The sequence below is a fragment of the Eulemur rufifrons genome, chromosome 29 (assembly GCF_041146395.1).
Source record: "Eulemur rufifrons isolate Redbay chromosome 29, OSU_ERuf_1, whole genome shotgun sequence".
In the NCBI taxonomy this organism is placed as follows: Eukaryota; Metazoa; Chordata; class Mammalia; order Primates; family Lemuridae; genus Eulemur; species Eulemur rufifrons.
In genome coordinates, this window is record NC_091011.1 from 13783845 (window position 1) to 13855933 (window position 72089).

At 39.1% G+C, this 72089-nt stretch overlaps 1 non-coding gene across 1 annotated transcript; it reads right to left on the minus strand.

Annotated features, from left to right (window-relative positions):
• Positions 1–43329: 43329 nt before the first annotated feature.
• Positions 43330–43391, minus strand: LOC138377710 (U7 small nuclear RNA). The gene has a single exon (XR_011231866.1). It is a non-coding gene; the product is annotated as a U7 small nuclear RNA (small nuclear RNA).
• Positions 43392–72089: the final 28698 nt, after the last annotated feature.

A 72089-nucleotide genomic window follows, 5' to 3' on the forward strand; every position in this document is an offset into this window, starting at 1 on the left:
CCAATCTCCACTAGTTGAGTGTTGATCCGTGTTCTCCTTGTGTTTTACTTCCTGCCCCCTCTGCAGTGGACGTGGTGGTGCCATCTCTTCACTACACGCGACTGGGTGCAAGCCCACTTAGGACCTGTCATCCCTCCTGCAGTTACTGGTCAGGGGTGAGCCGGCTGAAGGCTGTTTGGGAGAGTGAGATGTCAGAAGAGGTTTAATCTGGGCTGCTAGGAAAGTGATTCCACCTGCCGCCTCTTGTGCTGCCACGTGGACAGGAAACCCCATTGCCTCCATTGCAGCTGGCTGCAGGCTTAGGGCCACCAAGGAACCAGCGACAGGACGAAGCTGACACTCCAGTGAGCAGAGGAGAGAATCAGAAAGAAACGGTACATTGCTCAGGCACTGGTTCAACCCACCTTGAATCATACCCCAGCCCCTGGACTTCCTGCTATGTGAAATAATAAATTTCCTCATCCAAGTCAATTTGATTTAAGATCTATTAAACAAAACCAAGAGCATCCTAATTGATACATTTTCTAATATAAGAAAAAAAATTCTTTATCTTTCTCCCCTCTCCCTCCCTATCTCCTTCCCTTTCTTGCTTTATTTAAAACAATTTCTTTCCAGTGTTGGCTAGGGTGACCAGTTCTCCTCATTTTCTTGGGATGAAGGAGTTTTTTGGGATGAGGGACTTTCAGTGCTAAAAATGGGCTGATCCAGGGCAAATGGGGATGTTCAGTCCGCCTTTAAGGTTAATACAAAGTTTGCATAAGCACAGCGAAATCCACAGACTCCTGAAATTTGTGTGCTACTTGTCATGAGGACAAACTTTCTGTCAAAATCTGCAAAAGTGCTTCCTTTCCATTACTGAGAAATAAGACTGGAACAGGTCTGGGCCTGAGGAGTAAAACAAATGCTTGGATTCTCGTTCCTAGCGTTGCTGCTTCCCTCCCCTGACTCCCTGAGATGGACCACCAGGAATGTCATAGGATTTAGAAAGAGAGAGAGAGAGAAGAAAAAACAAGGAGGTACAGAGTGTGGACTCACCAAAGATCACCAAGCAGCTAAACGGCTGAGCTGAGGCAAAACTGGAGTCTCTTACCAGAAACTTGCTCTTGCCGTACTTTCAGAGACACATATCAGCTCTCTCCATACAATGTTCCCATTTATTTCACTCATATCTATTCTAAGAAAAAATAGGGTCTAGTGACCGGAAGAAGCTAGGGAAGCTCCAGATTCTGTACCTGGATGATCTTGGGAATGTCTCTAATTTAATTTTTTAATGCAGTTAATTCTGTCTTTTCCTTTGTAAATACACTTGCCTAAAAGCCCGTCATGACCCAAACACCTGTTAAAGACACGTCTATGTTTTCTTCAAGTATTTTATGGTTTTACTTTTTGCTTTGTATCTTTTCCTAGCGGTGAAAACAGCGCACTAATATTTGGTTTTACGCTCACATTTAAAACTCATATTCCATTGCCTGCTTTCCTGCTTTTAACTCTGCATGGATGTCTAATGCATGAGTACTGCAAAATTAACACATTCAAGTACTCCGTTGGCTCTACCTGCAAAACATATACCCCCTGCCCCCCGCCACTTCCTACACTGTTACCCTCCTTCAGGACAGTGTCTCTTCTTGCCTGAATATTGCAATATCTCTTGATGTCCCCACCTCAACCTTCACCCCCTTGCCCAGAAGATTGTCCACACAGAGGCTGGGTGACCCTCACATGCCTAGGTCAAACCACACCTCTTCTCTGTGAAGCTTCCCCGGAAAGCCCCTATCCCCAGCTGGCTTTATTTTTTTCCATAGCACTTATCACCATCCTATAGCCTGTATATTTCACTCCTTTATTTGTTCGTTATGTGTCTTCCTTACCATTATAGAACACAAACCCCATGAAGTCAGGGATTTACTTACTGTTCTGTCACCAGCACTCGGCGCAGTACCTAGCACAAAGGCATCATTCAATAAATACCTGTTGAATAAACGAAAATAATTTTGCCATCCCAAATCCTCCAAAGGCTTCCCCCTTTGTTCAACATAAACACGAAGTAATGGCCTAGGAAACCCTACCTTATCCGCCTCCCCACCCCAATCCCCGAGCCACCCACACTCTGTCTCCTTTGCTCCCTCAGCTGTGACACAGGACTTCTCACAAGTGTGGGGCGTGCCAAGCAGCCCCCATCTGTCTTGGCTTTGATCTGTCTTGGATTCTTCCTCCTGCTGTTGAGGAGCTCCTGTTGCAGACATCTGCCCAGCTTCCTCCTTGACGTCCTTCAGGTCACATGACACACATCAGAGCCTTCCCCGACCGCTTGGCACAAAATAACATCCCCCCCACCCACACTTCCCATTCCCCTCGGCCAGTATCATCTTTCTCTATAGCATTCCAGTGATCTTGTGTATTATCTCTTTAGTGGTCTTGCCACACCCCTATTACGTAAGCTTCATGTAGGGTGTAATGTTGTTCTATTGGCTACTGTATTCTAGCCTGGCATAAAGTAGTTGTTCAATAAATATTTCTTGAATGGATAAAGAATGAATGGTTTTGTATGGTCCTTTTAGTTATCACTCTTTGCCCTTAACATTTATTGCAAATATTTTTCTCAGTTTCAAATTTGACTTCTAATTCTTTATGGTATCTTTATTTGGGGCAGTAATTTAATTTTTAATGGATTTAATTCTATCTTTTCCTTTGTAAACTCACTTGCCTGAAAAGCCCTTCCTGACCCAAACACCTGTTAGAGACACACCTACGTTTTCTTCAAGGATTTTATGATTTCACTTTTTGCTTTTTATCTTCTAAGATATCTGGAATTGGTTGCCTAATGAGTTATTAATCTAAATAGATTATTTTCTAAAGAGCAATTTTCTGTATAGTATAATGTGTTGATTAGCAATATTGACTAATTCAGCCAATACTTATTTTATCTGTGTCTATCTTTCTATTCATAGATAATTCTGGTTATTTATTCTTTCCATGTGTCCTTAGGATACTATTTTAATCATTATAATTTTATGATATGATTTAATAATTGATAGAAAATACTGTTATATTATTTATACAAATTTTCTTTCTATTTTCTCTTAATTTTTAGGCTAAATCTAGAATTATATCAGCAAAGTTCTAAAACAATATTATTAAGACTTTGACTTAAAATGTGTTGAACATCATTATTTACTAGAGAAACAATGAGCTCATCACAATATTCTAATATATGTTGTGATCCGAGTGATTGTTCTGATGTAAGATGATCATTTGGTAAAGGTGTAGTCTGACAGTTTCTTCTTCGTAAAGTTACCATTTTTTCCTCTAGTTCTTAGTAAATATTTGGGGAGTGATACACTGACACTATGGAATTATATTGTTTCTCTTCAAACTTTTGCTAAATGATTTCCTCATCCATTGTTGGATTTTGCCAGCAGCAGTTCTTACTGTGGTGTTCTAATGGTGACTGCCCTTTTCTTTCTGCATTTATTGATTAGAATCCTTCAGCGAGGAGGTTGTCCCTTCTCCCCATTTATTTATTCAATTATCATTTATGATAGTAAGGAATCATACATATGTATTTTAGTCTATGGATTGCAATCTAATACTATTGTTATTTATTTTATTACTCAAGTTGGTCCAGCTTGGCCCATCAGAGCCTTTAAGTTGACCCCTTTGCCCTTTTGACAAGCCCCCATCTTTTATAACACTTTTTTACTCTCTGATACCACAAGATTTCCAAGTTCATCTTATATTTTTTATGACCTAGCCCTGGAATAGACCATTTCTCCAAAGGAAGATGTGACTAATTCTTAATTACTCATCCTTTATTAAATAGTTTGCATATTGTGGATTTATTTTTTTCTCTATCCACAACCATTTTTAGACTATACAAATGTTGATTATCCTACCCTGACAGAGATAAATAGTTTAAGAATCAGAAAGAATGCCAATTTTTATACTGCCTTAAATTTTTGTAGTTTTAAGTAATAAGTTTGGTAAAATCTAAAATGATTCTTGGAGATTTCTTATGAATACTATGATATAAGCTTATAATTTCTATAAATGATCAGACCTCTGCCGTCTATGCCACAGCACGAGCTGCCAGATACCCCGTCTTCTCCACACCTCTCCCTCACCCACTCTGCTTTACTCGAACAGTGCTGGCGGCATCTCCGTGGACCTACGGAGCTCCCTGACACTATTCATAAACAACTGACTTGAAGCAGTCCAATCCCCTCATTTTACAGATAAGCAAATTGGGGCTGAGAGTGAAATGAGGGCATGAGCTCACAGAGTCAGTGACCAAGTTAGGAACAGAGCCCTGTGTCTCAAACTCATATTAAGCTTCACTACACGCTGCTGAAGGAGGCAGGATTATTTCATGTTCTAAATGTCTGAGTAGAGTAAGCCAATAAATATAAGCAAAAATGGACAGAACTCACATCAGACAATAAACAAAGAAAAACTCCGTTAATGATAAAACAAGTAGCTTTGGAGAAAATATTTTTAAATAGATACTGAACTTAGAATAAAGCCCGTAGATGATGCAAGCATTGCAACTCTATCATGCACTCCCTGTGGGGCCCTCAAAGCTTTAAAGTAGTATATTACATTTGGCAAACTGCAATCCTATATTCTTCAAAGGCAGGTTCATTTGTCCTGGTGATTTCTAGTATGAAGTAGTTATTAAGATCCCTGCAGGAAAAAAAAAAATCTGTACCCAGACATAGATTCATACTGTGGACTGATTTTGCCACCATCCTTCTAAGGTTGCTGAACTCAATTTTGCTTCATAGCCTCATATTTCAGGTGATCATACAAAATCCAAACTAGAAGTTTAATCTCAGTGGCAAACAACTCCCAGAGTTCTTGTTTTACCCCATCACCACCTTTTTAAAAAATTTAGCCTAATATCTTCATAGATTATTTTTGGACCAATGTCTTCTATTTTGCTCTAATGTCCTTTTAGTGGATATGGCATTTTATTTTTAATATCATACTAATTCCATTCAGAAAACAAATTATAATAATCTGTTATGAATTAGTAAAGGTGTGCTAGAACTAACAAGGGCTGGGAAATGATAAAAGAGTATTTCTCTAGGGTAAATAAAATGCTACTCAAGGAAATGCATATCTTCACGAATATTCATAAACCTTCAGTTAGAAGCTCTTATTTATGTGACTAAAAAGAGAGAAGGAAAATAGTGGTATTATTTTACGAATGCACTTCAGGCCATCAAGTCAAATAACGAAAGTCAAATCCTAAAACAAAATAAAGCCATGACTTGTGACTTTGGTTATTTGCACATATGCTTAATGATTTATTTGGTGCAAACCAAAGCATTTAAAAAGTTCTGGCTTGCATTTTTATGGTAGGCAGAGTAAGAATCGTCAAAGATGCCCCCACACTAATTCTCAGAACCTGTGAATATGTTCTGTTACATGGCCAAGGGGAATTAAGGTTGCTAAGGAGCTGAACTTAAAACAGGGAAATTTTCCTGGATTATCCAGGCAGGCCCAGTGTAGTCACAAAGTTCCTTTAGACTGGAAGAGAGAGCGGAAGAGGAGGTCAGAGTCAGAGAGAGAGACTGGAAGATGCTACGCCACTGGCTTTAAAGATGGAGGAAGGGCCCACAAGCCAAGTAATGTAGGCAGCTTTAGAAGCTGGAAAAGGCACAGAAATGGAGTCTCCTCTACAGCCTCCAGAAGGAATGCAGCCTGACAACACTTTGATTTTATTCCAGTGAGATCCATTTTACCTTCTGACCTCCAGAAATATAAGACGATAAGTTTATGCTGTTTTAAACCACTAAGTTTATGGTAATTTGTTATAGCAGTGATGGGTAATGAATATAATTTGAAAGAAATTCTTACCTACAATAGAAACAAATCTATGCATGGGTAATGATTATGAAAGGGGTTTTGGGATTAAGGAAATGAATGATATCTGAGAACTTGAAAGACTATCATCTGAGAATGTGTGGTATCCAAAGAAGGGAAGAATATACTCCAAAATTTAGAAAGCAGAACTTCTAAAAGTTTAGTGAAAAGTTTGCATTACTCCATAACATGAAGTTTTGAAAGGAAATATAACTTTAGAAGGTTGGAAAGTTCTCAAAAGATGTAATTATGACTGTATAATCCTATAGATTGAATTGTATGAAGCTACAGAAGGCATGCTTATCAAATATGTAGATGGCATGAAGCCTGGCAAGAGAATGAACACATTGTATGTCAGAACCAGAATTGAAACAACAAAAAAAATCTTGTCAGTCTGTAGCAATGGGATGAATCTCTAAAAAGATAGAAGTTAACAGGGATTAACATAAGATCTTACACTTGGGTCCAAAAACTCAACTGCCCAAATGCAGTTGGAAGTGATGTAGTGTAGCAGCATGTGATAAAACGACTGTTGAGTTTTAATAAACCAAAAAGTTAAAGAGATATGATAATGGAATAATAGAAGTGCGAAAGATTTCAAAAAACTTTTTTTCTACCATTGTCTGCTGGTCAGCTCCTATAAGGCAATTGACTAGTTTTGGATCTGTTATAAGAAAGGAATCAGTAAAGCAAACATGTATGACACTAAGTGATAAACCATGGTTAAAGATATTGGGGATGTTTATTCTGAAGAAGAAATAACTCCAAATTAAGAGTGAGGAGGGGAATGATAGATACCTTCAAATATTTTAAGAACTTATGAGTCAAAGGTGTTAAGTTTATTGTAATTGGGTCTAAAGATCAGAAGTAGGATCAGTGAGTAGAAGCCCCAGGAAGATAGAACCCAGTTCAATATAAAGGAGAAGTTACAGTCATAGTTGTCTAAAACTCAGATGGGCTGTTTGAAGAGTGGGTTCCCCATCAGTGGGCATGTCCAAACACAAATTAAACCACCACATAGTAGAGAATTGTAAAATATATTCAAACAGTGGAAAAAAAAACGTAGGTCAAATAACTTACAGTTTCTAATGCTATGCCTGAGGACTATGTTGAGAAACAATTATTATATGAGACTTGTTTTAATTCAGTTTTTACAGGAGCAAGATTAATTTGTTGGGTAGTACAGGTTGAACATCTCTAATCTAAAACTCTAAAATCCAAAATGCTCCAAAATATAAAACTTTTTAAGTGCTGATGTCCACACCTGACACATTCGCTTTCTCGTGGTTCAATATACCCAAACTTTGTTTCATGTACAAAATTATTTAAAATATTGTATTAAATTACTTAAATGAATTTTGTGTTTAGAGGTGGGTCTCATCCCCAAGATATCTCATTACGTATATGCAAATATTCCAAAATCCAAAAAAAATTTGAAATCCGAAACACTTCAGGTCCCAAGCATTTCAGATAAGGGATATTGAACCTGTATGTCTATATCTTGGTAATAACAAACTCTGTTGTATCAAGCTCCTGGTTGATACAATGTGAAAAGTTCTTCTAGAAAAGAATAGAAAAGAACAAGTTTCAGGGAACTTTGTCAAGATTTGTTGTCTAGTTGTGTCAACTTGGTTAGGCCATGGATCCCAGGTTTTGGTTAAATACTAGTGTAGATATTGCTGTGAGAGTATTTTTTAGATATGATTAGCACTTAAATTAGTAGACTTTGAGTAACACATTATCCTTTATAATGTGAATGTTCCTCCTCCAATTAGTTAAAGGCCTTGAGGGCCCCATGAGCAAGAAGGAATTCTGTCTCCAGACCTCCTCTGGGCTCTGGCTTCCAGCTCAGCCTTCCTTGGGCCCTCAGTCTGCAGGCCTGCCCTGCAGATTTCGGACTTGCCAGCCCCTGCAATTTCAGGAGCAAACTCCTTAAAATAAATCAGTTTCTCTCTATATATATTTTATCTATATCTATATATCTGTATCTATATCCTACTTGTTCCATTTCTCTGGAGAACACTAACTAATATAGCCATGAATTTCCTCAATCTCTTGTCCTACCCACTCCACTTTCCCCCTTCCATTTCTAGCCTTGAAATATACCTTCCTCCAGGGTAAGATCTAGTATGCTCCCTCAAAACTTCTTGTATCAAAGACACTTCAACCTCTCCTCTCACTTCATAACCACACTTTGTGTAATGTTATCAGGAAATTTGCATGTTAGCACATTTTGAAAAAACTGATTGGCATATATCTTCCTATCAAGAAAACGAAATCTGTGATAAACTCCTTAAAAACCTCATCCAGGATTTGTTGTAAGGATTATTAAAATTAATATATGTGAATTAGCTTTTTAGACAAAACTCTACCGCATTTAAAAAATTTTTCTTTTGTCTTTCTTTATTCTCAAATTTACAAATATGTCACCTACCTCACTGAAGAACTGTTCCAGAGTACAGGGAATAAATCAATGTGGAGAAATTCAACAGTTTAATGCTGACTGGATTTTTGAAGGAGGTATAAAATGTGTTTATTGTTAAATGGAGGACAGGAGTTCAATAGATAAATATCCAAGGAAAGAACATTCTAGGCAACCATAATAGTAAATAACATTAATTTATTTCCTATTATATTTGGCCCCAGAGTGATTATACAATGTGTTAGACACCATATCAGCACTTTTCTAGCATGAACTCATTAAACTCTGTAAGAGGTGTACTATTAATAGCCCCGTTTTATAGATGCAGACACTGAGGCCTTGAAAGGTAAGTATAAATGACCCAAGGTCGCGTACTACAAGAGTGATAGAGCAAACACTTGAATTCTGAGTGTCTAATTTCAAAGGCCAAGCTCTTAATTATCATATGGTAATGCTTCTTAAATTGAGAAGAATTATTAGAATCAGTGCCTGGAAGTGAGAAAATGTGGGATGAGTTTTTAATGTGACTGAGAAATAGCATGATTAGACTTCACGGCATAAGGCACTATGGCAGACCAGATGTTCAGAAATACATTTCCTGGTACAAGATAACTAAAATTCTGGATTAAATGTTAAAAAGAATTCAAATAAATGATTGAGATAAATGGATTCCCTTAAGGATAGCATTCATTAATCTGGAAAGGTAAGCAAACTCTGGCGATGGTTGGTATTGACCCTGGGGATATCTGCCAAAGCCTGGTGGCCTAAACTCTAAGTATTATTGGTTTATATATGTTGGGGACAGGAAACAAAGCTTTAGGCTGGAGCAGGACGGAAGCTAGATAACTATAGACTTCTGCATGAAAGTCAAACAACTGAAGGGTGATGCTTCTGATGATTGACAATAAAAAGTTGATAGTAGGGATATTTGCTGTTTAGTCTTGGCTCTGGATGGAACAGGGGAAAAAACAAAAGTCTCTCCTGAAAACTCCTAATTATGAACATAAAACTCATTGAATAGGAACTAGAATTCAAACATCCATGGAAGCTAGGAAACCCCAAAAGGTGGTGGAGAAAACAGTGGCTCTGTGAGGCCAAGGAGCTGAACGAAGCTTTTAATCATTTTAGGAAGCTTACCAAAAGGATGTTAACCCCAGAAAACACCCCAGACTTCGAATTAAGAAATGCAAAGGGCTATACTTTAGGACTAATGTCTAGATGGAATAAAGTTAGTCTTCCCAATGAACACAACACATTTCAAATTAGCTTAATATCAGACCACATGAGGTGACCTGCTTTTACCCTGATACCTGCAATAATTAAAAACGTATCCTCTCTGGAGGGAAAATATATTTTCAAGAGCTTCAATTTATCTCTTTAATTATTTATCACAATGTTTGACTTGCCATAAAAGAAAGTTACCATGCATGTCATGGAACAAAACAATTGACCAAAAACTAAGAGAATAAGTAGACATTAGAATAAAATCTAAGATCAACTGACAAGTTGGAATTAATAGATGTAGACTTTAATGTAACAATTATTATATGTTCAAGAAATTGATAGAAAAAATTAATAGACAATTCTAACGAATGATTAAAATGGAAATTCTAGAATAGATAAATATAATTATTATAAGTAAGAATTCAGTAGACAAATTAGGAGCAGAACAATTTTAGCTAAATAGAGGATTAGTGAACTGGAAAATAGGACAGTAGAAAAAATACAGACTAAAGAACAGAGAAACAAATGGATAGAAAAAGCAATCTAAGCAAAAACAATCAAACAAAAGAAACCTCAAAACTATCAGGAGAGACATGTGGGACATGGAAGAAATGTCTCTTGTAGGTGCATTTGAAGTCCCAGAAGCAGAGTAGGAGAATGTTGCCATTTCCAAAGTGATACTGACCAAGAATTTTCCAAGATTCATATCAGAATTTTTCTAGGTTAAACACCCAGAAGTGGAATAAATGCTTATGTTCACATAAAAACCAATACATGAATGTTTATAGCAACTCTGTTTACAAGTACCAAAAACTGAAAACAACGTAAATGTTCTTTGATGCATGGTTAAGCAAACTATAGCATATCTACACCATGAGATACTAGTCAGCAATAAAGAGAATTATTGATGCACACAGTAATATGGATGAATCTCAAATGCATTATGCTGAGTAAAAGAAGATAGCCTCAAAAGATTACATACTGGCTGGGCAAGCGCAGTGGCTCAAGCCTGTAATCCTAGCACTCTGGATGGCCAAGGTGGGAGGATTGCTTGACGTCAGGAGTTCAAGACCAGCCTGAGCAAGAGCCAGACCCGTCTCTACAAAAAATAGAAAAATTAGTTGGGCGTGGTGATGTGCACCTGTACTCCCAGCTGCTCAGGAGGCTGAGGCAGGAGGATTACTTGAGGCCAGGAGTTTGAGGTTACAGTGAGCTATGATGATGCCACTGTACTACTCATCCCCGGGTGACAGAGTGAGACTCTGTCTCAAAAAGAAAAAAAAAAAAAAAAGGATTACACACTGCATGATATCGTTTGTCTGACTTTCTTAAAAAATAAAGCTATAGTGATAGAAAACAGATTGGTGGTTGCTTTGGGATAGGAGTAGTGGGAGTATGTGACCACAAATGGATAGCAGGAGAGATTTGAGGCATTACCAAACTGTTTGTTCTGCATCTTGTCTGTAGTGGGTCACACGAATCTATTCCTGTGTTAAAGTTCATAGAACTGTGCACTAGAAAAGGTCAATTTTATGGTATGTTAATTTAAAAAATAATACCTAAAATAAAGCAAGGCAAAATTAATTCTTTAATGAAAAAAATGAAACAAACTGATCAAGAGCTAAAGAAAGCAAGAACAAAAAACCCAACAGAAATAACGGGGAAAAGGAGCATAATTAAAGATATTGCAGAGATTTAAACCGTAAGAAGAAAATATTCTAGATATCTTTACACCAATGCACTTGAGAACTTTAATGAAATAGACACTTTTTAAGAAAAATATATACAACTTCAACTGACTAAAATTTTTTTGGAAAAAAATCTAAAATAACTGAACCAGTAGTTTTAAATAATCCTGCAAAAAAAGCAACAGGCCCAGAGTTATAGGTAAATTCTCTCAAATAACCAGGCAAAAAATAATTCCAATCCTACTTAAATTCTTTCAGTGATAATAAAAAGAATATCTCTCAAGTAATTTTGTTCATTTACTATAAAATTTATACCAAAACTGATAAGGTCATATGAGAAAGGAAATTTAAAGATCGCTATCACTTATAAATATAGATCTAAACAAACTGAACCTAATGATGTATGGATATGTATAGCATGCCTTATAATTAAGTTGTATTGATTTTAGGAATGCAATGTTGGCTAAACATTAAAAATTATTAATATAATTTATCACATTAACAAATTAAAGAAGGAAAATCATATAATTGCTCCATTAGACAATAAATATTGGATAATTTAAGCATGTATTCATGAGAAAATATATTGGCTAACTGGAGAATAGAAGTGCACATACTTAAGATAATAGGCATGTACAAAAATACCTATAATAAACATCATAATTAATGGAAAATTTTTAACAGTTAAGTTTTTAATTAAAAATTTTTAAAGATCACAAATGCTTAATATCATGTCTTCTATTAAACATCATAATGGGGAAAATTCTAGCCAGCCCAAAAACACAAGCATAAAAGTTAGAAGAACTGACAAAAACAAACTAGCTGTCTGTATACCAGTAATGACCAGAGAGAAAATGCGATTTCAAAAGTTAACATTTTAAAATAGCAATAATAATGTCAGGTGCCTCAGAATAAAGTTCTCATATAACTTCATTCATATAACACAAAAAATTAAACCTAAGGCATACATGAAAGAAGAACACAGTAAGTGGAGAGATATACCATGTTCATAAAGGCAGACTCAGTGTCATGGTTCATTCTCTCCCTATACTGCTTATGGACTCAATGCAATGGCAACTTAAAATTACTTACAGGATCTGTATTTTTATTTTGTCTTTTTTTTTTTATCTTACCAGTCTGATTCTAATATTTATATGTAAAAGCAAAGGGCCAAGAACGGCCATGACATTTCTAGAGAGAACAGGCTGTGGAAACTTGCCTTCTGAAATAGCAAAAGCTGTTTTCTACATATAGTAAATAAAAGGGTAGAATTGGCGCAAAGATGTACAAATGGACTAATAAAAAAATAGAAGCTGAAAGACAGATTCATATGTATATATGATAAGGGAAGAATGAGATAATCAATGAATGGAGCTGAGACTTCATCAAGACTGACTGTGTCTCATTGTGAAGAAATAAATGCCATGGTAGGTGAAATAACATGGATATTTGTCTGACACTGTATAACAAAAGCCAATTCCAGGTTCATTAACTACTTATATGTAAAAGTCAAAATTTTAAAACTTTTGGGAAATTCCATAGTAGAATTTCTTAAAAACTAACTATAGAGAAAAATTTCTTAAAGAAAAAACTAACTTCTAAAATATCAAAGGTAAAGATTGATAAATTTTACTGCAAAAGACCTAATAAGAATGAAATGACATGGGACAGAGAAATTTTTGTAACACATATAATTGATGCATTTTATTAATATATAAATATAGGCAAAGTATATTTACAGAAATACTATAAAGCAAATGAGGAAAAAAAAAAACCACTCACTAAAGCATCTATGTTTGACCTGGTGGCAGAGAGGCTTACCAAAATACGTAGAGATCATGTTCATAGACTTTAGATAATGATTTAGTAATTTCCTTAAAAATGAAAGAAAATTTGAAATGCTGACTTAGAATAATAAAGTCTTATAGGTGATAAATATTTTAAAAATTATGTTATTTAAAACTTCTTCCTTTTTTTTTGCAGCAACAATATCTTTTCACTGAAAAACCGCATCATTAACCTCCTTTTTCTGCACTAACACCTTGAAACAGATAGAAATATATGAATATCCTGGGATCTTCTTTAGAATAACTTTGTTTTGGTTATTAACTTAATTATTCATCTGTAAAAGATATTCACTAACAGGAAAAACCAAAAGGAAAGCATAATAAAAATAAACCTCTTATAAAAAACAGTGAAAACTATAAACTATTGTTAACAAATATAAAAATGTTTGATCTTATAGTATGTAAACTTATAAGGTCATATGGAACAATTTAAATAAATGGACATGTAGTCCATATTTCTGAATGGTTTTGAATCTAAAGATACTAAACTTTCCAAAATTATCTATAAATTTAGTATAACTTCAATAAAATATAACAGCTTATCCTAATATATCTAACAAGATATTTAATACCATAATACTTATGAACAGATAAGAGAAGTTTTAAAATAAGGCCTTGTTCTACCTTCTTTTCAGTAGGCAAAGATCTGTTTTGTCTAATTCCACCTTGTTAATTATACCTTTGGCAATCTTTACATCTTCATTTATTTTAGATGACTTGATATGCCAGAAGCTGATAGAAGAATATTAAGCATCTATATCAATATGTGGGCTTCTGTCAATTCTTCCTTGTGTATCCCACAGATTTTGCTTTATATCCCTTGTTCCTATTTTACTAAGTACATAAAGGTTCAGTATTCATATTTTTATTGGGAAATGCATTTTTTATTAAAAAAACTTTGTGTCCTATATAATGTTCACTTGTTTTGCTGGGGTAATAATCTTTTAATGCATAGCTCTGTCATATTTTATAGTTTTTTTTTTTTAAGATTTTCTAACCCAGATTTATTTGTCAACTTTGTCTCCATTTTAGGTTTGAACAGACTGGAACATGTTTAAATTTTTTAATATAGTTTTCCAGTGTCTTCAGTAGGTCTCTTTAATTTTGGATTACTTATTTGTAAATTTGACTTTTTGATTCCCTTGAAGAAAGACATTTGTTTGAAGTTTTCATATACATTAAACAAAAATGCAAGGGCAATATACATAACCTAAACTTTTGTACCCCCATTATATGCTGAATTAAAAAAAAGTAAATGGAATTTTCCTTTCCTCTTTAATGTGGGTTGATCTATATATTTTCTTATTTCTAATTTACTGATAAACAATTTATTCACAAGCAGGCTTTTTTTTTAATTAGCATTTAGAAAGAACAAATTCTTAGATATATTTATCGATTTTATTGCTTTGATGCCTTTTATTTATTTGTTCTGGCCTTTATCCTTTATTAAATCTTTCCTTCTATTTATCTTTGGGGTATTTTTCTATTTTTTTCTTAAGACTTTAATTAGGTATTTAATTCCTTTCTTTTTCTTTTTCTTTTTTGAAAATAAACATGTCCAAATATTTTTGTTGTGGTAATTCCTCCTAAGTTTTGATCTGTAAGCTTTAAATTGGAATTATTTCTTTGATATATTTATTTATTATGTTCTTTCTATCTTCATTTGACCTCATTGCTCTTTAGGATACATTTGTTTATTTCAAGATAAATTGGAGATTTTTAAAATTTTTCATCATTATGCATTACATATTGCATATATTATGTAGGTGTATTATATAATCCATTGCTAGACAAAATATATGATTTTAAAAAATTTATTCAGACTTTTTGTGGCCTAATACAGTATGGATTTTTATAAATCAGACATTGCCACATCAAAATAGAGCATATTTCCTGTTTTGTGATCTAGAATTTAAGTTTATTAAGTATATTGTTCATAATCAACATGCCTTTGTTTATTTTTATTTATACATTGAAAATAAATAACTAGTGGTCTTCCTCAGAGGGGAGAAACTAATATTTTGTTTGTACAGACCCAGGCTTCTTCCCCTACAGATAGAGTAAATCATTTTGTGTACCTCTGTGTTTTGGAGCCAGAGATAAAATTTAACCAGTTAACCACTGCTCTCCCACATTCTGGAGTTTGAAGGACTTTGCAGGCACTTCTGTGGGGTATCTGTGGAGTGTGCACGTTTCTTCCTGTGGCTTTGGAAGCTTCCACAAGAAGTTTTTATGCTGGAGCTTAGCAAAGAAGGAGGGAACTATTTCACCCCATCTCAGTGACGGCAGCCCTGGCACACCTGCCTGGTGCAAGCCCTGGCACACCTGCCTCTGGAGCAAGCATTGAACTTGTAACAGCAGAACGTCTGTGAGGCTTTCCTGTGTTTTGCCTCCTTAGTTCAGCATTCAATGTAGTTTTCATAGAGAGCAGGAATCACTAAAGAACCAATGTTCTGGATCCTTCTCAATGGGTTGCACACAGTAGGTACTCAACAGGTATCAATAAATATAATAGGTCTGTATTAAACCTCACTTTACTGCTGCAGTTCTAGGACCACTTGGACATATGAATCACGAGCAGGTAATCATTATTTTCCTTTATTGCCAGTATCGTCCAGGAATAAATCCTAGTCCCCTGCAATGTAATAGCAAGGCACATATCTGACAGATGTAATACTGGTACTTTTGTGTGTCATGCTAGTTGTATTTTCTAATGAATAAAACATGTCATTTCACAATAGACACCTCAAAAAGTTCTGGAGAACTTTAGCAACATTTAAATTAACAGTTCTATATTTTCTCAGATATCCTCTGATAGTTTAAACTTTCCTAAGCATATTTCAGAGGATATGAAGATTTTAATGGAGAATTTTATCTCACATATTTGCTTCCAGGTTACCAAATATCACCCTTTTTAATGGTACACAATGCTCCAAATGATAGAAACTCTCCCACCAGACCCTGAGCTCTTGGAAGGTCAGGAGAAGCCCTTCTTTCAGGTTTGATGTGTGGGAGGAAACCACAGCCTTGATACTCTTCTGTTCCTCCTTTGGAACCTCATAGGCAGGGGTTGGGGGATTTCATTGCACAATTGCTTTTATGGAGCTGACACAGCAAACATTTAGTGAGATTTGTCCTAGATTGTTGTGTGGCCTTGATGAAAAATCTTGCCCAATCTGGGTTATCATTTCTCTACTCCTGAGATCGGAACTTGTCCAATGCATCTAGCGTTCCTTTTGTTGCTCATGCTTTTTTGTGTTATATCTAAGAATCTTTTGCCAATTCTAAGGTTATAAAGATTTACCCCTATGTTTTTTTCTAAGAGTTTTATAGTTTTAACTCTTACATTTAGATCTTTGATCTCAGTTAATTTTTACATATGGTGTGACTGACGTAAGGGTCCAAATTCATTCTTCTGCATATGGCTATGCACTTGTCCCAACAGAATTTGTTGAAAAACATTTCTTTCTCCATCAAATGGTCTTAGCGTCCTTATACGACATCTCTATGGTTCTCCTGGAGAGAGTTGGAACCCATTATATTAAGTGAAGTATCCCAAGAATGGAAAAACAAGCATCACATGTACTCACCAGAAAATTGGTTTCCCTGATCATCACCTAAATACACATCTGGGAACGACACCAATCGGATATCAGACTGAGGTGGGGGGTGGGGGAGGGGATGGGTGTATGCCTACACAATGAGTGCATTGCGCACCCTTTGGGGAATGGTAACGCTTGAAGGTGCTGACTCGGGAAGGGGGGGTGGGGAAGGGAGGGATATATACCTACATGATGGGTGCAACGCGCACTATCTGGGGAACAGACACGCCTGGAGCTCTGACTTGGGGGGAAAGGCGGTACATGGGCAACGTATGTAACCTGCAATTCTGTATCCCCCATAACAATAAGATGAAATAAAAAAAAAAAAAAAAGAAAATCAGTTGACTATTGATTTGTGAGGTTATTTCTGGAGACTCAGTTCTATTCCACAAATCTAATATGTGTGTCTTTGTGCCAGTATGATGCTGTCTTGATTACCATTGCTTTGTACTACTTTCGAAATAAAAAAGTATGAGTCCACCTATTTTCTTCTTTTTCAGGATTGATTTGGCTATTCTGAGTCTCTTCCATTCCATACGGATTTTAGAATCAGCTTGTCAGTTTCTACACATAGGTCAGCTGGGATTCTGATAGGGATTCTGTTGAATCTATAGATAGTACAGGAAGAACTGACATCTTAACAACATTAAGTATTTCAATTCATGAACATGGGATGTTTTTCCATTTATGTAGATCTTCTTTATTTTCTTTCAACAGAGTATGAGTTTTGGACTTCTTTTGTGAAGTTTATTCTTAAGTACTTTAGGCTTCCTGATGCTGTTGGGAATGGACTTGTTTTCTTAATTTCATTTTCAAATTATTCATTGGAAGTGCATAAAAATGCAATTGATTTATATATATTGATCTTGTATACTTCAACCTTGATGAACTTGTTTATTAGTTCAAGTAGTTTTTTGGTGATTCCTTTGAATTCTATTGTAAGATTATATCATCTGTGAATAGAGATAGTTTTGCTTTCTTTTATTCTGATCTGTATGCCTTTTCTTTCTTTCTCTCTCTTTCTTTCTTGCTTGCTTGCTTGCTTTTTGCCTAACTATTGTGGCTAGAATTTCCAGTATACTGTTGAATAAAATTGTTAAGAATAGATTTTTTTTTTTATTCCTGGTCTTAGGGAAAAACATCCAGTCTTTTACCATTAAGTATGATGTTAGCTGTGGTTTTTCCATAGATGTCCTTTATTAGATTGAGAAAGTTCCATTCTATTCCTAGTTTGTTGGTGTTTTAATCAAAAATGGGTTGGATTTTGTCAAATGCTTTTTCTTTGTCTATTAAGATGATCATGTGATTTTAATTTTTTATTCTATGGATATGATGTATTATATTAATTGATGTTTAGATGTTGAATGAACCTTTCACTCCTAGGATAAATCCCACTTGACTATGGTGTATAATTCTTTTTATATGATGTTAGATTAAGTTTGGTAGAATTTTTTGAGGATTTTGAATCCATATTCATAAAATATGTTGATCTATAGTTTTCTTTTCTTGTGATGTCTTCATCTGGTTTTGGTATCAGGGTAATAATACCGTCCTCATAAAATGAGTTGGGGAGTGTTTCTTCCTCTTATTTTCTGGAAGAATTTGTGAAGAATTGGAATCTTTTTTAAATGCTTCATTGAATTCAGTAGAGAAGCCATCTGGGCTTGTGCTTTTCTTTGTGTACAGTTTTTTTTATTAAATCAATCTCTACACTTGTTATAGATTATTAAATAAATCTCTACACTAGTTATATTCAGATTATCTGTTTCTTCTTGAATCAGTTTCAGTAGTTGTATTTTTCTAGGAATTTGTTCACTTGCTCCAAATGATCTAATTTTTTAATGTACAATTGTTCATAGTATTCATTTATAACCTCCCCCCCCCCTTTTTTTAGCTCTTTTGGAAGGTTGAGAGTAATGTCCCCTCTTTCATTTTTGATTCTAGTAATTATAATGTCTTGTTTTTCTTTGTCAACTAACTAAAGGCTTGTCAATTTCATTGATCTTTTCAAAGAACTAGCTCTGAGTTTCATGTATTTTCTCTATTTTTTTTTTCTATTTCTATTTCATGAATTTATCATTTTTTCCTTATGTTTGCTTTAAGTTTAGTTTTCCTTTTTTTTTTTTTTTTTTTTTTTGCCAGTGTCTTAAGATAGAAGATTAGGATATTGATTTAAGGTCTTTCTTTTTTCTTAATATAAGCTTTTGCAGCTATAAGTTTCCCTTTAAATACTTTAGCTGTATCCTCCAAGTTTAGTTTATTGTGTCTTCATTTTCATTCATCTCGAAGTATTTTCTGATTTTCCTTTTGTTTTCTTCTTTGACCTGTTGAATATTTTTGAGTGTGTTCTTTTATTTCCACATATTTGAGAGTTTTCCCAAAGTTTTTAATGCTATTGATTTTTAATTTCATTCTACTGTGGCTGGAGAACATATTTTTTATTATTTCTATCCTTTTAAATTTATTCAGGGGTGTTGTATGGCCTAGCATATGGTCTATCCTGGAAAATGTTCTATGTGCACTTGAGAAAAATGTATATCCTGTAGTTTTGAGGCAGAATGTTCCATAGATATCTATTGGGTGTAGATAGTTTATAGTGTTGTTAAAGTTTTCTGTTTCCTTGTTGATCTTACGTCTATTTGCTCTATTCCTTATAAGAAATGGCATATTAAATACCCCAACTGTTATTATTGAATTGTCTAGTTCTCTCTACATTTCTGTCAGTTTTTACTCATGTATTTTGGTATTCTGTTATTAGGTGAAAATATGTTTATAATTGTTATACCTTCCTGATGGATTGACCCTTTTATCATTATGAAATATTCCTCTTTATCTCTGGTAATATGTTTTGTTTTAAAATCTATTTTGTCTAACATTAGTCACTAGCTTTCTTGTGACTACTCATGTGATATATCTTTTTCTATCCTCTTACTTTCAACCTATAGTATTTGTATCTTTGAACCTAGAGTGTCTCCTTTAGACAGCATAGAGTTGGATTATGTTTATTTATTATGTGTAACTCGCTCTGCCTTTTGCTTGGATTGTTTAATCCATTCACATTTAATGTTACTATTGATATAGTAAAATTACACTAGCATTAACTAGCAGATCTATGTCTGCTATTTTACTTTTTGCTTTCTATATGTCACATATCTTTTTGTTCCTATATTCCTCTTTTGCTGCTTTCTTTTGCAATAAGTAAATCGTTGAATATAGCATTTGAATTTCTTTAGTGTAGCATTTCTAATATAGCATTTTATTTTCTTTAATTTTTTTTTACTATATACTGTATTTTTGAGTTATGCATTAGTGCTGGTCTAAGATTTACACTATACATCTTAATTTTTCAATATCAGCTTCAGTTTTATACTATCTTAATTCCAGTAATATATAGAAATGTTACCCCTATATAGCTCTAGTCCCTTTTCCTTGATTTTATGATGTTATTGTTGTATCTATTAATGTTACAAATTTAACAATACATTGTTATAACTATTATTTTATCATCTGTAGCTATTTCTTTAGCCCCATGGAGCTTTGCTCTCACCTCCCTTCTTTGTGCTGTTATTGGCAAATACATTACACACATGTTACATTTCTGTATGTTATATCTCAATATTACATTATATAAATATTATTTTATATGTTTGTTTTTAAATTAGTTATGACAAAAAAGAGAAAAAATGTGCATTAGTACTGTCTTTTATATTAATAATTAAATAATTACTGCTATAAGGTTTTTTTTTTTTAATTTTTAAATGTGGATACTAGTTACTGTATGGGGTCAACATGTTCTCAACCAGAAGAATTTCCTTTAGTATGTTGTCTAAGGCAAGTCTGCTAGCAAAAAAATTCTGTCAGTTTCTTTTTTCTTTTTTTAGTTGAGAAAAGTCTTCATTTTGCCTTTATTTTTGAAAACAAAGATTGTTTTGCTGGGTATAGGATTCTAAGTTGATGGTTTTAGTCTTTGAGTCTTTTAAATATGTTATCTCATTGTCTTCCAGCCTTTGTTATACCCACTGATACATCAGCTTATTGAGGTTCCTTGGCAAATGCCTAGTTGTTTCTCTCTTGATGTTTTCAAGCTTTTTTCCTTGTGTTTGACTTTCAGCATTTGTATTATTATGTGTCTGGTTTTGGATCTGTTAATGTTAATGCTATTTAGTGTTCCTTAAGCTTCCTCCATGTATAGATTATTATTATTTTTAATCTGGGAAGTTTTCTGTTATTATTTCTTTGAATATTTTTTCTGCCACTTTTTCTTTTTCTCTTTTCCTTGTGATATGCCAGTATATATTGGTATGTTTGATAATGTTCCACATTTATCTGACGTTCTATTCACTTTTCTTCATTCTTTGGCATTCATATGTTTTAACAATTTATCTTCAAGTTCCATAATTCTTACTTCTACCAGTTCAAATTTATCTTGAGTCCCAGTAGGGAATTTGTTCTTACTTCAGTACTTTTCAACTACAGAATTTCCACTTGGTTCTTTTTTATAATTTCTATATCTTTATTGATATTCTTCTTGTTATCATACTTTCCTTCACTTCTTTAATCATTCTTTCTTTTTATTCTGTGACCATATTTGTAATGACTATCTTGAAGTATTTTTCTGTTAATTCTGACATATTTTTCATCTCACAGGTGGTTTTCAATCACTGCTTTTTTTCCTGGTGTATGGGTCATATTTTTCTGTTTCTTTGCATAACTTGTAATTTTTTTTAGGCATTGAATTTTTAAATAATGTATCATAACAACACTTTGTATTTGTCCCCACAGCCCTCTGAGGCTTGCTATTATTATTTTATTGTTTACATTTGAGTGACTGGCTGGATTATTTTAGTGAAGTCCATTTCCCCCACACAGTGCTCAGCATCTGATGTTCTTCCTGAGGGAGGCTCAGCTTTGGGTATGCTCAAAGTTTTGATAGGATTCTCTTCTCTCCTTTATCAACTATACCCAGATCTTAAACTCAACTCATTGCCCTCTGATTGCCGTATTGCTGGCACATAAATTACTCTACAAACTAATCAAATTCTGAGGTTCTTTGAAGACATAGTTTCTGAGGTCTATGTTTGACCTTTGGTCTGAGCCCCGGGATCCTCCTAGTTGTCTCATTTCCCAGTTTTCTCCTGAAAACTAGCCAGCCTGCTGTCTGTGCTGTCTCTTCATCAAATGTACAAATCCCCTCCCAATTGCTTTTCACTACAACCTCCACTGTTCTTGAGAGCTTCCTTAGGTTTGAACTTTTCCATACACTTTTGCCAATGAAATCAGTTCTTTTGGAAGAGACTAAAAGCTATCTGTTTCATTGCCTGTTTTGTCCTCAGAGAAATCTCTGAGCTAGGGCACTGGAGCTAAGTGGGAAACAATGACAAGTTTCTCTCTGAGCAACATGCTTGCTTTAGGATCTAAGCACTTGGTGGGAGGTGGCAGCAGCCTGAGGTCCTCTCAGCTTATCTCTCAGGACCACTACCTTATGAGCAGGGGCAAGGGTGATTGGGTCCCCAGTACTCTCAGCATGCCACACCCAAGGTAGAGCCTATATGAGTCTATTCCATGAATGGAGATCGAGCTGAAGAAAGGAACCACTTTCTCTCAGTTGCACTCATTCAGGACTTAGCTCAGCAACTGGTGGTTGGGGGCCGGATGTCAAATACTGAAGACCTGCTTCTTCCAGCAGGAAAGTCCTCTAACTGGGACCTGGAGATAGAGGGAGCCCTGTGTTTTTGAATACTGCACTCTGTAGTGGAGTCTACAGCTCACTGAGTTGGGGCAGAGGGTTTGGGGGAGAGACCAGTCTTAGTACAAATACCACAGAAACTTTCATAGACTTTCTTGAAGAGATGGTTCTTTACCCTTAAGACCATTTCCAGAGCCTTTAAATTCCGTCTCCATCCTCATTCTTATCCTGAACTCTACATGCCAGTCATAGCTGCCTTTCATCTCCTGAACAAGCCATATGCTCTTTCACCTCCACACTTTGCTCATGCTGCTCCTTTAGCCTGGGGCGGGTGACTTCCTTTTCTTTACGTGGCTGACATCTACTCTTACAGGAAAATATTTTGCCAAATCTCCAACTCTGAGTTAGGTGCTTTCTTATATATTCTCATACGACTCTGGTCTTCCTGCCTATATCATTTATCATGCAATAATTGCCTATTTATATATACATATCCCCCATTGGACACTAAAGCCTCTTGAAACAGTATATTAGTTAGGGATTGAGTTTGGCTGCACATAACAGACAACTTAAACAACAGTGGCTAAAAACAAAGAGATGTTTATTTTTTCTTAAGTAATGAGAAGTCCAGAGGTATATGCATACTGGCATTGGTTCAACTGCTCAGAAATACCAGGTCTGAGGATCCTGCAATCCTCTTGGACTTTTCCTTTTGAGTACATGATGGGTGTTCCAGCTCTAGCCATTATAACTGCATTCCAGGGAGGAGGAATAGAACAGAAGAAGGAAGAAAATCCAATAATCATTTGTTAAACTAGCAGTCAAAAACAGTAGACTTCTGCTTATGTCTCACTGTGCTGAATAAGTTATAAGACCAACTCTTCCAGCTATTAGGAAGCTGGAAAACACAGGCTTTTCCACTAGTTCCTAACAGAGCTAGAGTTCTGTTGGTAAGGAAGAAGGGATGATGGACAGACCTCAAGTAGGCAAAAATAGTCTCTGGAATAAGCAAAGACTATATCTCTATTATTCACCATTGTAAACAAATTGTTTTTCATAAGCTACATTGTAAGCCACAGTGTTCACCAGAGAACCTGTCATATAATAAGTTCTCAGTCAATAATAATTAAATAAATGCTATAGGAGAAGGGTTGTGATAGACTTGTAATGAAGCACCTTCACTTAATGTGGAATTGTTTACATAGCAGGTTATAGCAGATTGCAAGAGGTCTTGTTCATATCATGTTATGATTCTTGAGCTGAGGGGTGGGCTGGGGTGAAGAATGCTTATCAGAATCTAGGAAAGAGAGCTTTAAAGTGTACCTGTTGTCCCACATATGCTGATATATGTCCTCACTGAGACTCACTGATTTGGTGCAAGTTCCTTGTGTTATAGAAAAAGAAACAGAGGCACAGTTAAATGACTTCCTCAGCATCACAAGATTATTGGTACTTAAGGAATATTGAATGTTTTATAACTTTAATATGAAGAAAGCTTAAAATAAAACATACTACAAAACCAGCAGAATGAAAAATTAATAAATTATAGATTTTAAATTGGGTTTTTAAAAGAGGTAAATTTAAAATTACCAAAGATCACTGGGATGTCACTGAAGTTTGCTTTGCAAATGTATTTCATGACATCTCATTTGAAATGTGACCTTGAGAATCACAGTCTTCCTTTTCATTTATAAAAGAACAGAAAATTACAGATGGACATCTGCAGTAAGCCCTATGAAAACTTCAATTGAAGGATGGCAGAATAGCTGAGGATAATTCAAGGCACATGTCTTAATGGTGCAATGGACTTTCATGTCATTTGAATTAACATCTTGTCCAGTTAAAGTTCACAAATAAATTTTAAAATTTGAGAACTCCTCCCAGAAATGATTTCATAGTATTCTGTGGATAACAATGTTTTCACGTCACCTTCCCATCTTTGCTTGCTTATTGAATTAACCTTTTTAAAGGTTACATTTTCCCTATTTAGTTTAGCATCTGTGTCCTTTGAAGTCCAAATTCCACGTCTATTACAGTCATCTTGGAGTTCGGTATTGTGTTGTCTCAGATGAACTCAGGATTGACAATCTGTTTTGCTTCCTCTTTAACTGTAAGGCATTCAATTACAGTTTGCAAGTGACTTCCACTCCTCTAAGGTGACAAACCAGGCAGATAATGGCTTAATAACCTTGACAGAAGCTCAAAAATAGGGGAAAAAAAAAAGAATCTCTAATGGAGGTCTTCCCCCATTGTGAATCCCACTCCTGCTCCTCACCCCATAAATTAGATGTGAATGACAAATCTTTAAATCTTTGTTCTTATCTTTAAAATAGAATGAATAAAGATAATATACAAAAGTATAATACTTTGGACTTCCTTTCGGCTCTGGGATTGATGCAGAAAGTTACCCAAAATCACGGGATTTAATCAGTTGGTGCCAGAGACTTAAACTCTGGTCTCCCTATGAGCTACTCTCATTGCTTCAGCTACTCATGTAAGTCAGTAACACACAAGAAAGTGGCAAAGACTGCTAGGTTCCTCCCAATGTGTTTTATCCTCTTCTTCCACAGTAATAGTCATGGAATGAATTTTTCAGTCTCCCCGGTAGCTGGCTATGGCGATTTAACTATGTTCTGGTCAATGGAATTAAGAAAAATAGTTATGCGGCAGTTTGGGGAAAGTTTCTGAAAAGACATCAGGCAGATAACTGTTAAGGCGGCAGGTGTCGAGATGGTCAACTGGACAACAGGCCATATTGAAAGTGACAGTCAAGGCTTTATTTGCTTTTCATGACAGTGGGGGCAAGAGCGAAAGGAAAGGCAGCAGTTCCCTGGTGTCCTGTTTTTCTCCCTGGAACGGCAGCAGGTGAGGACAAGATGACGTGCAGCGCATGTGGGAAGAATTGTCTCCCTGAGGAGGAGCCACTAATAAAAGACTCCTGCCTTTTTATGGACACAGGAGACCAAGGGGAAGGAGAGGGGGAAGGACTAGGAGCTGAAAAGACTGAGTCATTCTGGGGAAAAGTGCCTAAGCTGAGGCAACCCAAAAGGAGGTCTTGGCACAGACATCTGGGAAGTGCCTCAACTGAGGTCCCCAATAAAAAGGCCTCTGAATGCAGACATGCTCGTGAGCACATGAGCAGGGCTTGTGGGAGCAGCCGAGTCTTTGCAGCTCCTTCCAGAGAACTGAAATGCGCTGGCTGTACACCAAGTGCGGTGTGAGGAGGGCAGCTTTCCCCTCCAAGGCCTGCCAGGTAAAGCCTTTCAATTGCAGACGGTTGGGACTGAAAAATCACACATAGGATTGTGGCCTGGAGCTGGACTCCTCATGACAAGTGTTTATTTTTCTTCTTTTCCTAATCTCACTGCTAGGAATGTGGCTCCAGTTGCCATCTTAGATGATGGGGATGAGAAGCATGTACTAAAGACGGCAGAAAGTTGGGCTGGAAGGATCCTGGATCCCTGAAGACTTTTTGGAACAGCATTGCCAGACTAGCCCTGGACCCTCCTTGGACCAGCCGTAGGTCTTTGCTTCTTCTATGTGGCCAAACGACTCAAATTTCTAAGTTGCTTAAGCCACATTTTTTTTTTTCTAATTGTGATTGAACTTAGCCTTAAGGAATACATTAAGTTTGAAATGCATGGCCTTTAAAAAGCAGTCATGTTATCTTCTTTTTGTTCATTAATTCAGCAAATGTCTCTGGGCTTTGTAGCTGGGGGTGATAGTCACATGTATAGCAAACATTTTAAAACATTTTATAACATATCATGTGCCTGGGAGGAATCATTCACTTTACGTGCTCCCCCAGCCCCCCTATTTTTTGCTAACTCAGCCAGTATAGAAGACAATGTCCACTATTGGGTTTTTCTGATTTTGCGCTTCCTTTAAACTCATATTTAAAGGGTGATCTCTACAACAATTTGCATTCTCCCTTCACCTATTCTGAGTTTCTAGCAAACTCCTCTCTTTCTTTGACCACTTAACCTTCAATGGAGGATGGATGGACCATTTTTCTTCCATTGACAGCTGTTCGGGGTTAAGAAGATTCTTCCTGGAAGTGGATCCTTTCGCTGTGCTATACGCCTTTCAGTAGGACACGTGCCAACTCTGTATGGGATTCCTCTGACAAATCATCTGTTCCGACAGTGTTTCTTCTTCAGGAAAGGAAAGTCTGTCGGCTCCCGGTTTATTCCGTGATGCCTCTTCATAGGAGACAGCCAAATGTCTCATGTGCACTGCCACTGAAGGACCTTGATTAATGCCCAGACAAGGACCTGTCTCCTAAATGACTCTTATTCAAAAAATATGTACTAATAGGACCCAGGCTTGGGGGGTGGTGGATATTGCAGGGGATAGGGGTCCGGGAATAGCTGTAATTCAAGTTTCAACGTTTAGCTCTCTGCCCCATCCTGTCTAGTTAATAACCAGGAATTAGACGATTGGTATTATTTTCCTTTCTAAGAGGAAATTAGGTCTGTTTCTTTTCCTGGTTGTAAAGTGTATGGTTCCTGGCTGATTCGGATCATGGTTTAGCTGCTCCCTTCAAACAGTGAGGCTCTGGAGCAGGGTTTCATTAGGGAGCCTGTGTTACGGGCAAAGAACACCCATTAAAGAAAAAAGTTAAAGCAATGATTATAATATCAGTGATAGAGATTTTTTTTCTGGCAGTTTTGGGACATTATTATTATTTATATCTGAGGAATTTGTCAATAGACAATAAATACTTTATGCAGAAATACCTATTGAGCCTACCATGAGTGAGATGTTGCACTGAATCCTGCGGTCATTGCAGATAACTAGGAATTCAAGGTGTCCCAGCAGAGACAGAAAAGAAACAAGTTAGTTAGTAAAATGTGGCTTCCCCTAAATGACTTGTGTGCCAGGGTGCTGGGGGCTGAGTGGTACCAATAGGTCAGGCCAGGCTTTCCCAAGGAGGTTGCTCTTTCAACGTAGTATCTGTACCTTTTAACAGGAAGACCATCTTTTTTTTTAGGTCTTTATTTTGTCAATTACCAACAATAAAGTGTCTCATATACTTCAGATTTAACTGTTCACTACTATATGCCAGGGAACATTCTAAGCCCTTTGGAGCTTATTTAACCATTAAACTGTACAATCAAGGAAGCAAGTAGAGTAGCACTTTCTTTTGGAAAGAAAGAATTGTCAGGTATCTCATCTGGTATGGGTGGTGAGGAAGAATCTAAATGATATTTTGAACTGATAAGGAGAAAACTTCATATTACTCATGTCTCAGAGGTGGCTAGGCTGAGGGTTTGGGTTGTAGGTAAAGGTGCCATGAGATTTCATGTTCAAGCCAGAACTCTCCGAGCAGTGCAGGAGAGCACTATGAAACATGGTTATGCTGGGTGACAGGGGTAGTGTAGAACTGGCCTGTCCTCGGTAGAAGGTCTTTGGCCATTCTTGCAAATCCTGACATCTCCTCCACACACTCCAAGTGTGAAGGAAACTTCTTTCGATTTATTCATGTCACAAGAGATAGATGAGAGAGAACGCTGAACAGAAGCAGGAGAATTATTTTCTTCTCTTGGCATCATCTATATCAGCAGGGAATTGTGAACTCGTGTAGAGGAGCTTTCTACTTTAAGGTTGTGCTCTCCCTTCTAACTTTAGAAGCATAGAAATACAGGCCTTCCAGGCTGATAAGACCACGCAGTCATGGGGTCCAATAACCTTAAGCATCACGAATGTCATTATCTCTTTGATGTTTACCTCCTGACAGTGCATTGTAAGCTTCCTGGGGCCAGGGTCAGTCTGATGCTTATTTTCCTAAGTGCCAACTCTATCGAATAGGACCTAGCACGTAGTGTGTGCTCAGAGGATGTTGGTTAAAGTGAGAAGGGAACTGTGATGATTCCACGGGAATGAGCTTAGGTAGACAAAGCCAAGAGTGTAGTAGAGAGGGCTGTTTCTAGGGTCCTCTCACACTGAAACATGTCCTACTTCGAAAACACTAAACAGTATATATTGCTACACAGTTGTTAGGGCCACCTGGCTCTGTCTGTATACCAGTCCTACTACATTTGTAATCTAGAACAAGGGTCAACAGATTTTTCAGGAAAGAGCCAGGTAGTAAATATTTTTGATTTAGTAGGCCATACTGTCTCCGTAGCGGCTATATAAGTCAGCTGTTGAAGCAGGAAAGCTGGTACAGACAATAGGTAAACAAATAAGCATAGCTGCGTTCCAATAAGCTTTGTTTACAAAACATGTCACCTGGCTGGATTTGGCTCCTGGGCTATGGTTTGCTGAGTCCTGATCTAGAACTAAAAGGACGAATGCCGAATGCCGGCAATGACAGCCTGGGGGTCGTCCTACCCACCTCCCCCAAGTCTCGCCTTCAGGAAGGCTGCCTTGAAGATAAACCCTGGGCAAAATACCAAGGTTTAGTAAATTGAGGTTTAAGTCTCCCAACTCCAAAGAAGCATGCCAAGTCCTCTGACATGCTGAAGCTGGGAATGGCTATGCATTTCTGTTATTTTATCTTTCTGGGATTTTTGAGTTGTTCTGTTTTAGAATTTTGCACCATATACTTTTACTGCGGTTGTGATAGGAAGACTGTTGCCTGTAGTAAAGAACTTTCATTCCCAGAGAATAGGCTGGGGCTGAAAGGATAGTCCGGGCATAGCCGCTTGAGCACTCCAGCATGCGCACAGACAGGATAGAGGCATGGGGAGGAGGAAAGGCACTGACATCTGCTGAAGGCCTTCCAGATGTAAGGGGCTTTACCGTGTGTCTTGGTCAACTCAAGTGCTATAACGAAATGCTATAGACTGGGAGGCTTAAACAGCAGATGTTTATTTCTCACAGAACTGAAGGCTAGGAAGTCCAAGGTCAAGGCTCCAGCAAATTTGGTTTTTGGTGAGGGCTTCCTGGCTTGCAGACAGCTGCCTTCTCCCTGTGTCCTCAAATGAAGGAGAGAGGAAGTTCTGGTGTCTCTTCCTCTTCTCATAAGGAGGACCCACCTCCTAATACCTTCATTAGGGGCTGAGGGATTCAGCATATGAATTTGGGAAGGGGCACATTCAGTCCATAACATGGTGATAGCATATGAAGCATATAACATAAAGGATAAGGGGAAAGAGACATCTTGTTTCAGGTTTTGGCTTTTTTTTTTTAATTGAAATTAGATTTCCACCCTTTCATCCTACCTTCGTGGTAGGGAAATTCATTCTTAGTCATCACAGTGCTTATCCTCTGCAGCAAAAGACACCTTCAGCCTTCTGTCTTCAGGCCACACTGGTTGCTGTAGAGACCTCCAATTCCTGCAGATCTGGGCTTTCAAAAATGTGTGGGGGGGCCCAGAAATGTTTGGGTCGGCTCTGAGCCCTTCGGTCTTTTGACCTTCAGGTACCCTCCGAGGTCTTGCCACTTCTCCTGGGCACTGCCACACAAAACTCCACTGATTTCTCTTTCACTTTCTGGCTTCCGGCCTCTCTGTCCTTTCCTCTCTTGTAGTGATATCGTTTCTGTGAATCTTGGCAATGAAAAGAGGGCAGACGGCCTGTTTCTATTGAGACAAAGTTCTCCTTCATGCAGTGAAAAGTCCTTGACTTAAGGAAATCCAAAGGTTGAACTGTGTGTGAGTGTGTGTGTATGTGTGGAGGAGATGCAGAGAGGAAATAGAAATTATCATCTCAAAAATTAATCTGCCATACATTCTTTGTTTCATCACTTCATTCCCAGAAAGAATGTAGATGAGAAATCTATGGTTTAGAGGGGTTAAACAACCACAGGAGGTCACAAGACTTCTTAGATGACTTGACCTTGGATTTGTCCGTCTTCAGAAACTTGTCTGTTCCCACTAGGCTACAGTGCCTTCCCACTCATTCCTTGGTCTATTGCTAAAGCAGCCTGGCTTCCCAAGGGAACTTTCCTTATTCTGTGTTTGAATAATCTTAGCTCCTCGTGGCTTAGGCTGTCAGCAGCAAAGATCTTGCTTCCCTTACATCCAGATATAAACGTGATCCCAGGGGTAATTCCTGGCAGAGAAAGCTGGCTGGTGTGGTCATGGATTGGACCAGAAGGGAAATACTTCAATTCTTATATGAAATTCATCAGCTGTTAAGTGTCTCCAAATTTTCCTCTAATAGTCTCATTAGGGATCTGGAACCTGTCTTCAAAAAAGCAGCATCATTCACCACTGGCTTTTTGAGGGATTAGTGTACACATAGACTAGGAATTACAGCCAAGTGTGGTTACATTCTTAATTCAAGGAGGAAAGAAGTAAACCAAGCCCTAGGTCTGTTTTCCTAAGATAAGGGGAACTTAAGAATTGGGTTTGTTTACTCATATTTTTTTTCTCTATGGATCCACATTCAATGTTTACATTAACATAACAATTCAGAGTGGAGTCAAAACACATTTAAATTACATTTTCCACATATTCCAGGAAGAGGGTGCCATATGCACTAAGACATGAAAGTGAGAGAATGAACAGAATGTTCAGAATATTTCATCTGGTGTGGTTCTAGCTAAGGGTTTGTAGATATGAAGGTATACTTGGAAAAGTAGATTGAAGCCAGATTTTTCAAGACTATAAATTTTATTCCATAAATAGTGGAGATCCATTGATGGATTCTGAATGGGGAGTGACATGATTAGTTTTATGTTTTATAAAAAAGAAATAATAATAATTAATAAAACCTCTCTGGTGCAAGGATATGGGTAGGGTAGAATAGAGAGCTGAAATTAGGGAAACTAGTTAGGAAGAGTAGAATTAGTCTAAGTGAGAGAGGAAAAGAAATATATCAGGTACTGGTAGATATTCCATATCTACATATTCCATGTGTCTCTGTATTTTCCAGACTTTCTTGCAGTTAGGTTAGAAAGTGACTAGTTCTAGCCAAAGATCTGTCACTTCTGCCTCTTCTAATTTGTGTCACTTTCTGCTTGAGTCAGCAAAGAGCTGATCTGTTCCCTCTTCTCGTCTTCTCTTTCCCCAGAGATCACAGAGGCATGTGTTGACACAGCAGAGTCACAAAATGGAGGCAGAGTGGATCCTTAATCACCACGTGGAGGAGAGCCACTCTGGAGATCACCCAGTCTGCATCCAATTTGGGTGCATCCATAACAACAAGCCTTTGTTATTTTCAGCCACTGGGAGTTCCAAGTTTGACAGCGCTAGCAGCTAGTGTTAATGATCCTGATGTGTACAAAGGACCTGAACCCAGACATAACAGCAGGATTTGGAAGGAGAAAAAAATATTTAAGAGATGAACACTACAGGAGACCAAGACTGGCGTTGATAGTGAGAAATAGGGAGAAGAGAATGATGGCCCTGAGCTTTTAGCCTGAAAGGATGGCAATGCCGTTGACCAAGACAGATGGGGAGGAAGGTGGGGAAAGTAGGTGGTGTTGAGTTTGAAGTGCCTGAAGAACATCCAATGGGAGGTTTCCAGCTGGCAGTAGAAAACGTATGTCTGGCACTTAGGAAAGGAATCACTGCTGGAGACAGGCCTGGGAATCATCCTCCTTGAGCAAGTAGAGTGAGAAAGGAAGAATGCCAAAAAGGAAAGGTTTAAGGGTAAGATGTGAAAGAAGCAAAATTATCCAAACAAGGAGAAGAAGAGGGAGGGATGGCAAAAAAATCAGGAGGATGGAGTGGCAGTGCCAAGGAAGGAGCTGGCCAGCAGTGGCATATGCCATAAGCAATACCCTGCACAAGGTAGGTACCAGCCCAAAACCAGCTGGCTGAGAGTAGCATTTGCATCATGATTGATGTGAATCAATTTGTGGGAATATGAAATTAAATACTAAGAGTAAGGAAAAAGTGGTATATATGGTTATGGGAAATTCAGCTATCCAATCTCTTTCTTCAGATCTTTCTGCCCAGACATTGCAAGAAAGAAAAAAAAAATTATTTCTTAGTTAGAGCTATGATCTGTGTGTGAGAAAAACATTTGAAACTGTCATCATAAGCATCATTATCGATGAACATTGAAGTTACACATAATTTCAGAGGCAGTTCCCGCTGTCTAGGAAGTCTTATTCTAGTCCCAGAAATAGATCACACACATGAGGCATGATCAAATTGAAAGAAGTGCCTGATGGAGGGCAAGTGCCAAAAGAATGATTTAAGCAAGAAATTGTTCCAGGACTCTGGGCTAAAGACTGGGGCAGATGGGGGAAGTCTTCCTAGAGGAAAGGCTCCTGGATTGGAGTTTGAGAAGACAAGGGGAAAATGAAAACAGGAACAACTAAAAGGATGCACAGGCACAGGAAGGAAAAGAACTTGAAAGAGACAAAGGCTGAGAGGTAGATCTTTATGTGGCATGTTCTGACTAGGTCCTCTGCATTGCATGTCACCATGAAGTAATATCCAAATGGTGACTCATATAGACAGTTTCCTCTGCAATTGCTCAGCATGGTGGTTCAGTCTATACATCTATATAATTTCTAGACATGGAAGAGCTGGAGATAAGGACAGATAGATAGGTAGTAAAAGGCCTTAAATGCCAGTACAAGGGTATTTATATTGAACTTGAGGAACACTTAGAGGTTTTTGAGCCGAGAAGTAAAGTGGGAAGAATTGTGTTGGAAAGATTCTTCTAGGAGAAGTGGATAGGGTGGCTTAGAGGTCACAATAACAGAAGCAGAGAGAAGAACTAGAATATCATTGCAGGTGTCCAGATTTTAGGTGATGAAGTTCTTAGTTTCTAGTTGTAATATTGGGCCTGGGAAGTGAGTTGGTCAGTAAGCTTATAGGCTGTCTATTGCAGTTCAGAGTCTGCCACCATTTGGGTAGAAATAAGATGGATTTTGCTTTGGAAATACTGATTTGGGAAAAGTAGGAAGTCTAGTAGGAGACATCAGTTAGAATTTGGAGATATGGAACTAAAATATGGGTGTGTTTGCCTGGGGTGTGGGTGGAGTGCAGAGGAGTGAAGGGATACGCCAAACAAGGAGAATTCAGAGAAGACTTAGTTCTGTGGTGCTCCTATGTTTGAGAGTCAGAGAAGGAAGTGTTGCTGAGAGAGGTGGGTGCCCAAATGGAAGATATCCAACAGGCAGACTTCAAGGGAGAGAGGGTTGCATGCAGGGGTAAGTGGCCACAGTACCAAAGTACCAAAGAGAATAGCAGTGGGGGAAAGTCTCCTGAATTCTCTATTTTCCTAACCCTACCCCTTCACCCCTGTCCTTAGAGCAGTTTCAGAATGGTGGCTGAGATAGATTACAAAGGGTCAAGGCTGCAGCGTGCTTCTTTCTGGAGATGGAAAGAGGTGACCTTCAAGCCAGCTCCCTACGGAAAACTGCCCGCTCTGCTGTGAAGCAGTTGGATACAAAGTCCTTGGCTGAGAGCTTCCAGGGAGTCAAGCAGATGGCAGCTCTGTCAACTGCAGCTGCAAACAGCTTCATCTTCAGTTTATTTCCAGGAGCCGGAGGAGCTCAGGGATAGTTAACAGCTGTCTACCTGTAGGGACTCAAATGATCTCTGGGCCATCAAACCATCATGCACTGAGTAGTGATTTAGCAATTTATCCCAAAGCTTGCTGGTGGCCTGAGAGAGCTATCCAAAGGCTTTCTTGATGCTTCCACGGAGGGCCTTTTGCTGGTTCAAAATAGAGTAAACATACTCTTCAGTGAAGACCTTCCACAAATGAAAAGACACTATAAGACATGACTACTGGTTGTTCTCTCTGAAAATAAATATAATTATCTTATTTGGAGGTTTCTTTTTATAACAACCTCTCAGGGAAGTATTTCTCCTTTTTCTTGAAATCTATAGTCAAATCTATGGTGTTTAGAATAAAGAATGTTAACCACCAGCTAGAGTCACTGCCAAACCCAAGTCCTGCCAGGCTAGTGTGGAATTTCCATAAATATTTGAAGGTAAATAACTGGCAAGTACCTGGCTTGTACCTGATTTCACATGAGACAGAAGGTAGTGTTAGTTTTTAGGTAACAAACACAGGGGCAACTTTACTCTTGAACCCAGTCTTGAGAGGGCAATTTTCTGTCAGGCACTGGATTTCAAATTACTTCTCTGCATCCCCAGAGACACTTCCAAAGAAGAAGCAAGTGGCTGGCCCTGAGCAGTTTGCAATCTCTCAGCCACTGGCCTGAAATTGCACCAAGCCTGGGGGGGTGTAGGGAGTGTTAATTAAAGAATTCGGGAGGTCTTTCCCCAGTGGTGTTTACTCTTGTACCCTTATAATCAGCAATGGAGGTCAAGGTTTTTTTAGTATTTATTGAAATAAATATATATTGAGTGCCAGCAGGGTGCACACGGTATGCACTTGTCTCCCTTGTATATTTCTGTAGACAAACTACCCCAACACTTAGACAAGTGCTTAATACAACAATGGCTGAACACTTCTTATCATTCCATGGGTTGGCAGGGCTTAGCTAGGTGGTCCTTCTGCTCTTAGTGGTGTCAGCTGGCAGTTATGTTGAATTCAGTGAGGAGCTCTCCTGAGGTCAGAAGGTCCGAGATAGCTTCATTCATATGTCTGGCACCTCATTTGGGGTGAATGAAACAGCTGGTCATGGGGTGGGTGTCTCTCTCTCTCTCTCTCTCTTTCAATCTCTCTCTCCATCTCTCTCCAATAGGGTTGTTATGTCTCTTAAACTGTGGCTCAGAGCTCCACAAGAGCAAAGAGAAATATGTCAAGCCCCCAAATTGACATGGTCGGTCAAAGCATATGAAAAGGCCAGTCCAAATTCAAATGGTGGGAAGTAGACTCCCCTCTTACTGAGAAGAGAGGCATGGGAGAAATTTTTGGTGGCTGTCTTTGGAGCCAATCTACAAAACTTTATGTATTGCTTAAATAAATGAAAGTTACCCCATTCCCATATACTTTCCAATGGCATAAAGGGAAGAAATACTAAATTTTCCCAGGGTACAACGAATGTCCTTGTACATTTTCATCACTGAAGACAAATGAACACTTCCAGACTTGCTTCTGGGTGCACTTGTTGGTGCACTTGGGTTGGTGACATGTGGGGGTGAGCTCCATAGTGAGGCATGCTGAGAAAATCAGGAAGTGGAAGGGAGCCAGGGCTGAATGGGGACCTGCTGCTTAGGCTGTGGGTGGACTTAAGGGGGATTATTCTGGCTGCAGAAATTGTTCCTGCTGAGGGCAGCCTTGAAATCACATGGGCTCACTTTTAATCCTCATAAGTGACTCTAGCCATTTTCAATATTTAGGAGTCTAGTTTGACAGATAGGACATAGAAGAGGGGAAATCTCAGGCCAGGGTACAATTCTAAGGGCAGGTGAGGGTAGCAGATGTTGTAAAATCTTCCCCCGAGGTGTAGCTCTTGCCAGTGGTTGAGGTGGAGGTGTCAGGATGTGGTGCTGGTGAGGCAGAGGGCTAGGAGCCATAGCTGGGTGGCAGGTGGCAGGGCCTCAGTTGTTGCTTAGAGTTTCTGGCATTTTCCCAGAATTGGAGGATATGGGAGTTAAGCCACATCCCAAGTGAGAAAGAAATCATGGAAACACACAGTTCTACAGGAAATACTCAGGGCAACAGCCAGCCCTATAGGTGGTATTCAGGCACCAGAGATTCGCCTTCGCCTACGTTCTGCGTGTCTTTCAGAAATTGTGTGTAGAGGTGTGTGGGAAAGTGTGTTTGCTGTGTGAGTGTGTGGGGGCGGTTGGAGGGATGGTGTGGGAAATGGACGTGCAAGTGCTCAAAATTCGTGGTTAGACGTGTGCCTAAGGAAGCAGAATGGTTGGGGCAGAAGAGCCTTTGGGGCCTGCTGCATCTGGTTCATATCCGGTCACTTCTGTGTAAGGAGGAAGTTAACCCCAAAACTCTCAGATTGTCATTAACAAAATGGGGGAAACCATAACAATAGCTTATTAAGAGGCTATCTTAAGGAGTAAGGCGCTACAGTTTATATAGTACTTAATATTTTGTTTGTCACATACTGAGTCACAATGACATTAGTTTTTCTCTTTCCATCCCTCCCTCCACCAGCCCAACCCACTATCTGTGTGGATTTATCTTGAGCTGAATGACTTAGTCCAAGTCCCTTCTGTCCCTGTAAATATTAGTCCAGGAGCTAAAGGAGGACCTCAGTCCACATATGGCTCTGGAGCCCTGCATAGGATGGAAGATGGTGGCACAAAGTGGGCCAGATCGCTGCTCTACTGAAGAGTGAACTGGAGGCAAGGGGTATGTGTTTTTTTGAGATCAATAATTTACTATTAGAAACTAGGAAGTAAAAATCCCTTTTACTCTTCCTTGTGTCAACATTTAAAGAAGATTTAAACTCATTTTTTGCTAACTAAATAAAAACTATACTGTCACTAAGTGTTAGATTTGAACTTTGCCCCACTTTGATAATTCTTATTCTTTTTACAACAAAGTATTTCACTTTAAAATGCAATTCGTGTTTCAGAACACTTGCTTGCTGCTGGAAGACTATGGTGTTTCCGGCAGCCGGTCTTCCCTCTCTTGCCTCCCAATTCAATTATTGTATTTTTCTAAACTCACTAGTTTCCAAAATCATGAGCTTCTTGCATATTTACCTTGGGAGACTATATCAACTGTCTCTTGGGTGACCCTTATTTTCAGTTGTCATCTCAAAGGATGGGTCCTCAGCTACCTAAACCACAAGGCTGATTTTACTAGATCATTCTGAGAATTGAAAAACCAACCCAACCACCTTAACAGGATGATTGTGTGGACATGGTCTTATGACTGATCTTAAATACGGAAAGAATTGAACTCCTTGTGTATGGTAGTTTCAAACTTTGGCTTGTAACAGAATAGGAATTCCACAGACTAGTGAAGAGCTCATGCACAAACAAAACAAGGAAGCAGATGCCCTTTTCCCCAGATTCATGTGGGAAAAAGTATAGAGTGCTAGCACAGAGTGTGTTTCATGCCAAAACTTTGTATGTATCTATGCCTTGTACTCAGTAAATGCTAATCACACAGTACATCACTTATGCAACCTCAGCTATTTATGGGGGTTGGGAAGGAAAATATGATTAACTCCAAGCAGACAGTTCTGGCTTTAAACTTCCCAGTGATTCCTGAATACTCAATATTTACTCCCCTTGAAGGAGAACTGTTTCTATGGAGAACACACGTATGCATAAAAAAGTCTCCATCAATAACCTTCCACCAAAAAAATAAAAGTTATGTTTAAAATAAAAGAAGTCCACAGCATCATTATGTAATTGAATTTTATATGAGAAGTATTCTATAATAGAGTGTGAAAGCATGATTATTGTTTTGTTTGTTTCTATGGGTTGTGTCTATTATATTCAAAATTAAAACAGGCAAAAATTAAAATAATTAATAAACAACAATTATTGTTAAGTTATAGTGTGCATATACATTTTAGTTCAGCATGAGGTTCTCCATATAATGTGCACAGGTAAAATTTTACATGTTGCGTGCACAGCATTTAAGCACAGCAGGACATGCAATAACAAGTATCTGGTGGTTTCTTACTGCAAGTTAAGGAACAACTGCGTGAGCAGAGGTGGTCTTCACTTCCTATGTTGATCGCCCCACATTATGTTCCAGTAGATAATATTACTTAAGAACACTTCTTATTTATTTAAATATCTCAAATTTTCATGGCTTGGGGGTGGGAGGGAAAACAAGATACAGATTTTTAAGGGGGTAAATTTGGGATACTGGAAGTCCAGATTCCCCTCCCTAAAGAAGCCTTTGTCCTGCTTTTCAACTCTCTCAGAAGCAGCTCATTCATTCTTAACATCAGGGTCGTCTAAGCTGCTCTGCAAGTTACTCTTAATAATACTAGTGGCCACAACAGACCACTTCCTACATTTCAGTGGCTTGGCCCAATCGAGGGTTATTTCTTGCTTACCCGAAGTCCAATGTGGGTGGGTCATGGGAGCTTGCCTCTGTCTTGTAGTGACAATGTCCAGATCACGTGGCCACCAAGGTCATCACAAAAGGAGACAGATTCTGCCTGGCACTGAAAGGCGACACTCCTTACCTCTTCTCACAGTGCACCCACCACAACTGGTCCCCCGGGCCTAACTTAACTACAAGGAAGGCTGGGAAGGACAGGACCACACATGTACTATTTGTGAGCACTATGTCTATGCAACGCAACGCTTAGTATCTCTCGGCTCTAATTTTCTGGTGTTGTGTGAGTGCCAGAGTAAATACCCGGGAGTACCCAGTCACTGGCTGAGGTTAGCTAGGGGGTGGCCAAAGGAAAAGTAAGGAGGTGGATAGAGGGATTATGTAGCAGAAATTTAAAGCAAAATAAATAGAGAATTACTTGTCCATATAAGCCAAAGATAAAGGGGATTAGAAGATGTCTAGGAGCTTTGATTTAAGGATATGATTTTCCTATTGAATAAGGTAAAACACACTTCAGTTTTGCTTCACTGCTTTTGCAGCCCAACCTTGTCTATCTGATGCTGTAAAGTTGAAGACTTTCCATGCTGCCCCCTCACCCGGACTCTGCATCCAGGTAGGCAATCACTCTATGGGCTTGTTGGCTCTGACTTCAGATTGTTACCTGAAACTGACATGATTAGAACAGAACTCAATAACTTATTCTGCAAAATGGCTCTCTCCTACCTGTCTGTCTAGGTAGCTGGAGACACTGAATCCTACTCATCTAGTCTTAAAACTTAGGCCGCTCTTTAACTAATTCCCCCATTTTCCTTCTTAGCAACTCATTCTCAGAGTCCTGTTTCTTTCTTGGTTTATTTGGTTGTTTTTAAATGGATCATGTCCTGAATTTGTTCCATTTTTCTACTCCTTCTTTCATCACCCTGGACCAAGCCCTCATCATCTTAGTTACAGATGACTCCAGAAACCTTCCAGAGTTCAGTTCCAATCTTTCCTGCTCACTATTGCCAGAATAACCTTCATTCAACAACTGCATTCATAAGGTTACACCAGTGTTAAAAAATCTTCAGTACTCCCTGTTTTCTTCCACGTTCAATCTACATGCTAACTCAGTGACTATTTCTGCTCTGCCCTGCAGAGCAAACCTCATTTCTTACTATTTCCTAGTGGGCACACCGCATACCACTTAAGTAGCTCTCCTTAATGTATTCATCTTTGTAGACCTCACAGCAGTTAGCAGTATGCTTGGCATAGAGTGAGGCCATAATAAATATATTCTGAGTAAACAAAGAGTAAATTTCCAATAATTTGCTTCAAGAGAAAACAGGCCTGGGATTATTAAATTCTGGGGGGCCTGCTATCCTGAAATATAGAATCCTTCAATATCCTTTTGTGTTTAAATGATGCTGAATGAAAATCAATATGATAAGGACCTATTGAAATTTATTTAACTTAATATTTTGAAGTAGTTACTCTTCCATGTGAATTTTTAATTGTCCCTATAGCAGTCCCTGTGAAATTATTGGCAATTTTATATGCTCATATCCATTCTATCACTCAAGTTTCATATTTTAAATATTTAGTACCACTGATTATTTTTTCACATGAATGTTCCCTTTCCTCTTCCAAATAAAGCAGTGCAGCACATTTTTTCCCTATAAATTTTGGGATACATCAGGGAAGAATTTCCATTTCTAACTTTCCTGTCTCCCCATGGAACCTCCTTCCTCCATCTTATCCCAGTCATTAATTCATGGACTCATTCCATTTCCGCTCATTGTCTTTCTTTTACCTTAACAAGAACACAATTTACCCACCAGCTCTGCTCTCTCCTTTCTCTGATATAGACACCACCATCTTTTACTCCCTCGGTAACATAAATCAGAGGAAGTTCAGAAAGCCCAGGACTGCACAATCTATGTGAGATACATATTTGATAAACACGAAAGTGTATAAGACAGTGGTTAGAAAAATCACAAGAATTTCACTTTGCATATTCAACAAATCCCTATCAGCAAGCCAAATGTAAAAAGTGCTCTTCCTAAAAGACAATTACTGTTTCCTGAGCTAATGAGAACTAGTTTGTTGACTGGAGGGACAAGGAGAAGGTGGAGGGTCCTTTGCAATCCTATCACATAAACAGCAAATACAATGACTCCAAAGGTGACTTTTCCACACTGTGAGAGCCAGAGCCCTGGGTCTGGAGGCAGCCTGTCTGTGGGAAAATCTCAGCTCCACTTCGGCACAGCTGTGTGGCCTTGGGCAAGTTACTTATTTGTGTCTCACTTTCTGCATATAAAAAATGGGGATAATAACAGTTGCTGCTTAAGACACTTGGTTGTCTTAAGATTTGAATGTAGCCATCCACAAAAATTGCTCAGCACAGTGTCTAACGTGTATTACGATTGTCCTCAATATCATATTATTTATTAGTTTTATATTATTAAAGCATTGAAAATGTAAATGGTAACTTTAGTCAATATTATGACATTTAAAATTCAGGGAGTGCCCACAGTAATTTAGATCTCTTAAAAAGCATAGTGTTAGACAATAACCTAGCCTCTGAATTGATGGCCTCAAATTTAGAATAGTCAATAAATGAACATGGTTAAGAGCTAGGAATGTATAGGAGTGAAAAGTGTTATTAACATGGAGCAATATGTTCCAAAAAAACAGTCTTGACGGATGTTCTTCATTAAAAAAAAAAAAAAAAAATACTCTGTGATAAAGTAAATGTGGGGAAAGCTACAGATTTTTCTGCCCTTCTCACTAAGTATTTCACAGTACTTTTCAGCATGTTATCAGCTCTGGTAAGTCTCCACATGGAAGACATATTTCCAAGGGTTTTAACACAGGGTTTCTCAAACTGTGTCATCATAGAAACTTTTGAGGGCATTTTGTTCACAGATTATATCCCCAACACTATCCCCCAGTAGGTGCTCCATAAGCATTATTGGGTGTATTCAAGAGGGCTATTTTGAGAGAGTGCTTAGAAAATGGAAGTATGTGTGTACTGACCTTGGTTTTCTCTAGAAACTAAAGCTCTATAAATGAATTAAATTTCTCCCCCCAAGCTCCATGCTTGTAAGATGTCTGAAGGAACATATTTATGGTCAATAATGAACGTTCTCCGACACAGTGTAGGCTTGGGGCCCCTTTGATTTTAAAGGGCTGACTCTGGCTTTTGAAGACAGTTAGCAGGAAAGTCCTGAAAGACCAATGCCTATAAGAAAAATCCCAAGGGCATTTTGCTGGCCAGAGACGAGTATAATCTGCAGTTCTGAGGACTCAGAGTGTTAGAGCAATGGCAGCCAACTAACCAATTCATTTGTTTTCTTGCAATGGTGACTGGATTAGCAGCTTCCAGAAAACCCTATGCCAGATGGTACCATAAGGGAGAAGATCCCTCCAAAGATGACAAATAAGTGCCACCATCCAAGGCTTCGGGGCTGCAGCAGCGGACTTTTGTTTATGCACAATCATAATTGTAACGGCAACAGCAAAATCCTTGCTTGTAATATTACCTTGGCTGCTACACGATGTAAAATGTGAAAAGGAAACAAGTCATTTTCCTGATACATGAGCTCACCGCTTATCTGAAATCAGTTACACACTGCAAAAAATCCTCTTTTACCCCCTGCCTAGTGACTCCCATTAGTACACGATGTAATTTCACAGCTAGCGCTTGGGGAACTTTCTGGAAGCATTTTAGGCTGAAATAGTGAAGTAGAGGGTGGCATGGGTCTGGTTAATTTCAGAATATTGAAGTGTTGGAATTACAATGTGATGACAGGATTCATCAGAAGGATTTATTTCTTTGGGCCTGTGGCCTAATGAATTGGAAAATATTTTCCTATGTCTTCTCCTTCAGCTCTAAATTAAAGTGACACGTTTTATTAAAAAATGTCATTTTTACATATTAATGTGTGAATTATGGTATGGCACATATGACAATAATGTCATCTGGGTGAAACATTCTAGTGATCTCTTGCATTGATTTTCATTTCACTTAGAAGTGAGAACATAGGATGAAAAAGTATCTATGGAAAGCTTTATTATGTGTGTATGTTATCCAAATACACTGTGTAAATGTGTAGGGATTTTATGTGACGGCTCATATATACATCTGCCTAGGCCGTGTGCTTGGGGATGTAATTGCATGAACTCATACTGCTCTGTAGGGCAAAGACAGAAGAGGAGTAAAATAAAAATCTGTTCCATTTTCAGTTCAGGGTCATAGCAATAAAATCACACAAAATAGCACAGTTAATGGAAATTCCTGGGCAACTGACTGAGGAGATCTGAATTAACTCTAATTTTGTGTAAGTCTAACCAAATGATGGTGCTGAAAAGCTCTTCCATGTTCCAGTCTCAGATACACTTGGGAATCCTGCTGTAGGTCACTCGCTGCACACCATGTCAGAATGACATTGCTGCGGTGCCTACACACATTTGCAATTAAAAGATCTTGTCAAGAGCATGAGTCACTCTCAGTGGATAAACAAAGCTAGAAAAGCTGAGGCAAATATAAACTGGAAGTTACCTGATGGTGCTAAACTGATCCTCTCAGAATTAAAAACACAAAGATTGAAAAGTGGAAACTAAGTCATTAAGAAAAGACAGCTCCTGATGGAGACAAATACTGAATTGCATCTGTACCTACGTGTACAACTATATTTGAGTTAACTGTACATCCACATCTATGTATATATACCTATTTATCTGTGTTCATTTTACTAGATTTTACTGTTTCTGACATTAACAAATGATTTGCAAATTACAGATATTAAGATTATGATTGTAATAAAAGGAAAATATTTAAATTAAATGGTCTTTAATAAACTTTTTGTTACACAATCAGATTTCACTAGTAACAATGATATCAATTTTATTAATAAAGTTGAGGGTGGAGCATGAATCAGATTAGTGCCCTTATAAAAGAGACCCTTTAATGAATGGAACTAATCCCATTCACCTCCCAAAGGCCTCTCCTCCTAATACCATCACCTTGGGGGTTAGGATTTCAACACATGAATTTTGGGAGGAATACAAACCATAGCAGTATACACCACTGATCCCTAATTGTATTAATGTATCTATAACTCCCCTCTATCCCTGGATCCTGTTTGTTGCACATATCTGCTGAACATGGGTGTTCTCTTTTTTTTTTTTTAACACTGGGGGGTCTTCCAGTGAGGACCCGAAAACCTGCGAGACAAATTCTAAAAGAGCTGTAACACTAACATGAGTGTTTATCATCTGAAGCTCAACAAGTCCAATAAAAGTCTCCCCACTTTGCCTTTCTGGGCTTTCCCCAAATCTCCTGTTTTTATAGTATTTTTGCAGTTAAAGGCATTCTTATCTTCCTAGATGCAAAAATTATAATACCTCCACCACTCCCCACATGCAATAGCTCATTAAGACCTGTAAATCTACCTTTCTTGAAACTATGAAATACATTCCTTCCTCTCTATCTGCCCTCCCACTATGCCTTAGTTCAGCAATACTTTTTTGCATCTACAATATTGCAACAGCTTCTACTTACTATTAAGTTAGTTTGTACTGCCTTCAAATATTATCTTTCCAAAAGACAAATCTAATCTTGTCACTTCCCTACTTAAAATCCTTGGATGGAAATCCATTGCAAATAATTTGCAGTCTATCCACCACCTTCCTGTCCAGGGCTCCCGCCTCCCTCTCCCTCACAAGCACCCTGTAGCCCATCCACTCTGACATGCTTGGCTCTTCGTACTTTGGGGCCTTGCACATGCAGATTTCTCTGCTTGAAATGAGTGCCTTTTCCCTTGTTCTCTGACTGGTGAAGTTCTCCTTCATCCAATTTAAATTCTGGCCCCTCAGTGTAGCCTTCCTAGGCTCTTGCACATAAAGTTAATCATTCCTTCTGGGTTCCTAACATTGTATTTTCATTCCTAACTAAATGGCACTTACCTTGGGTCAGTGAGCATATTCCTTAGAGGTGAGAGGATGTCACTAATGCCTATCCCACTGCCTGGCACTCAGTGGTGTCTGATAAATGTCTGTGGAGTGAAGAAATCATCTAATGGTTAACCTCTTAATCTTCTTGGTCCTTGAGATGATAAAGGAGGTGAAAGAGAGTTTGGTGTGCAGCAAATACAACAATTTTTCAGATTAGGAAACAATCATAGCCAAGTTACTGTCCAGATTCTATTTTGTATTCTGAGAAATAAATCAATTCTTCCAAGACTTCAAGTCACCATTTTGTGAATTATTTACAAAATACGTCATTACTCAGGTCTTGAGTTGAAAGCCCCATGACATGATTTTAAATTCACAGCATATAATTTCCAAGAACTAGTCTAAATTCAATGAACACATTGTATTTAATTTACCAAATTTTTAGTGTGTTGGGATCCCAAAACCCTTTAAAATTCATAATGTGTTTGGGCTCTGTTTTATTGTTGAAATGCATGTACTTAATAACAAGGTAAAAGCTGTACAAATTTAATCTTTTAAAAAATTACAAAAATGCTAAGAAAAATGTTATAAAACTACTTGTTTCACTTCTTTAAATATATTTTCACTTGTTATGAGAACTAATTTCTGAGTGTCATGAAGATCTAAAAGCTGATATAATAATGAAACAGAATTGGTTATATTAATGAAACTGTAACATTTATCATTAATAGTTTACTAGTGATCTAAAAACATGTTAGTATACATTGTTTTATTCTGAATATGTTAGAAGAAATACAGCTGGTTGGTGGGCTCTAAATGAAATAGCCCTGCCTTTGTCTAGAAGGCTGTTAATATCGAACAGAACAGAGCAGATCAATAGTTCAGAAATAAAGGATTTGGTCTTCCCCACAGGTGACTATTTGTGATTTGAATGACATTTTCACATGGTTCTTTTGTATTACAGCCAGACAGAAATTTCCTGTGACCATCTTAACTTCAGTGCTTTTCATCTAGTATTAATAATATCATTAACCATTTAATGACCGTCCCAGGTGTCTTGTGCATTAGATAGAGAAGAAAACTTTGAGCAACTCTGAGCTCTGTCAGATAGAAAGGATATTTGGACACTGGAAATAATTTCATTAATTCTTTCTCATTAAATCACAGTAGTTTTAGTAGTACTTCCTCATGTCATTTCAATTTCACCCTCTCTTCTGTCTCTCTCTCTTTGAAGTTATAATATTGTTTACTCTCTTTAAAAAAAAGATTCTGTTCATTTTCATCAAATGGTGATTCTTAATAAAAAAAAAAAAAGAAACTCTACTTCTCTACTTTGGCTACTTTTCATGTTTTTATTCTTTCTCAGACTTGTCTTTAATGTTTCACTGCTTTGAAGTTCTTCTCCCCAACTCTGCACATGCTGGAGTATCTCAGGAGCTTCCATTCTCAAGTATCTACCATGGATGTCTCTCCAATTAGTTCTCCCCCCATTCTTAATAAACATGATTTCTCAACATCTTGCTCCTAGCACCTGAGAACATTTTCCCATCCTCTTTCCTCATCCCTGCTGTCTTTCACACAGTGAACTAATATCCACTCTTCTGTCCTCTTTGCCCTGAAGACTCCAGTGAAATTGTTGCCCTTCAACTTTAATAACATGAGTCATCAAGGGCCTACTTGGAACAATATACTCTGCTCAGAATATACCACGTGCACTCTCCAGGCAGCCTCTGTCTTCATGTATAGACACTGTCCCTTCTTACCTATTCCTCCATTCCCCAGTTGAAAAAATTCATGTTTATTGACTGTTCTTACTATAAGGACAGGCTTTGATGAATAAATTCACATGCTGGTTTAAGACAAATGATGGTTTTGCAGTTACTTCTTACAGAGATATTTACTTTTCTCCATGAAACATTTATTTTTTAATTAAAAAATCTAAACAGTAGCCAGCTAACATTTATTGAGCCTTTACCATGTGTAGGTTACTTACTAGGTACTTTACCTGGCATTATTTATTCTTCATAGTAACTCTGTGATATGGATGTTGTCTTAGTCACTTTGGGCTGCTCTAACAAAAATACCATAAATTGGGTGGCTTAAACAACAAACATTTCTTTCTCATAGTTCTGGAAGCTGAGAAGTCCAAGACAAAGGCACTGGCACATCTTGTGTTTCATGAGAGCCCCCTTCCTAGTTTACAAAAGGCCGTCTTCTTGTGTCCTCACATGGTGGAGGGAGGCAGGAGGCAGGCTCTCTCTTGTCTCTGTAGAAAGGGCACTAACCCCATTCATGAGCGCTCCACCCTCATGACCTAATCACCTCCCAAAGCCCCCACCTTCTAATACCACCACACTGGGGATTAAGCTTTAATATGTGAATTTTAGGTGACACAAACATAGCAGGTTATCATTTTTTTTCCATTGTACAGTTGGTAAAATGAAACTGAGAGAGTTTAAATAACTTGTCAAAGTCCATACCCCTACTAAGTGACAGAGCTAAGATTTCAATCCCATTCAGTCTGAGCCCAACATAGGTATTTTAAACCACTTTAGTCGCTAACATCTTTCTAGTTGAGAGAGAGCTGTCCAGTATTCTTCAGATTGTGGTACTAATGTCAGTCTACGAAGAGAGCCAGACTTCGATTTAAGTTCTCAAAATAGGTTTGAGTTTGTTTTTATAAATTCTATATACAAAAAATGCCTTCTTACTTGCTGTTTCAAATATTGCCTGTACATTGTATTAATACAACCCACTGTATTAATCACTTCCTATTCCCCCTGTTGGTGATGGAGGGATTCCCACCCTAGAGTTACGAGGATGGCCCAACAATGATACCTGGGGCTGGATAAATGAGATAAGCAGTGGTTTATTAGTCATAAATACAGCCCAGAGGAGGAGGACACTGCATGCCACACAGGGCCACTCAGAGGTTACACGTGGGAACAGAGTGAACAACTAAGGGGTAGGGGAGGCAGGCCTTGTAGTATCAGGAGGGTGAGGTGCCCCCTGGCTGCTGTGGGAGGATGTGATTGGTTTGTTTGAATGATGGGCTGGGAGGGAATTGAACCCCACTACTCTGGGTAAAGTAGGAACTGTGCCTGGGCTCTTCGATAAGAAATGTTTGGCTACAGGCTCTTATCCACACAAACAGAGTTGGGGGGAACTTGCAGTTAATCCAGGCCCTCCTGTATTCACCAGATGTTAAGACAGCCCATAATATTGGGCCTTGATTTTCATCCTTATGCCACACCACACACTCTCAACCAGCTATGAATTTTGCTTTTGTTCAACTCATTTGCGGAATCGCAGGTCTGGAATGGGTATTTGAAAACTCTTGATAAATTAACCAGGAAGCAAGAAGGAGGGAAAAGAATCCAGGGATGGGGTTGTACTCTTGGTTCTGCAAGTAACCAGCTATGTGATTTCAGTGACTTCATCTAATATCTTCTGGTGTATTTTTCTTTAAAATGACCATAGCATTACCAGTTGGAAAATAGTTTTCCTGAGTGAGGACAACCCCCAGAAAGGAGGGAGGGAGTACTCAGTGCAACTGTGGCTAAGAATTTTTCTCACCTACCCACATTTCCTGCTATAATCTGAATGTTTGTGTCCCCCCAAAATTCATATATTAAATCTTAATCACCAAGGTGATGAATTAGAAGGTGGGGACTTTGGGAGATGATTAGGTCATAAGGTGGACCCTTCATGAATGGGATTAATGCCCTTATAAAAGAGGCCCCAGATTGCCACCTTGCCCCTTTCATCACATGAGGACACAAATAGAAGGCACCATTCATGAGGAAGTGCTAGACACAGCTAGCATCTTGATCTTGAACTTCCCGGCCTCCGGAACTGTAAGAAATACATTTTTGAGAAGCCTGAACAGACTAAGATATTCCGTTATGCAGGATTTCCCCAAGTATGCTCCATGGTATCCTTTTCACTTTGGATGCTCTCTGGGGCTAAATAACTTTGGAAAGCTCCGCATACTTATCCTTTTTTTGCAGATTCACAATACTAAGTAATCTACAGAGAAGTTCTAAGAAACCTGACTATAATGAAATCTGAGGGTTTAACCAGAGGTGCCTCCCTGCATTTTTTTTTTACCATGATTCTTTTAAATTTAATTCTGTTTTGTGGAACTTCTACTGGTGTTAATGGGATGGATGTTCTGCCAAAAAATAAACACCTTTTGGAGATGCAGGTGAGTGACCTTGGTTGGGCAGAGGTTAGTGCCAAGAGAACATGGGCAGGGCAGCCACAGCATCTGCTGTGCCACATATTCTACCCCAATGGCCCAGTCACCACACGTGCTCCTCTCAGTCCTCCACTGTCTGAGGAGTGACCCACGGCAAAGCTCAGGGTTGAGCCTTGAGCCATTTCCTTGAGCCACCAGTTTATGGAGAGGATTGAACATAGTAGAGTAAACTATGGAAACTCCTTTATTTTTCCCCATCACTGCCTTCAGGTTCCTCTTGTCAATGTCCATTTATACCAATTTGGCAGCACAGTTAGAAGATACTATTTTTCAATTTTCAATTCTTTTCAGATTTTATAAAATCTAGTACAAACTAGGTTTTTGTAAATTCATCTTACATTCAATTGAAAACTTCATCCCTCTCCATAACTAAGGCCTGACTGGAGATTCTCCTCACCTATGGTAGGGAGGGGAGACACAATCTGTCTTTGTGTTTTCCTAACTTTACTTACTCCCTGCCACTTCCCTTCTGGCTCTTCTGAGGTCCTGGTGGGTGGTGAGAAGAAAAGAGGCAAAGGCTTTGTTTTTAGCTGATGCTATTTGGGTTCCCCCCTTGGCCCTTGAATACTCATTGTATTGGTGCCATCTTTTAGACAGGATTATTGGTAAGTTCCTCTAAGCTGCCCTTTCCCTTGCCCCACACAGACTCAGCTACCAGTGACTTCTAAAGTCATGTCTTCTTCAGGACATCCCTATTTTTACACCCCTTGTCACAGCAAAAACCCCTTTTGAGAATTTTTCACTATGATCGAGCCTGCACCCACTCCCTGTAGGGGAAATCTCACACATCCTCACTCCACCAAACTCTGAAGTGAAGACTGTCCCTGCTGCTCTCCACCACTTCTGGGAACTGCTTATTCCACCTCTGACTCTCGGGCTTCCATGGAGGAGAGGGAGAATCCGGTCTTTATCTACACATATACCCCTAATCCCTGGGAGCATCACTCGTCTCTCTCACTCTGCTGTGGCTGGAGACCTGTGGACATCTATGCTCCTCCAACATCCAGCTGACAGGAGATACAAATCTTCCCCCTCCCAGACCACCCCACTGTGTGAGACTGCACCTCCAGGAGCCCACTGCTTAGATTAAAGCACAGGGCATGCCAGGGGAAGAAGGAAAATGTCACCATGCTCTGCATTCTTCTGGACTCTCTTCAAAGAAAGGACTTCTCTTCCTCTGTACCAAAACCCTACTGTTCACTTTTTATAGACTATCAGGGGTGATTTAGGATGGTTTAGATACTGCTTAGCAAGCCCTGGGGAATAGGGAGTATCTAATCTTGTGCCTCCCTTAGGAATGCAATAGTACTTAAAAAGCCATTAGGCTAAGCTTGAGGCTTTAGTTAAAATTCCCAGACAAGAGGAAATGTTCCATTGCATAACCTGTTGCGATGTCCAAACACTAGACATCTCCCACTTGGCTACCTCTGCACCACCATTTTGTGAGCTACTGGCCTTATTAGTTGATTGAAAGAGGACCAACCAACATTTGAAGAGTTGGTACTCACACTCACAGATCCTTTCTTCTTTTCTCCTCCAAATGGCTCAGAGCAGCACTGGAAGAGGATAACCCATGGATTCAGGGAGGGAAGAGGCAATTCTGAGCCAGCAAAGTGAAAAAACACTGGCAGAAGTTCTCCAGCTGATGGCCAGCTGAGACTTCCTCTGCTCATTCTTGCCACAAAAACATCAACGCTACACAGGTGCCAGGAAAATCTAGAAAGTTCTAATGTCATAACAAGAATAACAATAAAAATTATAATTGAACTGTCATAGACTGGGAAGAAAGAAAGTTACAGGAGACATTTTTATCTTAGGAATTCCAAACGTTGTAGGGTTTTCCAGGAAGATCTGGTCAACACTGCCGTCCCTGAGGTCAGGGTCACACCTGCTTTCTGGAGCACAGCACCATCGGGACCTGGTGCAGGCTTGGGCACAGAGGATGCACTCAATAAATTGTGCTCAGTGGATAAGTGATTGATTCCTTGGTATTGTTTAAGAAGAAATATGTTAGGATATTTTAGTGGTCATACCTGAGATCTTCTGTGGCCAAAACAATGAGTTGTATAACAGTGTCAATCTTCATTTCATTTTTTCGTTTATCACCCTATCCAAAATATTACTCACATATCTATGCCAAACATGTTGAAAGTCCTAGGGAAATAAGAGGGAAAAGCAAATTCCCACCTCAAAGACCTTCCCTTTATAGGGGAGAGAGGCAAATGAAAAACTTCACAGAGAAAACATTACTATGAAGAGGTAGACACTGAGTGCAGCTAGGAGGAAGGAGGCTTTAAATCTGATTCTCAGCCCCATTCAAACTGGCATGTAAATGCTAAGGCAACTTTTCTAGGCTACAGATTGGGAGGAGGGGAAGCCAATGCATCAGCTTGAGGGAGCCTCTCCTCTTCAGTGCTGTGGGAGCCTAATGCTAAAAGCCCACAAAGAAGGTTCCTACACAAATGTCAACCTGAACCTGGACAAGTGCTTCTCTGATGAAATAATTATGGATTTTTTAATGAAAGTCAGCCACTGCTAATTGAGTTTTAGGATGCAAAAGAAAACACAATTTACATTATCAATGTTTAGGGAGAAAAACAATTGTCCCAGCCCTGGGCCTCTTGATCACGTTCTTAGACTTACCTCTTTGCGCAGAAGCCACACCATGAATGAAATTCAACGGTGGAGCTGCAGCCCAGCATCCAATCCCACCGCAAGAGCTGACCAAAGACTCTCCGGCCACCACCCTGCCCAGGATCTAATTTTAAAACAAAAAGTAGGATGGACACTATAACTCAGACAAGAGAGAAAATGTTTCTAAATGTCTGGGTTTTAAGCATAATTCCAATCCTTTGAAGTTAGAGTTACGTTTAGCCTTTTAACCTTGGCCAACTTTTTGGTCCAACAAGTGAAATAACAATAATAATAAAAAAAAGAGATACTTTAAAAAGTTTAACAGACCAAAAGACCAAATGGGCTCCTTGGACCTAAATTCTGCCTTGCAAAATAGCTCTTGGATGAATTATTTTTAAATTAATCAAATGCACATAGATTATAATTATTTTATTTCTATTAAACTTCATGTATCAAAAATCAAAGGGAAATTAGTTTGGTTTTTGAGTTTGCCAAGCCCCAGATATTTCTGTATGGCTTCAAGAGACACATTCCTCAAGCCAAACTTCATGGGCATCCATTTTATTTTATTTTATTTCATTTAAATTATTTGAATAGTCTATAATATGATCAGTGGAACTTAGGTCATGAGGGGTGATTTTTCCCAACTCTAAGGAGAGTCTACATGCTTCATGTCTATTTCTCAAAGGGAAACCAGGCATATACTAATGAGGAAGCCCAGGAGCACCAGGTGAGCTACCAGGAGATTTAACTTCCTTTAGTAGGCAAAATCCTGCCCTCTCGTGAGCTGGCTAAAGTTAAGCTGAAGAGCAAAAACTTTTCCTCTCAATCAAATCCAAATCTTCAATAAACATGCATATTCCCCAAAGCCAAAAGCTGTGATATTTGACATGGCATTGGTAAAATTTTAATGAATTTATTTTTTAAAGCCTAGTTAATAATATTGACCGGCCCATGAAAACTAAAGCAGAAAATTGCACCAAACTTATAGCTCAGAATTTGCTTAATTTATCTGGTCTCTCAATCCTCCTGATCTTGGTCAAGCTTCTGTCAGATAGGTACTTTCCTATGGAGTTATGACGTTCCATAACATTCTAAACATCATATCTTAAGTATTGATAGATAGCACAAAAATAAAATCCCAGAGGATACAAAGATTCTGGCTACGATGAGGGGAACAACCAAAAAGATCTACTGTGAAAAGGTAACTATAAATTACAGTGATTTGGCTTTAGAATTTTTATTTTCTCACTTCTCCTTGTAGCTAGAGAACCAGTGGTATGAATAATCTCAAAGTATTCCAGATTTTTACTACAAATGAACAGTCTCCAAGGAATTGGAAAGTTAATAATATAGCAAAAGAGTTTAAGCAAGGGCTTCAGGATCAAACAGGAGTGGATTTGAGTCTAGGCTGCATGCTCTTGGGCAGACTGCTGAACTCCTCTGAAGCTCACTTTTCTTACCTACAAGTGGGTGGAAACAAGGGAATCACCAAGGGATGGGCAATCCCTAAGGAGTAGCTACCTCAAGAAGCCACTTCCAGCACTCTGGGAGGCCGAGGTGGGCGGATCGTTTGAGCTCAGGAGTTCGAGACCAGCCTGAGCAAGAGCGAGACCCCATCTCTACTAAAAATAGAAAGAAATTATATGGACAGCTAAAAATATATATAGAAAAAATTAGCCGGACATGGTGGTGCATGCCTGTAGTCCCAACTACTCGGGAGGCTGAGACAGGAGGATCGCTTGAGCTCAGGAGTTTGAGGTTGCTGTGAGCTAGGCTGACGCCACGGCACTCACTCTAGCCCGGGCAACAGAGTGAGACTCTGTCTCAAAAAAAAAAAAAAAAAAAAAAGAAGCCACTTCCTTTCCTCCCAGACTTGAAGGAGCAGTCAGGGGCCACCATGGGAGGCGGGAACGAAAGCTGTTCAAGAACTCAGACACTGCACAACCTTGGCCAGCCAGGCAGGGAGCAGGAGGAAGAAACACTCCTATCTCTCTCTCTTCCCACCACCCAATCTCCTGCTGATGCTTCTCTTTCATCAACCCAGCTGGAAAGCCAGAGGGCAAGAGAGTTTGGGGTGGTGGTGTGCTCTGTGGAGGTCAGTCCACCATGGCCCGCCTCAGGGCACAGAAGGGTGGAGAATGGATGGGAAGGAGACAGACAGAAAAGCTCAGCAGAGAGCAGCACAGTACTGTTCCCAGAGTGATCAGGGGAGCTGGGTTGGAAGCCGAGTCTGACTCTAATGCCCATGCTTAATTTAACCTTCACGCCATGTTGACAACATATTATTATTTTTTAACTCCACTTAATTGTTCTACCTTCCATAAAAACTAAACTTCTGAAATGTGCAAAAACCAAAGTTCGGGTGAAAAAAAAAATGTTAACACAATTTTTCTCAGAGCAGAGAAATGATAGTTCTCAGTGATGGCATGGGGGGCAAACCTTGGCTCAGGGAGTACAGTTATGGGTCTTGGGCAGACACTACTGGAAAATAAACAGAGCAAAACTCTGGGTTAGGAGGAGCGATGAAGATGGCACACTTTAAGTGAACACCTCACTGCCACCCCCAGGAGTTCCTTGGCCTGCTGTCACCAAGCAGATTCACAACGTCACTTCCTTCCCTGTCCATGTGTCCTACTCCTTCGCCTTCAAGGCCAACTGCCTCATTTCACCTCCTCAAATTTCCAGGGAGTTCACGAATCCTTGAGAAGCCCCTGCTCCCTGCAGGTGATATTTTGGGAATTAGTTTTGGTTGAAAGGTAGACATGAGGTACCAGGCAAAGGGAACTGAGGCACGTGAGCCTTTGGTGTGAGGTTCCCTGCTTGTCTGTTTATAAGTTAGGTCGTGTTTATTGTTTCTTGTAGGTGTAGGGGGCAGAAACTAAAATTTTTCTTGTTGTCTTTATTTTGTCTTCTCTGTTGTTTTTGAGTTTTTTTCTGATAAAATTCCTATCTGGTAAAATCCCTGTGGGTTAGGCTCTGGTAAATAGTTTCCCTTGAGGGCAGGTCTTATTTAAAAAGAACAGAACACTCTGGGCATATTTCAAAGTGGCTACTTTCCCCTTCCCTTCTCTTCCAGAAACACGAGGGGATTTTTGTTTAATTTTTGCCACTGGAACCTGGTAGGGCTCTTGGAGGTAAAACTCCCTCCCAGAAGTTTTGGAACTCTCAGGCTTGTTCATACTAAGCCCCCAGCAAGCTGTCAGTTGCAGGTTAAGTTTTCCCACTCTCATGCTAACGGCTCCTGGCCCTGGGCTTCTGCTCAGGTAGGCTGTGATTCTATACTCACTTGTCTGTCCCCCCAATGTTGAGAGCAGTACTAAGTCTAAGAAGAGTGGATGATTTTCCATTTGGTCAGATTTTTGTTGTTGCTGTGAGGATGGAAGTGATGACTTCTAACTCCTTACGTACCCGACAGAAAATTGGAAGTCCACCCGACAGAATATGTTTTAAATAGTCTTATTTTGTTTTTGCAAAAATATTTTTATAAGTGCCAATATCTTCCTCTCTATGGGTCAAAAATAGATCTAAGACTTTATTAGTACTTTAAAATTCATAACACAAATCAACATTTTAAGGCATAAAAACTGTTTTTCACTAGAATGTGTTAACCGACTGTCTCAGGTTCACGCTGAGGTTACCCAATACCTTGTAACTTAGGAAAAAAAAAATATATATATATATATTTTAATAGAAATCAGATTTGGTAGCCCGCATAATAATATGCATTAAATATAGTTTACACTATTTGAGTCATAGTTTATACACAGCCACTGTGATAGTTCAGATAAATTAGAATTAGGCTGGTGCGTGGGTTACAGATAAACAATTTTCCTTGAATAGATGGATTAGTTCATTCGAATAGACAGTTAATCTTTGCAAACAACACATTTGATTAGTATTTCTAGTGAACTGATGTAGTCTTTCACATTTGAATGCAGTAGAATCTTCTCAGTGAAGTAAAGCAATGACCATCAAATTTTTGCTGTGTACCCATAAAAGAATTTTCAAAAATTATATATCCTTATACATTTCAAAGTTGACATCTAATTTCAAATTAGATAACTTTCATCAAGTTGTAAATAATTGAAAAGAATGTAATTTTGTAAATATTGAAATTTTAAAATGAAATTATTGTTCAAAATTATCTAATAAAATATTATAACAATTTGATAACCATTATCAACCATGTAAGAATAAATGAAAATAACCTTTATTTTAAATTTCAAAATTCTGCATCCTTCCTTCTTCTCTTTAAATGTGTATTTCTGTTCCACTCATCCCATAGATTTAATTATAAGACATTTTTTATGTTTGAAAGTTTTTATTCACTTATCATATATCTCTGCAAAAAAGTTCATTATTTTAAATTAAAAAGATCTTAAGGGTAAAAAATCCCATACTTATATTGTAATTAATAGTAAACAAATGATGACAAAGATAAATATTATACATTTTGATAATGTTCAACTATGAAACCAAAATCTTATTGAAACTATCTCTTAAAATGAATGTATCTATAAACTTATGTGTCATGAGTAATACTTGTCATTAGAATGTGACAAGTGTTCACTGAAATTTCTGTCCCTAATTTTCTTTCATTATATTTGTAATCTCTGAGAAACTTGGTTCTTGTAAGTAGTAATTGGGAATGGCACAGGTTTTGTTGTGGAAATGTCACTTAATTCTTTGAGCTCCTTCCAAGTTATATTTTTAATGATCTAACACCTGATAGTTACATTAGATCCTCCTTCAATTTTATTGAAAGCAAAGAATTAGAAACCATCTGACAAACACAGGAATTTTTTATCCAGTCCTCAGGATCATTCACTTTCTCAACACCGACAGTAATATTTTGAATTTTACTTAGAAATTAGAGATTTGAATGTCCCTCGAGATTCCTATTCCCTGAGGCAATGCAGCTAGCGAGGTCTCAGCTGGGTGAGAGCTGCCTTTCTTATGCAAAGTAGAAGAACAGCAATTGTGGAAGGGATAGGAGAAAGGAGTCAGCCTGATCATTTGACTTGATCCTGGGCCCATTCTCAGGCAGATCAGTTTTAGGGAAGACATCATAGAGATGTTAAAATGTAGCAATTGATTCCACTGAGCAGTATCCATGCCTGGGCAACCCTTGGAAAAATTTTACACACTCCCTCTAGCAGTATCCTTTCTTTCCCAGTTTTTGGCTCACTGAGAATTAAGCATTGCGTAGTTAAAATAATAATAATGATTATGTACATGATCCAGAATCCCACAGATCAATCTCACCAATAATTCCAGTAGCAGAAGTCCTGGATTGAATGCTAGCAAGTTAGATCCAGCAGTATATTAAAGAAAAAATTACCAGTAGATCTTATTCAAAGAATGATTTACAGTGTAGAAATCCGTTACTCAAAACCAAAAATTAATGGAATTTTTAAACAAATGTAATACAATTCTAATAAAAATTTCAATAGCATCATATTTAAAACTTGACAAAGTATATGATTATCTTGATGAATCTCCAAATGGTATTTGATAAAATTCAAAATCTATTGCTCATAAAAAAAATTCTTAGGATCCACAGACGGATGCTAAAATCACTGGGTGAAAGTTCAAGGGAAAACCGGATTTGCAGTCTCATACTATTTCCCCCAAGTTATTGTTAGCTACAGTTGTAAAGTTAGTTGACAGTGGAGAAACCCTTGGTAGAAACCACCTTAACCACCATGAGCCCTGTGACATGATGGGATAAGCTTCATGAAGGACACAGCATAATTTCTGTGATAGTCTTAACAAAATTGCATGGTTTCAATCATGCGAAAATATCAGACAAACTCAAGCGAAGTAACATCTGGCAAATTAATTTATCAGTTCTCTTTAATGGTATCATGGTTTAAAAAGACAAAGAAAGATTGAGAAACTATTATAGAGGCCTAGAGACTAATGGGATGTGGGGTACTGAATAGGATCTTGGAACAAGGACAGCAACAAAAAAGACATTAGTTAAAAGAAAAAATATGGTGAGATTTGAATAAATCTTTAGTTTAGTTAATGGTTTTGTACCAATGTTAATTTCCTGGTTCTGACAAATGTGCTATGTAATCAGAGAAGACTAGAAGAGGGATATATGGAAACTGTACTATTTCTCAACTTTTCTATAATTCTAAAATAGCTCACAATGAAGTCATAAAATAAAATGAACACAGTGTTAGGATTTTCTCAGTATGATAATGAAGATTTCCTTAATCTGATTTTTTAAATACTACAGATATCACAAACCAAAGGCCAATCTCATGCTTATGGTGAAATACCAAAAACATTCTTATTAAAGTTCAGAAAAGTATGCTTCCCATAACCACTATTAGATATGATTTTTATAAAAGGCCTAATCACTGAAAAACTAATAAAAAGCCATAAGAAGTATAAAGTTTGGGAAGGAAGAGATAAATTATTTTTTTATAGATGATATATTTTACAACGTATAAAACTTAAGTGAATCAACTGAAATGTGTTAGGAATAATTTAGAAAGGTGGTGAGTTACAAAATATACAAATATCAATTGTTTTTTCTATTCCTCAGTTCAAAATTATATTGAATAAAATAAACTCTGATATCAACCAAAATATAAACCATATGGCAATAAGATTAATAAAATTATTTAGTATCTATGTGAGGAAAACTCAAACTCTACTTAGTGGCATAAATTAAAATTTCATTAAATGAAAAAATATATTTTCCTTCTTAGGAAAACAAGTTATTGAAAAAATATAATTTGTCTTTAAATTTCTTATAAACTTAATATGATTCTAATTGAAATTAAAGTCAAACTATATACAAATCAAACTAAACTATATATAAAATCAAACTATCTATCAAAACTTGATAAAGTGATTCTAAGTGAGAAAGTTTTAAGAAACAAGACCAATGAGGGCAGAGTTGCAATTTTCCTGCTAAAATGTATTATGAAGCTACAATTATTAAAAAGTTTGAAATTAGTGCCAGAAAAAAAAAATTGGTGGAACAGAAGAGGAAACAATGAAAAAGACTCTCTTATATGTAAACATCCTGTTATGGTAATTTTGACATTTTAAATTAGAAGGGTTAAAAAATGAATTATTTATTAAAGTGTTACTGGAAAAGTTTATAAACTATTTGGAAAGAAATAAACCAGATCTCTTCAAATCATACATGAAAATAGATTCCAGATGGATTACACAATTAATCTATAGAAGAACTGAAAAGAAGAAAGATTAGTTAACAGATTGCAACAAGAGGATGATATTTATAAGGAAGAAATATAAAGAACAGTCGTGTTACATTTGATAACATATAATCTATGCTTCTTTGTTACCAAAATAAGCAAATGAAATTAAAGCTCTTTAATGTAATTAAAAGAAAGAGGATAAGTAACACATGTCACAATAATATGAGAAAAAAATTCTCATATCCTAAAAATATACAGAGATATTACAAATTAATGAGAAAAATGATGAACTCAATAGAATGAAAGGGTGAAGAATGGTCAAAAAACACAGTGAAATTATACAGCCGACTAGAAAATGAAGTGATATAAATGAAATACCGTTATTCATCAATCAGACTGACAAAGTTTTTTCACAAAAAATGTGAAAATATTAAAGTATAAAGAAATTAATGAGAGGGGCTTTCTCACGCTAGAGTACAGGAAATCAGAAGCTTTACAAATGCTAAATCTGGGGTCCTCATAAACCCAGCACCACAAATGTTTTGTGACAGGGAAGTGGTTAAAGTCTCCATATCTGTGCGTGGAATACTATGTCATTACTAGGCACGGTTTCTAACAGTTGTTCTTAAAAGGAGAAAATTGGTTATACATCAAAGTTACCCAAGAAGATCTTGGAATCAATCTCCCCCTTCCTGGCTTGCCACTCCCAGCCTGCGTACCTCTGTCTGATTTTCCAGTTCTGGTGCAGGACTCTGAAGTCAGGTTTTGCATAAATCTCCAATGGGATCTGATGCAAAACACTGTTCTAAAATAATGTTCAACACCATTGGAAATTATTCTCAGTATAATGTAAAATTTAAAATGCAAATATATTTACTTGTTATGATCCCAATTCTAGAGTATATAGGGTATAATATTGTGTGTGTCTTTACAAAAAAGAATATTCTCTTTTATACTTTTTGTGCTATTTCCATTTTTTTTTAATGAACATTCCTTGGGGGTAATCACTAAGAGTGATAATTGTTTTTTTAAAAAACATTTTTTTAAAGAAGTTACTGTCCTCTGTTTCTCCATCTCTCTTGCTGCCAGAGATACCTATCCACCCTCTGCCTGTGCTTATTGAAATATGCCAGGTCCTCAGAGAGCACCTCCAATTTACCCCCAGACAACTATGGCATTATTTCCATGTGAATAGTGGAGAGAGAAAGGGAGAGAGAAAAAAGTAAAACATTGTGCACCAAGTGAAATGTAGAGTTTAGCCATTATCTAATGAATTTGATCACCATAGGCAGCCAATCTTGATAATTGTTTTAAAAGATTTTTCCTCAATTGCAGCCGATGGGGTAGAGTGGAGGTTGGGCTGGACAGTGTAGGACAAAGGGGGTGGTCTCTGGGGAGCTAAAACAAAGAAACCTTCAAAATAATAACAACAACAAAACCCACACACAAAACACAAAAAAGCAAATGTCTCCTGGGCTCTGCGTCAATGGTAAATAAGAGGTCCTGAGTGTTGAGAAAATTCTGGAATCTCTCCCATATACAGATTTCCTCAGTGTATTCTATCTCTGTACTTATTTCTTTATTTTATTCTACGGTTTCAGAAAGATCCAAAATATTTGAAAAACACAGCTTAAACTATGCATTGATACTGAGGGTAAGATATGTACATTCTACCAAAAGACAAGTGTCAACTCCCCCTCCTCCCCAGAGGCTGCTCTGGTGGCCTAGAAAATGAATTAACCCCAAAGATACTAATTCTTTAGTTAATTTTCCCCCATATCACTGCTTTGTGGGAAGGTTGCAACTTGCCTGAATATTCAAGGAGTGGACCTGAGCTATGGTATGGAGACCTTAAAATTTATTGTCCAATCTGGGAACTTGTTGAGAATTCAAGAGGGCACTAGTAACAATTCTAGTGAATACAAACTGGAATTTTCATGGCAGAGATGTCTGCTCTCTCTTGCCCAGCGTCCTTTCTGCTTGTGCACACTGAAGGTGAGCTGAAATCAGACTGTCCTGCAGCTAAAAGGAGACACTTCTATCTATAAAAAATCTGAGTTGAAAAATCACAGTAATATAAAAAACCTGGGTTGAAAGATCCCAAACAATGCCATCAATGAAATGTTGTGCACTTGACTAATTCTCCTGACGTGCAAAAAGTTCTAAAAGGCCATCACAGAGGATCAGGGGTAGGGATAAAACAGTAAATAAGACCAATATGATCTCACTGTCAGAGCAATGGTCCGGCAGGGGACGCAGATGAGTCAGCTAGGAAAATACACACTGGAGTACAGAAAGTGGTAGCTGGCGTAAGTCAGGGTGCTGGCTACGGCTGGGGGCTGGAACCTCTTGCAGAATTGAAGGATGGCCTCTTGGAGTCGTGGTGTGTAAGCTGAAAGTTGTTGAAAGTTTTAACTGAAGGGGAACATGGTGGGGTTGGAGAGAGGGAGAAAGGAGAACACGCAAGAATATTCAGAGCAGAGGCAGTAAGTACGGTCCAGCTGAAAGCCTGAAGGAAGTTCGACCGATTTTTAGAATAGGAGGCAGGACGTGGCAAGAGGTGAGAATAGGAGGCCAAACAGGGGCAAGAAAGAGAAACACCGCATAACAAGGGTTAGACACTTGGATTTTATCGTCAAGGCTCACGGAGAGTTGGGAGGAGGGAAGAACATGGTCAAATTTCCCTTTCACCAGGGTCATGGGCTAACATGTGGGCTATGGGAGACCCACGACTAGATATAGGGAGAATAGTCCTCCCAGGGAGAGAAGGTGATGATCTACTTGGTAAGACTGGAAAGCAGCGGATGGATTAAGGAAAAATTTAGGGAGTAAAATCCATCTGCTTTGTCAGTTCAATGGCATTGGGAGGACAAGGAAAGTGGAAGATGCAACAGCGAGAGGGCGTTTTGGCTTGCGGGAGGCGTGGATGGTAGCGCCACACACTCCCAAGATGCTGCCATCTTTAGTGGGGAGCTGTTGTACTACATCAACGGTGTCCTAGAGCCGTCTGCTGGGCTCAAGAGTTCCCAGGACACTAATGTTCATAACTGAGGTGATACGAGTTTGATTGATCTACTTTCCATTAATGCATACTTGTAAAAGCGGGGGATGGGGGGGAGTTAAGTTGTCTGACTTGCAAAATTTGAAGCAGGTTTAAACCTGCAATAGAGTGACATATTTATGGGTGATTTTGTTGTTACATTGACTTTGTCTCAGACTGGGTTTTAAATAATTTATTTTTCCAGACACTAATATCTCTGCCAGAACCATACCAAAATGAATGGGGTTGGACAGGCTATAAAAATGTGTACTTAGTGGAGGACTGGAAGAGGGGAGCTGACTTCCTTTCTATTTATCAACGCGGTTTTGCTTACAGATGTAGATCGGTATAGACACAAAGAAAATCCCATCCAGGAGAATCCCAAATGAAATGTAACGAAGCGTTTGCCAAGCAGAGGGTGCACACGTGGTTTGTCCCAAATTCTGATGTTAAAGCTAGAATTCACCCCTCTCACCTGTTCACAAAGCTCTTTATTCCAAGTTCCATTATTGGCTGTTAGGTAATTAGGATGTCTCTCAAAGTGGTTTGGAAGCGGCTCTGTTCTACGAGGTATGAAGTCCAAGAAGGAGTAAAATAAAATATTTCTGCAGCATATGTCTTTATAGAGAAGAAACCAAGAGTGTTTGCTGATCAGTTTGTCTGGGACGGGACAGCGTCCCGAAGCCAAAATCCTCGGCAAAATGGACAATGTGACCAGAAAGAACAGTGGAGGCAGAATGAGGAAGCTCCACTGAGAATACGGCCTGGCATTTTCAAGAAAATTTAGGATGGCAGGAGCATATTCAGCTAGAACAATTGATTAGAAACCAAAGTCTCCAAAAAACGGTCTCCATTCCGCCTTTAGCGTCCATCTGATTCCCCTGCTAGGGCCCAAGGGAGTCAGGCAGTAAACTGAGCTGCAGGGAACCGGCCTTGCCCTTTGATTGTGCTGTGCGGTTCCCTGCCTGGTACCCGCTCCGATTACAGCCCTGCAGTCCGCATTGTCCACACAAAGGAGCAGTGGCTCCTACCTAAGGACTGCCTGGAGCGCAGCCACCCTCCCTCATCTACCCCAATCTCCAGCCGCCTCCTGTTTCTTCAGCCCTCCCATGCGGGGGCTTCTGGAGTAAAAAACTGTTCAAGCCAGCCAGGCTCTGCTGTGGCCGTCCTGGTGCCACGCAGCTCCCCTCCCACACCTCCTCCTGCAGTAGGTTGTCATGCAATTTCCATTTCCACCTGTGTGCTTTCTGGAAAGGGTGTATCCCTGCTCTCTGAAGATATCTCAGGGGAGACAGGACAAAGGAGTGGCCTTCATTTTCAAGAAGGGTTTTGAGTACGTAGCAATACTCAGCTCCTTTACATTTTACCACTATAACCCAGCTATGCCATAATCTCACATTTCTAAACAAAGATTCAGTGAGTGGACAAAGTCAGGTAAAGCTAACAATGTTGCCTAACTTTAAATAATGAAGATTTTAGATTTTAATACTAATAAAACGTGCTTAGTATGTGTCAGGCACCATTCTAAAAACTTCACATCTATTTATACATTTAATCCTTACAACAACCCCAGGAAGGTGTGTGTTTTTCTCCTTTTTTCACAGAAGAGGTAAAATGCTTTGCTCAATGTCACACAACTAGTAGGTGTCAGAGCTGGGATTTGAATCCAGGGCTTCTGGCCCCAGAGCCGGTGCTTGTTGCCGCTATACTGCAGCGTGAACACGTGGACAACTTTCACCCACTGATTGATTGGGAAGAATGTTTTGCCAGTTGATTTCTCCTTTTTCAGTCATTAATTCATAATTCTGAACTTTCTGAAAGATTCTAATAATGCTTTTTCTTCTGCCAAGGCTGCTCCCCATTCGAGCTGTAGAAGCTTTAGTCACTGGGATTGAGGAGGTGGTGGGCGAAACATGAAGGGGAGGTAGAAAGGGAGAGAGAAGGTCACAGGCAGAGGCCCTAATTTCACTGTCTAGGTTAGAGGTCCTGAAGTTGAGTTATAGCATAGGCTGCTGACCCCACCCTGAGTTGCTCCTTTAGCAGGTCTGGGGTGGGGCCCAAGAATCTGCATTTCTAACGAGTCCAGGGGATGCTGATACTGATGGTCGTGGGTCGATTCTTGGTGAACAACTGGCCTAAAGAGTTGCCCAAGTTGGCACTCTTACACCCACACCAGGCAGGCTGTGGAGACGCCACTCTGTGTAAATCCCCTTCCTGAAGCTACTGTTTCTCTTCTTGCCTCTGAATTCTGAGATTCAAAGAGCTTTGCTTCTGATTAAAGTGCAAATAAGCTCTCTGAGAAAGAGGAGTCCTGGGTGTGATCGCCTGGGAGTGATTGATGGTCCTGGAGCTCCTCCAACACCCACCTCAACAATTTGCTCTGAGTTGTGCCCTTCCCGTATTGGAATTTACTCCCCAAAGCCAGCATGGGTCTGATTGTTTTCACAAGATCTCCATGATTTCTTTTCCTTTTCTGGGGTTTCATAACTTTTTGTACATTTTGAACTGAGATCTGCACCCACTTGTGAGATCCCCAGCTATGGCGAGGAAGAGAATGTTGCAGTCTGGCTCCCCTGTCTTATCTGTCCTGGAGCTAAATAGGGGGTCTCAGCTTCCCCCAAACACTGACAAAAATCTTTCCAACTTTGTCTCTCTTCCTTGACCTCCATTCGGACTGTCAGAGCAGGAAGGAATTAGAGAGAACAAAGCAACTGAAAGAGGTTTGAAGGTTAAATCTCCATCATACGCTTTCTTTATTGCACGTACCTGAGACTGGCCCCTGCAAAGGGCCCTTGCTAGTCAAGGTCACGGCTTACTGGCTAGTTAGTTCTGTATTTTAACTACATTGAATTCTAGACATTAGGGAACATGTAAGGGAACCTATGCCTTTTGAAAAATGTCCCACACACAGCTTTCACTGCTGTCTACCTGGACCACGTGGGGAGGCGGGTGCTGAAGGCAGCTGAGCTCTAGAGTGTATAGCAGGCACTGCTTCCCTCTAGCCACAGCTTGGTCCTGATTTCCCTAGGGATGGACCTAGGCCTTATCTGAAGATGCCAGTTTAGGTGTGGAAGCCATTCTTGCAAAGAAAATTAGGGGTCATGTTGCTTCCCAAGAGTGTTCATGATAGTAGAGAATGAAAGACAAGCATGAATATTTGGATTTTGCAAAATGGTTACTTTCCCCTGCAGCCAAAGGGCTCCGGGACAGTGGCAGGCACGATTCAAAGCAGGTAAACTTGGTCTTCAGGTATCTTCTGCCATTTCTTTTTAGCTGCTCTGGCTCACCCTCTGTTAGTTTCCCCTTTTGGTTTTTGTCTCTTTTTTATAGGTTGTTGCTGCTTGTGTTTGAGGGGTAGTTAATGAGGCTTAACTTCTTACAAGGGCTTTTGTATCCTACAGGGAACTTTTGAACATAGAAAAACAACACTGTCCAATAGAACACTCTATGAAAGTGGAAATGTTCGGTCGTGGGTACCACATTAGGCTGCTGTCTTAGCACAGCAGAAAAGCCTTCATGACTTGAACAAGTCAATCTGCAAACATGGCAGATGGTGGGGTTGGTGTTTTGCAATGGGGACATCTCAGATCATATCTTGGGCAATTACCAACACATTAGACCACATTAGATAAGACAAAATACCCCCAGTTTCCATGTATGTCTGCTGTGCTACCCATGCTTTGCTGGGCACTTTTAGTATACAGAGAAATAAAGCACTTGTTCATTACCCTTAGGACTGTTGCAATTAAAAAAAAGTCTAATATGATTAAAAAAATATATACTAAAAGAATAGACACTAAGGCTAGAATAGGTTCCAAGCTATAAGGGACGAGAGGGAGGCGGAGGCCTTATTTCCATTTCCATGTTGGCGTAGTATCTGCCTTGGCAGGGAGGAGGGATGGGGGATTGAAAGCAGAGAAACTAGAAAAAAATGTATGCATGGTAGTCAAAACGTGCGTGGCTTGTGTTGTGACAGTGAGAGTCCTGGCCTGGCGCGAACGACACGTATTGGAGATGAATGAAAGAGAAAGCCGGGCAGATAAGATGGTGTTAATTAATGGGGCCCGGATACCAGGCTCAACATTTGAATTTCCACAGGCAAGAAGGAGCTACTGTAGATTTTTCAGCCAGGAGATGACAAGATGAAAACAGTGTTTTAGAAAATTAATTAGGGAGTGGTTGCCGGTGTGGGCCGGGGATGGAGAGAGGGGAGTTGGAGAAAGCGGAAACCTTCTGCAGGCTTCCCGTTCTGAGAGCCTGGCTGGCAGGGCTTGCCGAGGAGGGAGCGACCGTCCTCGTCTGCAGCACTTCATCCTTCTGACCCCGCGCTCCTCCCTCCGGCTCTTGGCCTCTGCGCTGTGGGAGCGTCTGCCTCTCCTTCATCTCTTCTCTCCGCCTTGGCTCCCGCCACGGACTTCTCTTCTCTGACTCACCATTAATGTAGGTGTTCACGGAGATTCTTTCCATGGCCTCCTTCTCATCCTCCCCTCTCTTGGCTTCAGCCATGATCTACATAAACATTTATCCCCAATTTATGTCTCTATTCTTGATCTCTTTCCAGCTATCCTTTCCTGTATTTCCAAGGGCCTCTTCAACATTCCCACCTGAGTATATCACCACCACTTCAGAACGAATGTCTGAAGCAATACACATCGTCGCCGAGGGCCAAACCAGCCTCTGCCTCCGATTCTCCTCTTTTCTGTAATGGAAACAAGAGTCACCAATTACAAAAGCTCAAAATCTCAGACCCCCATCCAAAGGAACTTTTCTTCTTCCTGGCTCTGGGGCCGTAAATGCAAAATAACTTGGCTACTTTTCCTTTGCTCTCAATAGTTGTCAAGTGCCATAGACCCTAGCTCTCTTCTCCCACTTTTATGTCTATGTAACATTCTAGTTCTGACCTCCAGTCTTTCTCACTTGACCCTTTGACTTTGCTATCAAAGCACCCCTCTGATCACAGCTTGCTCTGCTCAAAAATTCCCCACAATATGTGATCTCAGGGCAGCCTTTCCAGATTTTAAGGCCCCAGCTCCCCTAGCTTTGTATTACCCTGCACCCACCTGACCACTAAATATGCCTTCTTTAGCCCCAAATCTCCGTGCACCACATCCTTGCTCAGCACACTCCTTGAGCACAAAATTCCCATTTCCCCCTCACAGTATCCACTTACAGTCACCACCTCAACCTTTTCAGAGCCACTTCAAGTCCTACTTTATCCATAAAGATTTTCCCAGCGACCCCAACATGGGAGCCCTCTTCCTTCTTCCTCCCCCTGGCAGTTATACTCCCCCCGTCTCTGGTGTAGTTCGCTCACGTTCCCACTACAGCTTCTCTATGAGGTGACAAGTTTCTCATGGCCCAGGAAGGTGTCTTAATGATCTCTGTATTCCTTGCAGCTACAGGGTGTCCTATACACAGTGGACACTACATCAATATGACAGAAGAGAAATAAATCCAAATAAAAGTATGAAAGGAAATTTGAGGAAATGCCACGTCATTTCAGAGAATCAAAGAAATTGCAGAGCCAAGAGGCAATTGTTGCAGTTGAGGAGAGCTGGTCATTTCTTGGAGCACACTTGAAGCATCCAGATCACCAGAGTACCTGGGTTTTGTCTTTTCCAAGGGATAGGGTCTCGCTCTGTTGCCCAGGCTGGAGTGCAGTGGTGCCACCACAGCACACGGTAACCCTGAACTCTTGGGCTCAAGTGATCCTCTCACCTCAGCCTCCCCAGTAGCTGGGACCTTTTAACTCTGGCTCAGTGAGTAGGTAAGTTGTGAGGACACGGACACAATTGGTGTTAGGTAAGAAAATACCCTAGTTATAATCTTTAATATTACTCTGTCCTGCTACTCTAAGGTACATATTTATTTCTTTGCCATATGTAGCTTACCGGAATTCTCTTTCTCTATAATAAACCCAAACAGAAGATTCGACTTCATTCTCTCCTCAAGACCTTTTGCTTGTTTGTTTTATTTTGTGTAGGAGGAAATAATGTTAGCATAAGTGGGCTTATTTCAAAACATGAGAGTTGAACAGTAATTCTCTTTCCTTCATCCCACTGCTCTGGCTGCCTGGAACCAAGGAAATTCAGAGCCCGGAGCAGTCCGCAGTCTGGTGTATGTATTCATAATGTTCTCTGACTGCGGGACAAGCCAGGGCAGAGCTCGTGCTCCGCAGCTTTGCAAGGCCCTATGCAATTTTCAAATCTTCCTGTGTTTTTGGTAATGATCTGGCAATCCAAACAATTTGGTTTCAAAGCTGTCCTAAAGTCATTTTACCCCTGCTGGCCTTATATAATGGAAACCAAGAAACTGTATTATGAATATTATAAAGGCCATTCAGATATGAATGTAAATATAAGATGTATTTTTATATAGCAGTGGCTTCAGGAATTTACAAAATTATAAGTCTCGGTGTTCTGGACAGAATTACTACCCCCCAGATTCTTAGTGGAGCCCTTTTAAAATACAGCATAACACTACCAACAACCAAATCACAAAGATAGACTATTTTAAAGCACGGTGACAATGATTAGCTAGGTACGCAAACGTCTTTTCAAAGATAAAGTAATGCTTCCTTAAATTTAGCCTTGGAACCCTCCCTAGACCCCCGGCTCTACCTTTTTCCTAATCGCAGTAGGGCTTGCAAATAGAATATTATTTATAATTCAGTCTTAGAGAATGAACACGTTTTGCTGTTAAAAATCATGGAGTGTAAGAACTACTGCAGACCCTTGGGAAAAGCATACAGTATGACAGTACTTTTCAGAGTTTTTGTCGCTTGAGGATGAGATAACGATTGCAACTATTAGAAGAGGGACGATTACAAATAGATGGATCCATTTTCATTAAGAATCAACCCAAACATGAGGCTTAATTGACCCAGAGCCCCACATCTTTTGTGGATCAAGCCTATTCTGTTATTGTCATCTTTCTGGGTCAATGCTGATTCTCTCTTTTTGGATGTGTTTATTTGGCAGGGAGAATTAGCACAGTACCCAAGCAGGTGTCATAAACGAATGACGGCAGTATCACTCCTTAAAATGAGTTGAGGAGTTGGAGTGGGGCACAGAGGCAGCTGGGCAAAGCAGGTGTGAGGAACGGCATGTGACACCGGAGGGTATCCACGAAGAAGGAATGACCCCAGGTTATGCTCAACTCTAGGCCTCCTTGGAAATGATAATGGGACATAGCTCCCTCAGACCCCCTCTCCAGGTGGACATCAACGTAGAAATCTTTCCAGTACGGACAGCAGGCAAAGGGAACTTGAAATTCCAAGGGAAGGGTGAGACGCCTGAATACCCCACATGGAGGTTATCTCTTATGCAGAATAAACATTGCGTCCGTACTTAGAAAAATCCTTGGGCCTCAAAATAAAAACACAAAAGAGAGTAGATTGAAATAAAAGGGGGGGACGACAGCCCATGCGCAGTGAAGGGCACTGGGAGTTAGAGCCCAGCTTTCTGTCTGCTTAACCTGGTTAACTCATACGGCCTCTGGGCACCTCAATTTCTTCACTGTGAAGTAAGAAAACAAGGTGATCTCTTCTTTGATCAAAACAAAGAAACAACTGGCCGCCCCCTTAGTCTTTCCTATATCGGTAAATGGCAATATTTTGTGCCCAATTGTTTATGTTGGAAACTTGGTTATCATTCTTGAGTTTTTCTTTCCCTTTAACCTCCACATTCAAATAGGACCAAATCCTGCTCATCCCATTTCCTATATACCTATCAGAGAACCCCTCACATCTCTATTTTCATTGATTCCACAGTAATCTAGGCTGCTGCCATCTCTCCCTGTAAATACTGCAATCGTCTGCAACGCATCTCCCCAGATCTTCTCTTGCCTCCTGCCAAACAATCCTCCCCACACTGCAACTGGAATGATACTTTAAAAACACAGTCTAATCTTTTCAGTTCCCTTATTGAAATGTTTCTTGAATTTGCATTGCTCTTAGGAAAAATTTTAGAACCAACTTGCTCTGCTCTCTCTGTTCCATTCATTACAGATGCTTCTAAAGTCCTTTGTCCCTCCACAGCTCTGGTCCCTAGCCTGTGCCCATTATCCCCCTTAACGCTGACGTGCTCTTCCTGCCACCTACCTCTACCCGGCATCTCAGGTCTTGACCAGCGTGACCTCAGGAAAGCCTTCCTTGTCCCCCAGTTCTAAGCCAGCCACTTCCTGAGATTCGTCCATGCTTCAGACTCCACCCCAGCACTTCTCACACCTGTTCCCATTTCTTTCAAGGCAAACATGGTGGGGCAAGTTGTACCCCTCAACAAAAGATATGTCCATGTCCTAACCTCCAGAATAGAAGCTGAGAACATGACCTTATCTGGAATAAGAGCTTTTGCACATACACTTAAGATAAAAATCTTGAGATCATCCTGGAATTAGGGTGTCCGTAAGTCCAATGACAGTTGTCATTATAAGAGAAAGGCAGAGGCAGATTTGAGCCACAAAAGCAGAGAAGAAGGTCATGTGAAGGCAGATGCAGAGATTAGAGTTAGGCAGCTCCAAGCCAAGAAACACCAAAAGCTGGAAGAGGTAAGAAAGGATTCTTCTCTGGAGCCCTGGGAGAGAGTGTAGCCCTGAAGACAACTTGATTTCGTACGCCTAGCCTCCAAAACTGTGAGAGGATAAATTTCTGTTGTCTTAAGCCAGCGAGTAATAATCTGTTACAGCAGCCCTGGGAAGCTAATACAGCAAGAAAGAGTATATCTTCCCTGCTAGGCTGTAAAAACCAGAAGCAAGAACTACGCCTACTCACAGCTGAACCCGGCATATCACAGGACACCTGGGACTGACAGGCCAATTAGATGGCTAATTCTTAGCTTCATGTAGACACATCTGAAATCAAGAGTAACCTATGCTAACTGGGTAGATGGCCACGCAGGCCTGCCATCTTGAAGGAAGTAGAAATGATTCTTCCTTACTCCAGAAGCTCAAATGCTCTAAGCAGCCTCCAGTAAGCCAATAACTTAGCTCAGAGCTTTGGGTTAGGCTAGTGCTCTGGCCAGAAAATCACCTCTACCCAACACTTCTAACAGCAGTGATAGTCAAAATATTTAATTAACAGTATATCCTGGGCAGTACCCCAAGAGAATAAATGCTGTTGCAGGGGGCAGCAGGATCATGGAGACCCCTACCATGCTGAATATCACCTCCTTGGTTGTGGAACTGTAGAGAGATGGGAGAGGCCATGGGGCGATCCCTGGAAGGGTACTGAGGTGGGGGAGGGGTGATGGGAATATTTCAATAATTCAATACTGGCCATGGTCCTTGTGTTATATGCAGGTTGTCTGTCCATCCTGCCTCAACCATCCCACTCACCTGCCCTATAAGACCCTATTCTGTTCTCCCGTTTTCCATAAAACAATTCCAATGACCTACTCTGAGCTTTGTCTTTGAACTTCTCCGCTCTGACATTCAAAATAACATCTCATAGCAGCATGTATTAGCCTCCCACTGTGGTACCTCATAGATTCATGCTATATTAATGCTATTTCTCAACAGGAATTTGAGTTCCTTGACTATAAAGGGTCACGTTTTTATTCTTCTCCACATTTTCTTGCGTTTACTCAAAGTGTTTTTTGTTTTTGTTTTAAATGCTTGATAATTCATTAAATGTTTGATTGCAGACAATTGGCTTTTATAAATTGTTCTCTGAAATCAAAATCAGTTTTTGTGATAGCCATTGCTAGTGGAATAGGCTATAAAAATGCTAATACTTGGAGTAGGGCATTTCATAAAGTGGTGTGGATTAATAACAGAGGTTGGCCATGTTTGTGATTTAATATAAGCTTCCTTCAATAATTGGTATAAAACATAATTAGTATTTGGGTAGAATTTAACTTCTCAAGCACTTTCACATCTTTTTGTTCATTAAGCCATTAAGAAATCTTTTCAGATAAAGCAATAATTTTTTTGTGATAAAATAATAAAATTATATGTTCAGAATTTACAAGGAATCTTTATATTCCAAATATTTCTCCAAATCTATTTGGTTCCTGGGGTTGGAGAGTGAGAATTTTGATAGTGAAGGATAACTGTGTTATCTCATATAGATTTCACTAGTTCCTTGCTAAGGTCATATTGTAGGAGGAATAAATTCAGACTAACAGAGAGTGACTTTCCCCAGGCCTGACACTGACTAAATGGAAGTCTCAGGGTTGGAACAACTCTTCTGATTCCATGTTCAGTTCTCTGATCATTTATTCCTGTTGGAGTTAGTAACCTCATTTTGCTCACAAGGAAATAAGTCCAGATAGATGATTCATAACATGGAAATTTGAAGATGGAAACAGTATTGCAGCATAAAGGGTCTTTGAAGATCAATGGGTCCTGCATGGAGGCTTATGTGAAGTACCTTCTGGGACTTTGGGTTCTTCTCCCAATTTCTTCCAAAGCTGTAATTGTTTTACCTATTTTGTATCAGTGGAGCTTCCTAAAATCTTATTTTGGAAAGGATTTAACTCCTGAAAAACAAAACACAATCACACAGAATCTATTATAAAAACCAAATACTCAATCCCCAATTTCAAAGATGAAGACACACACCGTATCCCTGCAGGACTAGAACTCAGGCTCTGGACTCCCAGCCCTCACTGTGGTGTACTAGGCCTTCCCCCCCCCCCCCATTCATGCCCTCAGGGAATGGGCCTCAGGGTCAAAGGAAGAGGCCTTACAATTGTCTCTTAGTTAACCTTCCACAAAGAAGCATTAATCTGGCTGGGAGGGAGAATGCCATGGTGGCCCCTGAAGCCTGCCTTTCTGGCCCAAGCTGCAATTTCAGGCTCACCTGTGTCTTCCCCAGAAAATGAGGTCTGTGGGAGGAATCTGCAGGGCTTTTCTTTCATTGCCCTAAGCCAGACTGTTTTG